This window comes from Rhinolophus sinicus, chromosome 14 (assembly GCF_057876585.1).
Source record: "Rhinolophus sinicus isolate RSI-liver-muscle chromosome 14, RSI-T2T, whole genome shotgun sequence".
Classification (NCBI taxonomy): Eukaryota; Metazoa; Chordata; class Mammalia; order Chiroptera; family Rhinolophidae; genus Rhinolophus; species Rhinolophus sinicus.
In genome coordinates, this window is record NC_142514.1 from 39052068 (window position 1) to 39122350 (window position 70283).

The window sequence follows — 70283 nt, forward strand, 5'->3', positions numbered from 1 at the left end:
AATGTCTGGAGACATTTTGGGTTGTTACGACTTGGGGAAGGAGGTGCTATTGGTTTCCAGTGGGTAGAGGTCAGCGATGCTGCTAAACATTCTACAATGCACAAGAAAGCCCCCACCGTGAAGAATTATCCAACTCACATTGTCCTAAGTGCCAGCGTTGAGAAACTTTGGTCTAACGGAAGTGTCAGACATATAAAGACACCAACAGCCCCGCAGCTCAGTGTTTGATGAAGGAAAGCATGGGAGCTGTGGAGTCCCGAGGAGGTATAGAGACCGGCTGGCGGTTGGGGTTTCAGGGAAGGCTTCCCAGAGATGAGATACCCCTTCCAGGGGATTTGAAAAGATGACCACATGGTGGGCGTGTATGGAGGACAGCAGGGCACATGGGACCAATGCCCAACTGCAGATAGGGAGGTGCAATGGAGCCCAAATGGGAGGGGAGTGATAAGGAGGGAGACTTCATCCAGAGAGCAGTGGGAAGGCATGATGGGGAGAAGACAGGCAAGCAGGGAGAGATGTCTGCTTTAGAAAGTTCCCTCCTCATAGGGACACAGGAACTCCTAGGCACTGCTGGTGGGAGGGGAGATGCATGTAGCCGTTTTGGACAGGGATCTGTCTCTTTTCAGTCATATTACGTTTACGTATACCCATGACCCTGTGATTCCACTCATGGGCACATATATATCTCAGGGAAATCGTCTCACAGGTCCATAAAGAGAGATGTATGAGGAAGTCTATCCTCATACAGCGTTACTTGTGGTGCCTGGGAGGGAGGCACCTGGGCATGCGTCCTGGGGGAGTGAGTGAGCGCGGTGGCAGCAGTTAGAGGCAGTGGGGATACATGCAGCACCATGGATGGGAGCTAAAACCTAGTGCTGAGTGAAAAAAGTATATTAAAAATGTATGCCCAAAAGACATTGAATTTTGCAAGAACACTTACACGCTGAAAATACACACTAAAACACATTAAAGTGGCATAAAAGGGAATAAATGAAAAAGGGAGCGGAAGAAAGCTCACTCTGAGTGGAATGGAAGGGTGGTGGCCAGCGGGTTGTGTGAACAAGAGCACAGGCAGGGAGACCTGTGCTCAGCGGCTTCCGAGAAGAAAGGGGAGATGTGCTAGGCTGCGGTGTGGGATGGAGAGGGTGGCCAGACCTGTGTGAGATTAGGAAGGAGAATTTTTCAGAACCTGGTGGTTGATGAAAGAAGGGAAAGATCAAGGCACCGAGAATGGTGCCCAAGTTTCTGGGTGGATGACTGGGCCAGTGCTATCCCCCCACTGAGTGATCCCTCAAAGCAGGTGCAGGTATGGGGAGGGATGAGTTCCGTCTGGACGTGATGAGCTCGAGGGGCTCGTGCGCCATGCTAGCAGGGACACCCACCAGGTAGCTGGCTGCATAGGGTGGAGCTCAGCAGAGGGATCTGAGAGCGCGGTGGCAGCAGTTAGAGGCAGTGCGGGTACAGTTTGGGGATTCTGTTACAGATGTTACAGATGGAAACAGTTTGGGGATTCCTCTGTGTACAGGGGTGAGGTGAGATTCCCTGGGCAGGTGTGTCGAGTGGACGGAGACATAAGCCTGAAGAACATCTAGATTTAAGTTCCTGTTAGGGCTGAGGATGCCATGAAGTTGACCACATAATCATCCTCCAGTAAGTGGCAGGCCGAGGCCATCAGGATCCTGGGCCAAAGAGAGAGTAGGAGATGGGGGTGGTCCTTTGGCATAACCTTTTTCAGTGCCAGGAATGGTCACAAGCATCACCTCCTTTGCGTTCTCACAGTAGCCATACAGAGTTATGGGGCGGGCAGGCCGGCTTCATTGCCCTCATTCGACAGATGAGGACAGGGCTCAAAGACGGTGGGCCTTGTCTAAGGTTACACAGGGAATCAATAGAGGTGTGGGTCCCAAAGGTCTCCCACCCATATCTGAGCTCTTTCTACTCAGACACTCCTGCTTTCATTGGCCAGAACCCAGGCCTAGCTGGTGGCCTTGACAAATGACAGCTGCCATATCCCGGGTCTGGGTGATCTTGAAGCTCAACAGAGGCTGATAGGCTCAGTTACAGGCCAAGGCCGCCAAGTCATTTTGAGTTGGAAGGGTCAAAGAGCACTGGGCAAGTCACTTCTATTCTCTGAGCCTCCCCTATAATCACCTGTAAAATGGGTTCTTACCTCCCGGGGTTTTATAGGAATCAAATTAAAAACTGGAAGTAAAAGGACTTAGTAGGCTTTGTACTCAAGAAGGGAAAAGATAATGAAGAGGAGAATAAGAATGGGAACCGTGGTTAGGGAGCAGACTGGAGGAAGAAGTGTGGAAAAGGAGGTTTGGGTTTGGAGGGAAGGGACCAGGTGCTCTGCTGCATGGGGGCGAATTAGAAGGGAAAAACCCAGCCCTGGCCCTCCAGCTGTCATCCTTAGCTCTCATCTTCGTACCAAATAATAACCAAGCCTGCCAGATCCACTGCTGGGCTTCAGATCTCTGCTCTCCCCTGGTCTCTCATCCTCAGCTTCCTTGTCAATCTCTTAACCCAGCCTCCCCCCATCAACCTTTCACCGGGCAACCTGGCCTTCCTGAGACAAATCTGCCCTGAGGTCTTTTCAGTGGCTCACTATCCTCTGCAGGATGAGGGCCAAGGGACAGTCAGGCCCTCTGGCCCCTGCCTACTTTGCTGGCCTTACCTCTTAACTCTCACAGTACCTAGCATGCGGCTCTGTTGCACACCTCCACGCCTCTCTGCACATGGGCTCCCACTGCCTGAAATGCCCAGCTTCCCTCCAGCCCCCACCCATCTGCAGAGGCCTTCCTCATCTATGCTGTCAGATCGGCATCACCTCTGTTAAACTACTCTCAATACCCGCGCCCCGCCTGTTCCCCTCCTCCCCCCACCAATGCCCACTCCTCTGTGTAGACTTGTAAGCAGCCCGGGTTTCCATTGGTCTACAGCCTGGCTGCATTTCCTTCTTGGCCGGGATGTGAGCTCGCCCAGGCTGCAGCATCCAATGCAGGGCCCAGGAAACATTTGCTGGGTAACCCAGTGGCTGCAGGAAGGCACCCCTGGCCTAGAGACCTTGTTTCCATCTCAGCTGAGGGGAATAAGGGGTAGTAAACTTCGGAAATACGCATGTCTGATCACACCACTTCTTTCCTCATAACTCTCCAAACGGTCCCATTGCACAGAATTCTCAGAATCATGGCCCATTATTCCTCTCACCTCACCTTCTTCCTCATTCTGCTCCAGCACTCCACCCCTGCCAGCTCCCCTGCTGTGGCTCAGTCCTGCCTTTTCCCTCCAGGGGGAATGCTTCCCCCCAACTTTCCCCTCCCCCCCACACCCACACTTGCCGCTCCAGGTCTCCTCCTTTGCTTGGAAAGCCTATCTACCCGTTTAAAACTTTTTTTCTCCGATAGCTCTCGTTACCACCTGACAAACTCTAACATCTTATGTGCTTATTGTCTGTCTCACACTACCTTATCAACTCCTAGAGGGCAGGGCTTTTATCTGCTTTGCCCACCACTGTACACCCAGTGACTACAACAGGCCTGGAACCCAGAAGAAGCTTAGGAAATATGCGACAACTGGCTGAACAAACGAACAAATGAAGTGACATGATAGTGTGGTATGGAGGAGCGTAGGTTTATTCACCGCCCCAAAAGCATTCGGGGGGTGGGGCTACAGCACAGCTGAAGGGAGGGCGGGGCGGGGCGGGGCAGGTGCTCTTCGGGTGGAGGGGTGGAGCCGGGTGGGCCACGCCCCCAGGGCCGCGGAACCCGAGGCTCAGGGGCTGGCGCCGCCCGGAGGATTAAGGGAAGGGCGCTCGCACCGCCGGAAGTTGCCGGGGAGTTCTCGGCGGCCTGACTGAGGCGGGAGGGCAGAGGAGCTACCATGGAACTACCTGAACTGGACGCCGTCTCCGACGACGCCATGGACTCGTTCGTAGAAAAGTTCCGGAGTCAGTCTTACCGTGGCCGCTTCCATGAGGACCAGTGGGAGGAGGTAAGCAGGACTTGGGGCTCCGCACGTTTGTAGGTGCGTTGTGCGGACTCCTGGGGTTCCCGCGCGGCATGGAGGCGGGTCCCTCAGCCCCCGGACCCCTGGCGCTGTCATCAGTTTCAACTTGAGGGTTAAAAGTCGGCCTCGAGATTTTGAGGGTTTTCTTAATCTGCTTGTACATTTAGGAAAATTGGTTTTGGAGTCAGACCTGCGACTCCACCATTTACTGGCTCTAATACTGGGTCAGTTACTTTACTTCTCTGAGCGGTCTCCTGACTCTGTAACATTGCCCTAACTATAGCACCAATCTCGTAGGATTGTGGTGAAGATGAAATGAGATGTGGGTAAAGCTCCAGGAACATCGAGCACTCAATTAATGGTAACTATTACCGCACATGTAAGAATATGATAAACGAAAGAATCTTTACAGATCATTTTCCTACACTCATTTTACAGCTGGGATACTGAGGCTGGGATAGGGAGAGATATAGCCAATCATGATGATTTGCAAATCATGACGAGTAGGAAAACTTTGGTATAGAAACATGGAGTTGGATCTACTCTGTGGAAAATCCTATTTGTATAGTTTGTTCTTGTCTTAACGATCTCTAGGAATTTGAAAAGATCCCCCTATTTATGAAGAAAACGCCATCAGAAATTGATCCCATGGAGAATCCTGACTTGGCTTGCCTCCAGTCAATTATTTTTGATGAGGAGCGATCTCCAGAAGGTATCTTCCATGACTCAAATATTTGTTTTGTGTCGCCATTGGTTTGAGATAAAGAGTGATCAGACAGGTTCTGATTGAAAACAAGTAGTAGTTAGCCTGAGCTAACTTGTTACTATTTATTCAACATATACTTCTTTGGATACCTATTAAATGCTAGCTAGGCATCGGGGCACAGGGATGAAGAAAACTTGCCTCAAAGATCATGCTCCAGTGGATAGCCAGATGGTTCTAAAGAATCAGGATAAACGTGTGTGTGATAAGTGCCAACACAGCTGTGTACTAGGCACTGCTGGAACGCTGAAGGTGGAGAAGTAGGAGTGGGCTCACAGTGGATCAGAAATTTGAGCCGAATCTTAACAATTTTGTAGGCTCTTACTAGGGGAATTTGCATTCCAGGGAATAAAACAACATAAGCAAAAGCAGAAGTATAATTCTCTGCCTTTCTTCAGTAATTAAAAAAAGTTCTTTCTTCAAGAGCTGGGATAAGTATGCTTTTTTCCTTTATGCTTCTTTTTTTGTAAGCACTTAATAGTCTACCTTCATAGGTATTTGGAATTGATTGTCGCATTAAGTACTCATGACTTTGTTTCTCATGTTGATACCCAGTTTTATAGTATTTTTGAGTTTTCCTTCCCTGTTGGTTTTTTTCTCTTTGGTTTATTATGTTTCATTGTTGAATGATTTAGAAACTATTTTTAATGAGCCTTTTAAAAATTAGGAAATAGTGATTATTTCTTCTCTTCTTTGCAGAACAGGCCAAGACCTATAAAGATGAGGGCAATGCTTATTTTAAAGAAAAAGACTATAAAAAAGCTGTGATTTCGTACACTGAAGGCTTAAAGAAGAAATGTGCAGACCCTGATTTGAATGCTGTCCTTTATACCAACCGAGCAGCAGCACAGTACTATCTGGGTAATTTATTCCATTATTTAGTGCTTTCTAAAGAGTTAACATGATAAAAGCCATTATGATGGCTAGTGGAGAGTTTGAGAGTATCAGAGAAAGAGAAGCTACCCCAGACACCTAGGGTAGTTTAATTGAACTCTGATGTTCCAGGTAGACTTGGTGAAAAGGGAAGCCAGATGCATTGTATAATTTTTTAACAATTATTCCCATCCCTTACCATCGTAGATTGTATAATTCTTACTACCTGAACCAAATGAGTGACGTCAAATACCTTAAACACGCATTGGTATGATTGGGATTTTTTAGCCCAAATTCTGCTTGTCTCTCTTAAAAGAGTTTTTTTCCTGGCCTTTTACCCTCTTCTCAAGGATGCTAGTAGGATTAAGGCAGTAGAGGTCTTTGTGTGAGAGAAACTATTAATTTAATGGAGAATTTCTCAAAGTATTCCTTGGGACCCTTGAAGTAAAAAATATTCTTTGGACAAGTAAGTTTGGAAAATGCTGCTTTGTTGGGGATTTGCAATGCACATTAGTATGTTAAGGACTGAGATAACCTACAGCAAAGAACCTTACCCTGTGATTCTCAAGTTTTGTAAGGCCCGCTTTTTAAGTAAGACTTATTAACGTGCAGTACTTTGTCGCAGACATGATTTTGGGAAGCATTGATTATTTGAGTGAGTAATCTTGGTCATATGAGATCCTTGTTTTTTATCACAGATTTTAAGAGGATCTAGAAATGACCGCAGGCATTTCTGAGGAACTGGGAGAGAATGAGCTTTGTAGTCTAGCTAGGATGAGTCTGTTGGGATTCATCACCATTTGAGCAGTTTCTCTCCAACCATAGTCTGCTCCAACTGTTTTCTCATTTAGCCTGTTTCATTATAAAGTTCTAAAAAGTAAGAGTGGTATAGAACTTTAGAGATTATTTGGGCTAACCAACCCCCTTATTTGTGTAAGCCCAGAGAGGGACCCTTTGGTTAGTACCAGAACCTGGACTAGAAACTCAGTCTTCTAACTTCTGGAGGAATGCATTTCCTTCATTCAGCAGACAAACTGAGTTCTTATTCTGTGCCAGGGACTGGCATCATAGAGATGAGTAAGATCTGACCTTTTACTGTGTGCTAAGCACTGCACTGGGAACGAGAGCTACCTAGTTCCTTTCCTTGGGGAACTTAAAGGGGGTCACTTTTAGGGCTAATAAGACCATATGCACTTTGCAAGAAAAAAAAGTGTGTGTGCGTGACACCAGAGGAGCAGATTCTTAATGAGAGCCATTCCTTAAATTATGTGTCACTGGTACGGCTTACTTTCACATTTGTTATCCCCTGTGACCTCATAGCAACTATATAAGGTAGGATAAGTTCTTAGAAGAATATTGTTGGGTCAAAATGTACACAAAGTACATGCAATTTGCTCTCTAGTTTACCCTTAGAGTGCCCTTTTTCAGTATTTTCACCAATACTGGATATTGTCTGTCTTTAATTTTTACCAATTTCATATTAATTTTAATTACTCTAGTCAATCATTTGTGATATTGAGCGTCTTTTCATGTGCTTACCTAGCCATCTAAAGTTCTGTGGGTTGGTTGCCTGATGTCATAAAAATTTCTAAGGCTCTTGATGACCACAGTTATAATTTTTTCTAAAAACAGTTGCTCTGATTTATATTTACCCAACATTGTAGAAGAGTATCATTGTCTCTACACATAAATTTTGGAAACATTCTGACCTCATCAGAACTTCTTTCTTTTACTAAATGGTGTTTTATTAGGCAATTTTCGTTCTGCTCTCAATGATGCGACAGCTGCCAGAAAGTTAAAACCCTGCCACCTCAAAGCAATAATAAGAGGTAAGTCTATAGTATGATTGTCATTAAAGAAAAGTTGGTAGTCACTACACCAAAACTTGAGACATTTTAAGCTTTGAGATTACGGTGCCACGATACTAATGAAGCACCTTATTTTTGTAATATTGATATTAAGTTCCTGGTCCTTATCCACTGCAACATACCATTTTTAAAAGAATTCCCTAGAGAATAATCTAACCCTTTGTGTTTTAAGAATTTGTAGAGGAAGTGAAATTCTTCATTTTAAAGTAAAAAAATAAAATGAAAATAAAGCAGTTTCAAAAGCCACATTCTAATTTTTTTCTAAATTAGCTGATTGAAAGGTGAGATCTTCAAATGCCATGTTAATGTTAATTAAAAGATAAGTTATGGGACCTTTGCTGATAACTCAGATGCAGAGATGTTTCCAGATTATTTTTTCTCTTGTAGTCTGACCTTTGTAATGATAGTGCTTTTATTACTTTTATACTTCACTTCTTTTTTGTTTTGGGACGCTCAAAGGTGCTTTGCAAACTTTATTCCTCACACATTAATCTTCCATGTATCCCCCATGGACCAGCTTAAAATGCTTCATCAAAATTATGCTGCTTTAGATATTTATGATTGTGGGTAGTAAGTAGATCTGTGTCTCTTGGCTGTAGGGAAAGAAAAGAAGGTACTGAGCAAAGATTGGCAAGTAAATTGAATGTAGTCCTGTGGAATTGGCCTCAGGCTAGAACTCTAATCCTCTATTAAAATGTCAGTTTTACCTTACCATGTGACCTTGGCAAGACACCCACTCTGAGTATCAGTTTGTTCATCTCTGGAAAATAAGGTTGGATTCTGTTGACATCTAAGCAGTTCTGGTATTTTGAAATTCTGTGGAAAGCCTAAAGAGGCTGACTGGAGAAAATTAAACACGATTAAAGGAGAGGCAGCTTAAACTGGTAGCCATCAAGAACAATTTTAGGATAGGAAAGACCTAATGTCTTTGGTCTTGCCACTGAATGGCTGAGGCAAATTCTGCTTTCTGACGCCATTTAGAAAAATCATCTGAGATGGGCTTTATTGTCATTTGCAGATGAGGAACCTGAAGGTCGGAGATGTTCAGTCTTTTGCCTAATGCCTGGTGGTAAATGACAGAGCCGTATTTCTAGCCCGTATCTGTCTTGATTCCAGAGCCTGTGCTTTTTGCCACTAAGCTGTAGCCTTCCCTACTTTAAGAGCCCTTAATACTAGGGAGCTCACAGGAGTTTTGACCTGAATGGGTCCTAGTCTCGGGAATGCAATACAAGGACCTTTATCATCCATTTTCCCCTTCAGGGTGCTGGCTGCTAGCTGGTGGAGGTGGGGCTTCCAGCTCAAGGGGGCCTCTTTCCATGCATGTTGTCCATGGATCCTAAGGGTTCTGGGTTCTACAGGTGCGTTGTGCCATCTGGAACTGAAAAACTTTGCCGAGGCTGTGAACTGGTGCGATAAGGGGCTGCAGATTGATGCCAAAGAGAAGAAGCTTCTGGAAATGCGGGTTAAAGCAGACAGACTAAAGGTTGGTGGCAGATTCAGTAGCCAGTTGGCTTTTGTTAATTAGCATTAATGAATTAATTAACATTCCCCAGATTGTGTCTTTTTGGTCATTGTAAACTTTTTCTTCTTTAAAAGCAAAATCCAGAACCAGTTCCTACCCTTGGAACACTGGAGGACACAGAGAAGTAAACAAACAAGTAAATAAATAGTTATAGTGTGATAGAGGCAAGCAAGAATATAAAGTAGTAGTGGTATCTAACTTTGCCTTGGCCAAGAGCAGGGCAGAGATGGGGGTAACAGGGAAGGTTTGCTAGAAGTGATGCTTGCGTCTAATCTTGGGAAGACTGAGCAAGAGTTTACTCGGGTGAGGGTGGGGGTGAGGGGAACATTGCAGACAGGATAAAGCAGAACTGTAACCTTGAGTGAGTTCCTGATACTTCTGAAACTCAGTCCCCTCTTTGAACATAGTAAATATAACATATACCCCAAAGGTTTTTATGAAGATTAAATGAGGGAGGGAGGGAGAGAGAGGAAATTTAGCATATTTCTTAGACGTATAGTAAGGACTAGATAAATTTGTGGCTATTATGATTTGAATAAATAAGAAATGGCATAAGACTGCCATAGGCTGGCTGGGTGTAGGGGCAGTTGGTGGGGCATTTGTCAAAAATGATTAGAGGCACTTATTTAAGATTGCAGCTGCCTGAGGCAGAGGATTAACAGGTGGGGCAAACAACAGGCTTATAGAACATTTAAAAGGAAAAGCTAGGGAATGAAGTTATATAAGGACTTTGTAAGCTCCAACATATTCCTGGGACTCTTAAGTCACATGTGTGCCCAGGGCTATGCATGTGCCCAGGAAAGATCTAAGAAGGCCCTAAATAGTTATCTCTGGCTGATTTGGAGGCTCTGTATAGTCAGGAAGTGAAGGTTAAGGCCGAATTGTAAACTGCTGGGTGAGAGTTGAAGGCATGCCCCGACATGCACCTACAGCCCCTGAGCAGGCGGAATCTGATTTCCAGTGTTGCCACATTATATTCAAAATGTCCATTTTTCAACAAAAAATTATAAGACATGGAAAGAAATAAGAAAGTACGGTCATACACAGGGGAAAAAAATCAATAGGAATTGTCCCTGAGGAAGCCCAGACATGGGACTTAAAAAGACTTTAAACCAGCTGTTTTAAGTATGGTCTAAAAACAAAAGGAAACAATGTCTAAAGAACTAAAAAAACATGAGAATGATGTCTCACCAAATAGACTATCAATAAAGAAAAATTATAAAAAGAACCAAATAAAAATACTGTAGTTGAAAAGTATAATAATTGAAATGAAAAAGTCACTAAGTGGTTCAACAGCAGAACTTTGAAGACAGGTCAGTTGTGATTATCCAGTCTGAGGAACAGAAAGGAAAATGAAGAGAGACTGAGACACCTGTGGGATGCCATCAAGTGTATCATAGGCATAATGGGAATTCCAGGAGAGAAAGGGACAAAAGAATATTTGAAGAAATAATAATTGAAAACTTCCCAGACTTGATGAAAAACAGTAACCTACCCTTCTAAGAAGCTTAACAAACTCCAAGTAGGATATAGTTAAAGAAATCTATACCCAAATACTTCATAATCAAACTGTTGAAAGTTAGAGACAAAGAGGAGAATCTTAAAAGCACCAAGAGAGGAGTGACTGTTCACATATAAGAGATCCTCAATAAAATTAAAAATTTATCAGAAGCCAAAGGGCAATGCAGTGACATTCAAAATGCTGGAAGAAAAAGACTATGAAACAAGAATTCTATATCCAGCAAACCTACCCTTCAAAAATGAAGAAGAGTAAGAAGTAAAACTATTTGCAAATGATATGATCTTGCATATAGAAAATCCCAAGGAATCTACTAAAAGAACTATTTGAACTAATAAAGTAGTTCAGCAAACTGGTAGGATATGTCAGTATACAAAAATCAGTTGTACTTTATAGACTTTTAATAAACATTCCAAATATGAAAATAAAACAATTTCACTTATAGCATCAAGAAGAATAAAATACTTAGGAATAAGTTTAACAAAAGTAGCATTTAACTTATACTCTGAAAATACAAAACACTGTTGAAATAAACTATACCTATACCTAAGTAGGTGGGCGCCATTCCATCTTCATGGATTAGATCTTAGTATTGTTACGATGACAGTATTCCTAAATTGTTGTACAGACTCAATGCATTCTGCATCAAAAGTCCAGCTAGGTTCTTTGCCGAATATTGACAAGCCGATTCTAATATTCATATGGAAATTGAAGGGACCCAGAATAGCCAAAACAATCCCTGAAAAACAAAAATAAAGTTAGAGAACTCACATTTCCCAATTTCAAATCTTACTAGAAAACTACAGTAATCAATACATTGTAGTACCGGCATAAGGATAGGCATGTAAATCAATGTAATAGAATTGAGAGCTCAGAAATAAACCTCACGTTTGTAGACAACTGATTTTCAACAAGAGTACCTAGTTCACTCGGGGGAAGAAGAGTCTTTTCAACAAATGATGCTGGGACAAGTGGATATTCACATGCAAAAGAATGAACTTGGACCTCTGCCTCATACTATACACAAAAATGACCTCAAAATGGATCAGAGACCTGAATGTAAAAGCTAAAACTATAAAACTCTCAGAAGAAAACACTGGCATAAATCTTCATGGCCTTGGATTAGGCATTGGTTTCTTTGATAAGACAAAAAGCTTAAGCAACTAGAGAAAAAAGAAATAAACGACTTTATCAAAAGTAAAAAACTTGTGCTTCAGAGGCCCCATCGAGAAAGTAAAAAGGCAGCCCACAGAATGGGAGAATATAATGGTAAATCATGTATCTGTTAAGGGATTTTATTTAGAATATATAAAGAACTTTTAATATCTCAATAATTAAAAGACAGCCCAATTTTTTAAATGGGCAAAGGATCTGAATAGATATTTCTGTAAAAATGATACACAAATGGCTAACAAGCAAATGAGAGATGCCAAATATCATTAGTCATCAGGGAAACGTAAATCAAAACCACAATGAGATACTATTTCACACCCACTATGCTAGCTGTAATTTTTTTTTTTTTTTCTAAGGAGCCTGGGGAGAAATTGAAACCCTCATATGTTGCTGATGGAAATGTAAAATAATGCAGCCACTATGGAAGACAGTTTGACAATGCCTCAAAAAGTTAACCATAGAATTACCATATAACCTAGCACTTCCACTCCTAGGTATAAAACAAGTATTCAGACAAATACTTGTATGTGAATGTTCATAGCAACACTGTTCTTAAATGGCTAAAAAGTGGAAACAATCTAAATGTCCATCAATTGATGGTAAATAAAATGTGGTGTCTCCACACCATGGAATATTATTCAGCCATAAAAAGGAATGAAGTACTGATACATGTTACAATGTAGATGAACCTCAAAAACACTATGCTAAGGGAAAGAAGCCAGGTATAAAAGGGGTTGGGGGGTTGTGGGGACTGACTGCTAAAAGGGCTTGGGGTTTACTTTTAGGGTATTGAAAAGTCTTGGAACTAGGTAGAGGTGATGATTGCTTGATACGCTGAATGTACTAAATGCCACTGAATTATATATTTTAAAATTTTTAATGGTTAATTTTATATCATGTAAATTTCACCCCAATTTCTAAAAATTAAAAAAAATATATACTAACCGTAAAAGACATAATTATTGATAAATAGGACTTAGTCAAAACTTAAAGAGACATCATTAAGATGAAAAGGCTGGGTGGCTGGTTAGCTCAGCTGGTTAGAGCGCGGTGCTCTTAACAGCAAGGTTGCTAGTTTGATCCCCACATGGGCCATTGTGAGCTGCACCCTCCACAACTAGATTGAAACTAATTGACTTGGAGCTGATGGATCCTGGAAAAACACACTTAAAAAAAATAAAAGTTAAAAAAAAAAAGATGGAAAGACAAGCCATGGAATGGAGAAAATATTTGTAATGTAAATGTCTAATAAAGGATTTTTATCCAGAATACATAAATCAATATGGAAAAAATTTTAAATGTGGCAAAAGAAAGATACTTCTCAAAAGAAGATATACAGTGAGCACATGAAAATTTGCACTGTATCATTAGTCATCAGGAAATGCAAATTAAACCTCAGTGGGATGCCAGTTTACAAGATTGACAATACCAAATATTGGCAAAGATGTGGAGCAGCTGGAACTCTCGTACACAGCCAGTGGGATATAAAAAGGTATGCCCACATTGAAAATCAGTTTGGCAGTTTCACACACCTATCCTATGACCCAGCAATTTCAGTCGTCAGTATACCTAAGAGAAATGGAAACACGTTCATAAGACTTGTATAAGAACGCTTAATTGCCTGTTTTGTTCATAGTAACCCAGAAATAGCCCTTGTGTCTAACAGGAGAATAGATAAGTAAACTGATATATTCATACCATGGAATATTACTTGACAATAAAAAGAAATAAACCTATCAGTGGTGGAATGAGGGGGATTGACTGCAAAAGGCATGAGGGAACTTTTTAGGGGATAAAAATGTTTTCTATCTTGACTGGAGTGTTGAGTACTCTAGTGTATACATTTGTCTAAACTTACCAAACTGTACATTTAAATTCTGTAGATTCTACCTCAACGAAGTTGATTTAAAAGGGAGGGGCAGCAACCTCCCTAGTTCAGGGCTCTTCCGACCTGGTGGTTATTCCCACTTTATGTGGGCTGCCAAGACCTCAAACTTCAGGTGAGGCAGCAGGAAGCCATGTCTATCAACTTGCATCCTGGAAATCAGAGTAAAACCAACATGGGGCAGAGGCCAGGTTATCCTGAATCATTCTGTAATGTGGACCAGACACGGTGTGGTTGGGTGTCTCTCAACTGGGAAGCAGAATTGGACATAGTTTTAGTGGTATCCCTGGGGTGGGGCACTCTTGATAGTGTAATCATACTTGCTAATAGCAGAAAGGATTTTTGCAGCTCTGTTGGCCTATTGGATTGGAGAAGGAATGACCCAGAATTACCAGCCATTGTCTCCCTGAAAGGATACACTCTGGTCACAAGAGAAAAAAGATCTGTGTTAGCCTTTGTGGGCATTTGTGGGGAGGCTGAGGGATGGTTGGTGCTGTATTTTAGAGCAGGGGCAGCAAACTAACCCACAGGCCAAATCCAGCCCCTGGCCTGTTTTTGCATATTCTGTGAACTAAGAATATTTTTCACATTTTTAGTGTATGTGCTGCCGAAGCGAGCACATTTTTCACATTTTTAAAGGGCTATAAACAAAACCTGATAATATATGACAGAGACTATACATGGTCTGCAACGCATAAAATATTTACTCTCTGGCCCTTTACAGAAAGTTTGCTGATCCCGATTAATCCACAATCTTGAGGGTGAGAGCAGGAGCACCTGGTTTGGGTAGATTAGCAGGCAAAGGAGATCTAAATTGCATTTCTGCCAGATTAAGTAGACTGGGGGCACTTTTCTCTCATGGCTTGTATTGTTCAAAGGGCAGGTCCCCTAATAAGTTCTTGCCCTGGGTTTTTCCAGTGTTTTCCTATACTTCCCCCATATAAGAGAAGCTGAAATGCCCCACAGACTCCACTGTCAGTCCCTCTCCCGAGCATGCCCTTTCTCCGTTGCCTGATGGGATCTTCCTGTCTAAATCCCATCCTCAAAGGAGCAGGCACTCCCTCCTCTGTTCCTAGCACTTGGTTCACACTACCAGGGTAGCACATAACAGACCTACTTGTCTGTCCCTCTCAGGAGCGTGTGAGCTCCTTGGGTACAGGAACTAGATTTTTAAGTTTCTGCTGCCACTGGTGCTGGCACCTAGACATGTGCTTTTTACATGCTTATTGAACTGAGTCCGGCCACTGGTGTCCCTTACACAGGATCCTGGGTTGGCTAGACACCAGAGATAGTAATTTAGGAGCAGGCTGGGGTAACAAGAGGAAGCAAGTTCCCTAGAGCTGATGCATCTGAACTTCATTTTCAGCGAACTGAACAGAGAGATATAAGGAAAGCAAAGCTGAAAGAACAGAAGGAGCGGAATGAGAATAAGGCTTTACTCCAGGCCATCAAGGTGAGTTCTCAAACCTTAGGCCCTGTGGTCTTCCTGAATCCACTAATCCTGAAGCCTCTTGAGAACCTTTCTTAGGATGCTTTACCTGAATGAATTGGCTCACTTTCCCTCTGCCCTGGTGCAGCAGTGTGGTGAAGGGGGTGTGGAGTCACACCCCGAGTTCAGTCAGCTCTCCCATTGTGTATACGTGTTGGTCTCAGGTTACCTATACGGAATAGATGCTTTGGCTTAAGCATTATTCAGTCTTCACAGTAGCTTGCTGAGGTAGGTCTTCTTGCTCCTGTTTTGCTAGATGATGATGTCATCTCAGGGAGATGAAGAGACCTCACACAGCCAGTGTGTGTCAGAGCCAGGTCCTTGCTCTTGGCCATTGTGTTCTACTGCCTCCTGAGAAAGTGAATTCTTAGGATGCTCCTCTGATAATAACAACAAGTTCTATCTCCCTTGCCCTGTCTTCCTGCATTTTAAATGGATGTAGTATGATCCAAACCCTGCTTTTACCTGGCTGTCCAGCAAGACACCTGAGCCTTGACTTGTTTGGCCTTGGTCTTCACAGTAACACTTCACAGAATGTGGGTAGGTTCTTGGTCTCATTCTTTGGTGAGTTAAATTGAGCACTCATTTAAATGACTTGTTGACTTTGAGAACTTCACACTACTGAGATGCTTTCCACTAGTCCTTCCCCACACCAAGCAATCTGTTAACACATACTAACAAATTAAACAGAATGGAATAGTCCAGATTCTCCATCTAATGGTCATTCACAGTAAGGGATTTGGTCCTTTTCTAAAATGTAGAATATGGGAATGCCCCGACATTTGCACACAGACCTTATTTAGGTTCTCTCCTTTAATCTGTCTGCATCTCAGACTTCACTCTGCAGAAGAATTACTCTCAACAGTAGTGTACACAAAGCCATACATACTGTATTTTACCAATGGTTTAAAACAGGAGTCAGCAAACCGCAGCCCTGCCTGTTTGTGTGTTACCTATGGCTATTTTCACACTGCAGTGGCTGAGTTGAGCAGTTAACTTCAACAGAGACCATTTGACCCACAAAGCCTAAACTATGTCTTATCTTACCCTTTAAGGGAAAGTTTGCCAACCCCTGATTTAGGAGATATCTTCAAAGGTAATTTTGATTGCATATAATTTTCCCCTTTGTGCTAGCCTTGGGAATTTCCACACACATATATAAGAGGTGACTCTACTATTCAGACCTTTGCTTTATCCTTATTTCCATGAGACAGTCAAGGTTAAGTCAGTGTGCAGTATTTTTAGTATTCTATGTCCTGGCTAAACTGAAGCATTGGCCATTTTTGTACATGCCACACTCTTGATCTTTTCTGTGCCTTTGCACATGCCGTTCCTTGGGGTAGAATGCCCTTCCACTATCCCCCACCCCAAACTTCTCTGCTTTTCAAAGTCTTGGTTCAAGACTTTGTTCAGTCAACAAAGTCTTGGTTCAGTCAACTCGTCTCCAGACTGAATTAATGTATGGTCTGCAGTTCCACAGCTCCACTTCTTACTGTATATTACACTTATTTCCATAGCTGTCTCCCCACTAGACCATGAGCAGAGTCTTGCGGGCAGGAACCTTCTCTGACACGGAGTCCCGCACATGGTCGATGCCCAGGCAAGGGGAGTCAAACAAGTGATGCTTACTATGTGCTAGGCCTCAGGGATAATGCAGAGGAATCGTGTAGAGCTGGCCCTCGGAGCTTGCAGTGTTGTGGTTTCCCTGTTTTAGTGAAATGGGTTTGCATCCTTCCACACGATAAGGTTTTGTACGTTTCTGTCTTTACCCCAGGCTAGGAATATCAGGCTAGTCTCTGAAGCTGCCGGTGAGGAGGAAGATTCAGCCTCAGAAGGTCTAGGCGAACTTCTCCTGGATGGGCTCAGTTCTGAGAACCCCTGTGGAGCCAGGCTGAGTGTCGATGACCAGGGCAGACTGAGCTGGCCTGTACTCTTTCTGTACCCGGAGTATGCCCAGTCGGACTTCATTGCTACTTTTCATGAGGACTCCAGGTACTCACTTGTCCAAGAGCCTCTGCTTTTGCTTGCATGCTCTTTCCCTGCTGTGTCTGCAGGAAGGACAGGTGGATTTTGTTGAGGAAGGAGGAGAATAGTATAGAGGGTTTCCGTCTGGTTTGGCATAATCTCTATCCTGTAGCTGCTTTCTCCCTTTACTAACTAGCTTTGTAATGATAGATAGTCTCACCATTGTACTGAGCAGGCTAGTAAGTGTAACACTGAAGTACAGAATTTGTCAAGCACTGGTACGTATCCGGTGAGATAGGAAATCATTGTAGGTAGTACGTGCGTAGTAATTAAAGTGTATATTAGAAAAAATATAACTAGCAGTTTTAACATGTGATTTCATAGGGTTAATGCTTAGAATGTGGCTAAATGTAAGGAAGGTTGTTAAGCCTGAGGCAGTTTAAAGAAAATTACTGTGTTTAATAGGACAAGTGATACACGTACACATTTTGGGCACTGTTGTCAAAATGGCTTAAGCCTACTTTTGATGTGATATATTCTGGTATCTCTGTGATTTGGTGTCCGGGGACTGTGATGTGGGAAAGTAGATCATGAGTTATTGATACCCAGAAAGTACATGTTATATCCTTAGGTTTGTTGATCATCTAATGGTGATGTTTGTTGAAACGCCCTCTTGGGATTTAGAGCGAAAATACTGCCCTGATAATTTAGAGGTAAGAGAAATTTTATTTTGTTCCTCTGTGGGATTTTTGGAGGGGAGGAGGTTCACTGCCCTTAAAAAAATTTGTGGTAAAATATGTAGAATATAAAATTTACCATCTTAGCTATTTTAAGTGCATAGTTCAGCAGCATTACGTATATTCACATTGTTACGCAACCCTCACCACTATCCACCTCCAACTTTAGGTACCTCATGTGAGTGGAGTAATATTTGTCCTTTTGTGTCTGGCTTACTTCACTTAGAATAATGTTGTCATCCATGTGATAGCATGTGTCAGAATTTCCTTCCTTTTTAAGGCTGAATAATCCATTGTTGGGATTTTTAAAAAACATAACCACAAGTTACATTTCAAAGAATTTGTCTTCTAATCATTTTCAGAATAAGATGTCCCATTACCCCTGAATACTTTAGTGTCTGTTTCCCACAAACAAGGACAGTTTCCTTCATAATCCCAATCAACCATCAAAATCAGGGAATTAACTTTGATCCACTAGTGCCACCTAATCCTCAGACTGTTCAGTTTTTACAAATGTTCTTTATAGCAAACAGATCTGGATCCCACATTGTATTGTATTTAGTGGCCATGTCCCTTTAGTTTCCTTCAGGTTATGGAAGAGTTTCTCAGTCTTCCTCAATTTTCTTGATCTTAACACTTTTGAAGATTATAAACCAGGTTATTTTGTGTCAAGTCCCTCAGTGTGGGTTTATCTGGGTTTAATTGTGACTAGATCTGGATTATGCGTATTTGACCGGAATGTCACAGGAGTGATGCTGTGTCTCGTTGCATCCTGTTAGGTGCACATGGTTTCAATTTGTCCCATTACTGGTGACATTCACTTTGATCACCTGTTTGAGGTGGGGGGTCTGACAGGCTTCTCTACTGTGAAGTTACTCTTTTCCCCTTTGTAATTAGTATTTTATAATGAGGTATTTTGAAATGATGTAACTATGAGGTGTGAACAAAAGATATAGTGAATGTTTAAATAAAAATAATTATTACAGTGAAAGACACATTGCCATTAATCCCCCTCAGAATACTCCCCTTCGCTTCCAACACACTTATCCCATCGTTCTTACCACTTTCTGAAGCAGTTCTCGAAGTCCTCTTTCGTGAGTGTCTTTACTTCATCCTCTATTATAACAACACTCCATGTCACACACTTCTGGTGCAGCAATTTCTGTCAAATACAAACATTACGGTGAGTCCTCATCCACCTTATTCACCGAATCTGTCACCATGAGACTTCGGGCTCTTCCCCAAAGTCAAGATGACCATGAAAGGAAAACGCTTTGAATCAATTCAGGACATCGAGGCAGCCATGACAGTGCAACTAAAGACACTCACGAAAGAGGACTTCCAGAACTGCTTCAGAAAGTGGCAAGAACAAAGGCATAAGTGTTTGAAGCAAGGGGAGTACTTGGGGGGAATTAATGCCAATGTGTTTTTTACTGAGATAACATTTTTAAAATTTAAACATTCACTGTATTTTGTGATCACACCTCGTATCCCATTGTTTATCAAACCTTTAGCATAATCGTTTGTTTGTATCAGTGGATTTATGGTTTCCTATTTTTTGTCATAATCTATTACTATTATACTCAAATTGTCTCAGATTTGACCAGTGGGAATCCCTTCAAATTGTTTATGTCCTTTTCACTTGTTTCAATTTTTAAGCACTTCCTTCCACTCTGGTACAAGATGTTCTAGGTCCAAATTGTGCTTTTCTTGTCCCAGCTCTAGAATCAGCCATTTTTCTCAAGGAGCCCCGGTTCTTTTTAGTGGAAAATGGTATTTAGAAGCCAAGATCTGTGCAATAGGTGTACTCACAAGTATGGGGGCAGTGGGAGGGGTGCACTGCTCCAGTGCCGTGTGTGTGTGTGTGTGTGTGTGTGTGTGTGTGTGTGTGTGTGTGTGTGAGAGAGAGAGAGAGAGAGAGAGAGAGAGAGAGAGAGAGAGAGAGAGAAAACATGAGGTTTCACTTCTATCTTCAGTCTGATCCAACACCACAGGACCTCTTTTCTTCCTTTCTATATAATAGTGACTTCTATTCTTAATACATTAATTCATTTGGTCAGTCTCTCTGTATTTAATCCCCTTCCTGTCACCACTACTGCCCCCTCTCCCATGTGGAAACTTCTTCACCCTACTGGGACTCTTGACTTCCCACATCAGGCTGCTGCTGACTCAGCCTGGGTGCCCCTCTCATCCTGCGCACACTGACACCCCACACTGCTCAACCACCCTGCATGAACCCTCCTCATCCTGCTTGGGTTCCCACTCCCCACAGCAGGCCTCCCCCGCCATGCATGGTTGCCTTCGTCACATTGGTTGGGCCCTGACTCCCCATATTGGCTACGCCCACTTATGGACATCCTCCTCACCCCGTGTGGGCTCTGACACCCCACCCTGGACAGCTGTCTTACAAAGAAGTCCGTACCCTGCTTAGGCTGGCCGGCCCCCAGCAAGGACCCCTCCTCCCGTGGCCGGGCTCTGACACCCTCACCCCCGCAGCCCTCCTGTGCAGATGTCTTCCTTACCCTGCCTGGGTTTCGACACCTCCACAGGGCCATTCTCTGTGTGGACATCCTCCTTCTCCTGCTCTCGGCCCCCGTGGCTTGCTTCCTCCACGCCTCAAGGTTCTAGGACTGAATTGTTGGGATGGGAAGGCTCACAGGCCTGCTGGGCTTTAGTCTTGGCTTCTCTGTTTACTGGCTGGGTTACGTTGGTGAGTTATTTTCCTCCTTTGAGCCTTGGTTCTGCCTTTGGAAAATGGAGCCAATAATACCTTTCTTAGTGTCATGGAAGAGGACTGAGTGCTTTATACTTCACAGCTCCGTAAAGGAGCCGTTCAGTGAATAACAGCCACATCTCTAACTTTTCCCTAGACTTGGCCTCGACATGCCTGGTGCTGGATCTGACTCCTGCTCCTCTGTTAATCTTGCAGGTCTACTTTGAGGACGAGGACAGGGCAGAGCTGTACCAGGTGCCTCCCGAGAGCACCCTCCTGCACGTGCTGCAGCACCCCAGGTGAGTCACTTCATGGGGCTGAGCAGGCCAGGGAAGATGCTCGGGTACCGTCGTAGGGATACAGTCAGGTTCTCATTCCACTGCCGAGTCCCTGGTACTCCCTCCCTTCTGCCCTGACACGCAGCCATGGAGACTGGCCCAGCCATTGGCCAAACAGGCGATAAGGTGATGACTCAGCCCATTGCTCTATAGCCATGACACCCTCAGACTGGGAGAAGTGAATGGGGCTGGACTGAGGGAGAAGCTGCCTGGCTTTTGTACCGGAAGACAGTCGCGATGGCCCTCCTATTGCCAATTGTGCCTTGTCCTCTGATATTGTTCTATGGAAAGAGCACTGGCTCTTGAAATCAGACACCATCATTTACTGGCTGTGAGACCCTAAGCACACACTGCCTCTCTGGGGTGGTTTCCTCATTTCTAGAATGGGAATAATAACTCTTGCCTGCATATTTCTCAGGAATTTGAGAGCTGATAAGAGAGTAGGAGTCACAGTACTTCTGTAAACTATAAAGGGTGGCTTTGCTTGTTAACTGTGTTTCCCCGAAAATAAGACCTAGCCGGACAATCAGCTCTAATGTATCTTTTGGAACAAAAATTAATGTGACCTGGTCTTATTTTACTATAATATAAGACCGGGTCTTATATTAATTTTTGCTCCAAAAGACATATTAGAGCTGATTGTCCGGCTAGGTCTTATTTTCAGGGAAACAGGGTAGTAACAGTGGCAGCTGGTTGGATTTGGCAATTGTCCCTTTCTTCCGCTTTGAGGTGTTCCTGGACTATAAAGGAATGTCCTCAGTTGATGTATAAGTTGACTCTTGGACTACTTTCCCCTAAGCTTGAAGCTGGAGAGCTAGGTTAGGCCATGTGGTAAGGCCTTGAATGACCGGCCTAAGGAGTGTGACCGTTACCCTGATGGTGGGTAGAGCCCCAAAGGGTGTTTGTTTCGTTGGAATTTACACAATAACGGACAGATTGAAGTGCACTGTTCGACGGGTGAGGCCTGAAGTAGGGGATGGATTGGAGAGAAACTTAGGACGCAGACTGGACGGGAATTGGCGGTGTGGTAACCGACTCGGTAGGGGTGTCCAGCTGGTCTGATGTCCGCTTCGGGTAGGCAGGCAGGGGGTGACGATTTCTTCAAATGATCGAGAACTTCTCTTGGCAGTGATTTTTCTGGCCCCCAATCTCCTTACTGTTTTGTAGACAAATTTTTAGCTGTTCATTTTCCCAGCTGTTAGCAAATTACCTAGATTCTGTAAAGGCCCAAGGTCTACTGTCCCCCATCTCTAAAAACAAAATGGGGGAGAAATCTAAATAACTGATTTGTGGAGAAAAAACAATTGTAATGCTTCTCAGAAAATGTAAATGCTGTTGGAAATGATTACTTTTTAAATGAATGGCATAGGAAAGAGGCTACTAACCAGAACAGGTTTCTGGCAGCTTCAGAGCCTGGACTGGACTGGGTGGAGCCAAGATACAGGCCTCTGTCCAGATCCAAGCACGTTGGGTCACATGCTAACACCCTTTGATCTGGAAGGCCATCTCTCCCACCTGCCTCACTCCATTTGCTTTCTGCCCCACAAGAGCATAAACGCTCTGGTGACCTGCACCATCTGACTCTTTGCTCCCCGATCACTACCCCTTTTCCAAATTAAATCGCGCTCACATGGCATCTTCTAGGACGCCTTTCCTGGTTCCCTTTCCCCACAGAGGGGATTAGGCCCCTTGCGCTAATGTTGTACTTCACAAATACTTCTACCATTGTGCCTTGCTGTCAAGAATTGATTATTTATCTCCCTATTCCCAGGGCTTGAGAGCAGGGACAATAGTTTTTGCTTGTTTTTTAATCTCTGTTTTCAGCACAGGGCTTGGCTCACCCTGGGCAGTCACTGTTGAATGAATGAAAGCATGTTCTTGTTTTCTGTCATATTTCACCACAGACATACAGTGATGCTAGATGAAGGGCCCAGAGGTTCTGGCTAGGTTATAAGGGGGTGGGGGTCATGCTCATTTGCCAGATTAATAAACAACCAACCAAATAAATGTGCTAAACCTGCATTTTAATGTTGACTGACATACGGAGTTTCACCTTGAATGTTGTTGGGAAGGTCCATGGACAGTTAAGATTGCAATTCAGTTAACCTCTCTTTTGTTGTGTTCACTGCAGGTACTTTGTAAAAGCTCTGACACCAGCATTTTTGGTCTGTGTAGGATCCTCTCCTTTTTGCAGACATTATCTCCAGGGGAGGAAGGTACACCAGGTAAAGTGACCGAGCCAGGCTGTGAGAGCCAGGCCCGCTGGATCTCCTTCCTCATCCTCCTGTCTGGAATCCAGCATACCTGAATCACCTGGACATACTCCTAGAATCCAACACTTTCTGTCACCTTGAGACAGTCCTTGCTCACATGGTGGTGGGAGGGGCTGCTGACTCCGTGAACTGCACCCTTTCTGGTCAAAGTGCTGAGCCCCAGATGGTTTTCACTTTCCTCTGTTGATAGAAAACTCTGTGCCTTGGTCATGACATCCTTGGACTCACTGTGAGCTATGTTAACCACTCGCCTCCATCTCAGAGGGACCATCTGTTGCAGTTACCATAGCAACTGACCCAAGGAACTCACTGGACTGACTCAGGATCCAGGGACATAGTTCTAAACCGTTATGGATTTAGACGCCTTAGAGAAGCTACCCCTCAAATTGCACATATATACAAACCATGCATGTAATTTTAAGGCATTAAAGCTGAGCAACTCCGGCCTCCTGTTATTTTATGAGCACAGAGGGTTGCTCTGTGGGGATGCTGTAGAAGCCTTGCAGTGCGATGGGGCCAGGAAAGCTGGGTCCTGACTCTGCATCTATAAAGACCTACGATCTGGGATCCTCCAGAACCCCTAGAAAGTTTGCCAGTTTTCCTGATCTCTGCAGTAGGGAGGACTGTGACACACTTGGACAGCGGATTCTACATTCCTCTCCATTTTCACATTTTAGTTTTGTGCCTTTTGTACTGGAAAATCTTTTTGCATGTTGAATCATTGTCATAGGTTGTGTTTTTGTCTGCAGCTGTTTGCTTCCTCCTTCCTAGAAGGTTTTAGACATCCTTACCTATAGCCATGTGACTTCCTGTAGTGCCCACCCTATCCCCCCAGGGAGGAGTGTACTTCTCTGAAGAGCCATTGCATGATAGCCTCATGCTCTTTTCCCTTCGCCATGAGAACCTGTTTCCCAGATTGGCGCTGTGCCTTCAGCCTGGGTCAGAATGGTGAGACATGTGGAGCAGAGGTGCAGCAGCTGGCCTGCAGCCACTGATTGTAACGTGAATGAGAAAATGTTTGTTGTAATAATAAGCACTAAGGTTTGGGGGTTGTTAGTAACTATAGCAAAGCTAATATGTCATTAAACTGAAACCAGCTGTTGTCCTTCAGATGGGCTAATGTGGGGTTTTGTGCTGTGTGCTTCCTTGTCTTTGAAGGGCAATTTGTTGTGGAATATTGACAAAGCACCAAGCAGCTTTCCTTCTAGGTACAGGTGCCTGTCTGTGGCTGTGGCCGGGAAGCTGAAGTCAAGCCTCCTAAGCCTAACTGAGGCCACACCGAGGCCGTTCTCCCTCACTCCCCAGCTAGAGACTCCCGCTTGGCTTTCTGTAAGAACTCAGCACTTTGTGTGAGACGCCTGACACTGAGTTAGCAATGACCCTAGCAGGCATGGCAGGGTTCCCTGTAGCAGTCACTTCCAGCCACCTCTCTCTTGGGCCAAAGCAGGTTCCAGTGTGCCGCCTTACTGATGACCCTGCCCTCTTCTCGACACTGGGATGAGGTGCCATGAGAGCAGGTTGGACATTCAGTAGTACGCACCTGCCAAGGCTCACCATGCGACCTTCACCCCCATCGCCCAGCCCAGGTCATCGGCCAGCTTCTGCTCTCCCTTCAGTCCCTGCACCTCCCTCCAGCTGGGTGGGGGCAGAGGTGGGAAGCGGAGAAATGGGACTTAGAATGGCAGACTCTTAGATCTGAGGTGGGACCCCGGGGGCTGCTGACCTGCTGGGACTAAGGGACTGTACTCGGAGCCTGCTTCATCTGTAAAATGATTCACTGTAACCACCTCGTAGGCATGTCCAGGGCACTTCTGTGCGGGTGCCACGGGCAGGGTGCCTGGTACCTAATTATTCAGTAACCAGCTCCTAAGCAGATTTATCCAGGCGCACGCTATGCAGAGTGGCAGCACTAGACCAGTGGTTCTCAACCAGAGCCAATTTTGCACCCTTGGGAACTTGCCAACATCTAGAGACATTTTCGGTTGTCACAACTTGGTGGGATGCTACTGGCATCTAGTGGGCTGAGACCAAGGATGCTATTAAACCTCCTACAGTGCACAGGACAGTGCCCCCAAACAATGAATTATGTGGCCCAAACTGTCAATACTGAGTTTGAGAAATGCTGCCCCAAACCTCCCAGGTGAGCTCAGTGGGCAGTGGACAGACGGGGATTCGTCTGAGAGCCCAGGCCTGACGCATTAAGCTCAGTGCGTGTGAGTGTGCTAATGAATGGATGGATGAAGGAACTAGTGAATGAAAATAAAAATAAACCCGAGTCCTGTTCCACAGCCCAACTTGCACACACACACGCATCAGCAGTGGCGTTCCTGGGCCCAAGCCCAATGTGGCCGCCTTACACCTCCTCCAGGAAGGCTCCTGGCCTCCCAGCCCACAGGATCTGCCTCCAGGGGGTGGGGAAAGGGCCCTGAGTGCTCCCTGTCCTCAGGGGGAGGCCAGCACAGCAGGGCTCAGTGAGGGACTGACGGCCCAAGAGGCAGATGAGTTCCAGGTGGGGCACGTGGGCTTGGCCATAACCTTGTGCCTCTCAAACCACCTGTCCATGCCTGAGACTCAAGTAGAACCAGAGTCAGAGCTCCCACAAGGACTCAACACTCCCCCACCTCATTTAACAGATGGGGAAACTGAGGCCCAGAGAAGGAGGGGCAAGGGCAAGGCACCAGCATCCTCGGCATCCCTGACTCAAGGCAGAGCCCCTCCCACCACCTGGGGACTCCCTCCCTACAGGACCGGCGTGTGGCCCTTCCCAGGGCTGGAGTCAGGGATGGAGGTAGATCACCTGACTTCTGTCTGGTTACCTCGACTTGGGGCGGCAGCTGGAGAATTGGATGGGGTGGTCCCTTAAGCGACCCCTGAAACCCTGCTTGCTGATAGTGCACAAGGGCAGGCAGGGAACTGAGATTATGATGGCGATCAACACCATTCTGGCACTGCCAACCGTGTACTGCAATTCTCTGATTTCATTCTAACACCCCCCTTTCAGGTCTAGGATCCCACTATTATAAACAAGGAGATGGGGACGTGCAGGCTCACCACTGGTGAGTGGTCAGAGCCAGGGTCTGAGTCCAAGCATCGCACTCCAGAGCCCACCTGCCTCCTCTTGTGTTCCTTTCATTCTGTTTGCTTTACAAACATTTAACCAGCACCAACCAAGGGGATCAAGGACCCTCTGCCTTGAAGTGCATCACACAGCCTCTGCCTTCCAGGTCATGCTGGTGAGTGGATGTCATAAATCTAACCCTGGGCTGGAAACTGCTCCAATGAAGAGAAATACACAAGCAAGGCTGTCCATGCCCCTATTGAGTCCCTGGTGGTTCCCCATTCCCTCATCAATACTTAGTGTGGCATCCAAGGCCCTGCAGGGTCTGGCCTCTCACCACCTCTGCAGCTTCCTCCCTCTCCTGCCTTCTTAGCCCAGCCATCCTGGACATGTTTCAGCTACGGGGCAGGAGGGTGCAGTGGCTCAGAGTATGGGCTCTGGAGCCAGGCTGCCTGCTTTCCAAATCCAGCCCCACAACTCTAGCTGTATGGCCTTAGGCACTGTGCCTGTTTCCTCATCAACATGAGCATGACAATATCACCTACCTCATGCAGATGCTGTGAGGATTAAATGAATTATGTGAAGCCCACATAACAGAGCTTGCCTCATACTGAGTGTTCAGTCCGACACATTTTTTTATTCTTCAATCCTGCCATGCTCTTCCTTTGGGCCTTTGCATAGTCTGTTCCCTCTGCCTGGTACATTCTTACTCCCATTGGTCACCTTGCTCCATGCCCAGGTGTTTCTCCCTTTATTGAACACCTAGTCTTCAATCAGGCCTAGTTGCCTCCTCCAGGAAGCCCTCCTGGCCCCTTATACCACATGTCCCATGGTCCCTGCACTATCAATACACTTCACCACACTGCATTGTACTTGTCTGTTTACCGGATGATTCCTCCCACTGCTCTGTAAATTGAGTCAGGGACCCTGAACTATTCACTTTTGTACTGCTAGGACCTAGCATAGCACCTACTTAACACATAGTAGGTGCACAATAAATAATTACTGACTGATGACACGGAGGAAGGAGTGATGAATTCTGAATAGAACAGGGGTGGAAGCCACCATACAGGATAGATGTGGGCCATGAAGTTGAAGAAGGAATTGCAGTGGAGTAAGTGGGAGGGCCTTCAAGCAAAGGCAAGGAGCCTTGAGAAGGCGCATTCCAGGGGTAGTGCGTATACTGGGCTGCCTCAGTAGTGACAGCTGCCACTCATGGAGCACTTAGGATATGCCAGACAGCGTTCCAGATGCTATGTGGACTGGCTCAATCCTCCCAACACCTCAAGGAGGCAAGTAGTTTTATTTTACTGATATGTGTGGCACAGAGGGGGTAGGTAACTTGCCCAAAGTCAGCTAGTTAGTGAAAAGTAGAGCCAGAACTTGATTTCAGGACTCCCTTAAACCCTTCAAGAGATATTAACAAGACTGGGCCCCTGCCTTCAAGGAGTTGGCAATACATCCAGCAGCCCTTGCCTGCTCACTCCAAGTTTATGGTCAAGCCTTGCCATTCTGTGTCATGCAATGTCCCCAGCATGGGTAGAAGAATCCAGTCTGCAGAAACCCCTGCCAGAGCCCACAGCCGAATCTCCACAGCACCCAACACGTACCTATGGGGCTCCTGTCAGCCCACGAGCTTTCTGGGTGAGCTTGAGCAGTGAGTTCTACCCTTGTAAATGGGGCATCCTCAGTTACCATGAACTGGTAAATGGCTCCTCCTGTCCTGGCCCTACAGTTTTAATTAGCCAAGGGCCATTAAGCGTTCACCATGGAAGCTTATTAGCAGGCTTGAGAGCAGCTGGTTTAACAGGAGGGGATAACATGCCTGCACCAAGGTGGTGTCTGAATGTGGGGAGCCTAAAGGTGCCACCCCCTTATGCTGGCCCACATGTACCATCCACCCACTTACTGCAAAGGGCTAACTGGCCTCGGGGTGGCCGGATGGCTCTGTTGGTTAGAGCGTGAGCTCTGAACAACAGGGTTGCCGGTTTGATTCCCACATGGGACGGTGGGCTGCGCCCCCTGCAACTAAAGATTGAAAACAGCACCTGGACTTGGAGCTGAGCTGCGTCCTCCACAACTAGATTGAAGACAACGAGCTGCCACTGAGCTTCCGGAGGGGCAGCCGGATGGCTCAACTAGTTAGAGTGTGAGCTCTGAACAACAGGGTTGCTGGTTTGATCCCTATGTGGGACGGTGGGCTGCGCCCCCTGCAACTAAAGATTGAAAACGGTGACTGGACTTGGAGCTGACCTGCGCCTTCCATGACTAGATTGAAGGACGACTTGGAGCTGATGGGCCCTGGAAAAACACATTGTCCCCCAATATTCCCCAATAAAATGTTTTTAAAAAGTAAATTAAAAAAAAAAAAAGGGTGAACTGGCCTAATATAAAGGCAGCTGCCACTCACCAAGCACCTGCTCTGAGCCAGGCACTGCTGTCCCCATTTTACCCATGAGGGACAGGGACTATGAGGAAGGTCAGACTTGCACAAGGTCACATGGCTATCAAGTGGCCCAGGCAGTGGACTTGAGTCTCTAGCCTGGGTCACTGTGATGTAAGCCATTATTTTATTTATTACTATTTATGGTTTGTTATCTATTTAAAAATCTCCAAAGGCATCAACAGATCTCTAACATAAAGCCTATGGTTGTTTTAACTATACAAATTAAGAAGTCCTGCCATATCACAAAGTTTATATACACGAGGTGTGATAAAAAAGTATGGTGAATGTTTAAAATGTATTACAGTAAAAGACACATTGCCATCAATTCCCCTCAAAATATTCCCCCTCATTTCAAACACACTTATGCCTTTGTGCTTGCCACGTTCTGAAGCAGTTCTGGAAGTCCTCTTTGGTGAGTGTCTAGTTGCACTGTTGCTGCCTCGATGTCCTGAATTGATTCAAAATGTTTTCCTTTCATGGTTGTTTTGACTTTGGGGAAGAGCCAGAAGTCACACGGTGCCAGATCCAGTGAATAAGGTGGATGAGGACACATCGTAACATTTTTATTTGACAGAAACTGCTGTATACCAGAAGCCATGTATGACACAGAGTGTTGTCATGATGGAGGATGAAATTTGGCCCATTTCTCAGGCCATTTTCTATGCACATCATATCTTAAATGCTTGAATAAGCCCTTATAATATTCAGAGATCACCATAGTGTTCTTGGGTACAAACTCAGCTCACACCATTCCAGCAAGGTCAAAAAACACAATTAACATCACCTTGATGTTACTCACACTCCTACACAACCAAGTTATTAAAAGCAGAGAGTTCACAGCAGTCTGATAATGTACAACCGAAATTACACAAAGAAATGCTGAACTACAAAGTGGGCTCAGAGAAGGCAACTACCTGCATAGCAGGAGCTCTCAATCACTTTACACAGAACTATCCAGAGACCTTTACAATCCCCGACACCTGGCCACACTCCAGACCATCACAGAACCTCTTAGTGGGAACCAGGTGATTCCAACGTGCAGCCGAGGGCAAGCTCACCTGCCTCACAGTCCAACCTTTCTAGGCTGCCCTCAGAATCCACGTTCCCGGGCTGCTCTCAGAATCCACGTTCCCGGGCTGCCCTCAGAATCCACGTTCCCGGGCTGCTCTCAGAATCCACGTTCCCGGGCTTGCGTGCTGGGCCCCAAGCTCCAGTGGTAGGCCTGGGGGTCATTAGGGGTTGGCACATGCATTCATTAGGAAACTTGATGGTGTGTGCTTGGTGGTGGGGTTACTCTGGCAGTAACAGCAGTGGCAGTAACAAGCTGCTGGGCAGCTGTGTGGCAGGTGGAACAACTGGCCAAGACAGAACTGCAGTGCACTAGGAACCAGCCTAGGACCCGGGCCACAGTGAGCTGACCACCGAGGCTGGCCCACCAAACAAGGACAAAGCCATCAGGGCTGAACAGGAGAGCGCTGGGGAGCCAGAGGGAAAACCACTTCCAGGAGCTGTCAGGCATGTTTTCCAGAGGGGGTGGCGTTCAGCTTGCCCTCGATAAATTCTTGTTAGATTTGGCTATGTCGGGACCCTAATCTGGTGAGCAGGAGCAGTGGAAGCAGGTGACACTGCAGTGGGGGCTCAAGTCTGCTCCTAGTTTTCCACATAATTCAGGCAGAGACCTCGATATTCAGCCCTGTTGTGACTCTAGGATCCAACTCTGCACAGGACAAGGTCACCGTGGCCCTTAAAGTCTGTTATACCTGATATTTGTGGAGGGAAATGTTTAGAACACTTTCCCAGCCACCCTTTTTTTCCCCGAGTGGAGTGTAGAAATGGTGGAAAAGAAAGTCTCAAGACTGGAAGCCACTACACTATTTAGATGGCAGGTGTCACCGTTGTTTCAAATGAACATGCAAAGCTCGTCCCAATAGTTTGACTTTATTCAACTGATCCAACACAATCTCAGTGCAAAGCCACCGAAATAGAGCCAGGTCTCGGGGGGTGGATTGGGGGCCATTAGCTGATTATGTCAACTTTCTGTGTAGCTTAGACTAAGGCGGATCAGAGGAACCAGGTTTGTCAGGAACCGCTCATGGAACCAGCCCGTGACAGACGTCTGTTAAGAAATCTACAGATCTAGTTCCATCTTCTCATGTCACAGGTGGGGAAACAGGCCCCGGCAGGGGAGACGACATGTCCCAGTGGAGGAGGCTGGTGAGCCTGCTCCCAGGCCGTAGGCAGCAAGTGGCTTGTGGTCAGGCTGTCGGAGCTGGAAGGGCCCTGCCATCAGCCCTCCCATGCTACACGTGGGAAACTCAGCTGAGAGAAGGGAAGTGACTCTCCCGAGGGCCAAGACGAGAACTCTGCTCTTTCTTGCCTCTCTGCCTCCTACCAAAAGCTTCCACACCGGAATATAAGAGGAATGGTATATGGCAGGATGGCGGGTCCAGAGAAAGGGGCCAAGTTAACGACTTTAAATACAAATAGTTTGAACAAACTACTGGGTAAAAATCGGTTTCCCTACCATGTTCTCACCTTCCATGAGCTTCCCTGTTTCTGCAGACTAGGCCCAGAAAGGAGTAAAGGAAACGGCAGCGTTAGAATGAACTCCAAGGCTGAGAGATGGGGCAGGGGTGGGCTGGGGGCATCTAGACAACCTGTACTTGGCTCAGTAATTCCATGACTCCTTCTGTGGTGAGGAAGACCACCTCCCCAGTGTTCTGGCACCAAACCTCAAAGTGGGCAGGGTCCTCCAGGGCCCTCTTGCCAGCGATGATGACAAAGGGGTAGCCAAACTTGTTGGCGTCCTTCAGTCTGTTCCCAATGGTCAGGTGGGTCCTGTCGTCCAGCAGGATCTCCCCTCGCAGCTGTGGCACCGCCTCTGTGATGTGGTCGTACAGGTGCCCTGTGAGCTCTACGGCCACCTCCTCCCTACTGCCCTTCTTTGGGGGGATGAGGCAGACTTGGTAAGGGGCCAGAAGGCCGGGCCAGCGAATGCAGTCTTCTGTGGAGAGCACCTCGATGGCAGCAGCCAAGATCCGCGTCACCCCCAAGCCATAGCACCCCATTTCAGCCAGGGACGGTTTGCCGTGGACGTTGATAAACTGGGCATTGAAAATGGAGGAGTACTTGGTGCCCAGGTAAAACGTGTGCCCCACCTCAATGCCTTTGGTTTCGGTCAGTGGTCCCTGGCAAGCAGGGCAGTTCTTTTGTGACAAGTCTAGTGTCTCCAGGTTGGCTGAGAAGCTGCAGCTGTGACAGACTACAAACCGGTCCTCTCCAACATCCACTGGTAGCTGGAACTCATGAGACATCGTGCCCCCGATGCTACCCACGTCTGCCTGGACCTTGACGCAGCGCAGCCCCAGCCGGTCAAACAGGCTGTCATAGGCGTCACACACCAGGCTGTAGGTCTGCCGGGCGGCCTCTGGGGAGGAGTCAAAGGTGTACATGTCCTTCATGTAAAACTCTCGGCCACGGAGAAGACCAAAGCGGGGCCTGGGCTCATCCCGAAACTTCCTTGTCACCTGGTACAGCAGGAACGGAAGCTGCTTGTAGGACAGTGTCTTCTGGGAGGCAACCAGGGCTGTGATGGCTTCCTCGTGAGTTGGTCCTAAGCAGTATTCCTTGCCGTGTCTGTCTCTAAGTCTTAGCAGCTCCTTGCCCATCAAGTCCCACCGGTTGGTGGCTCGCCAGAGCTCTGCCGGGCTGAGACTGGGCATGTTGACCTTCTGCCCCCCAATGGCCTGCATCTCCTGGTCTATGACCCGCACCAGCTTCTCCAGGGCACGGACGGTGTACGGCAGGAGGTGGTAACAGCCAGAGCTGGCTGGGTGGATCAGGCCCACCTGCAGCATCAGCCGCTGGCTCTTACAGGTCAGGTCGCCAGATCTGTCCTCCAGGGAGAGCACCTGGTCTTCCCGAAGGTTCTGGGGCTGGAACACTCGGGACAGCACCAAGCGCTTCCCTCTCCCTGGGGCACAGTGGTGAAACCTGCAGGACACATACCCGGAGAGCTGGTGGCTGCAGGTGGCCAGTGCTCTGAATCTCGTCAGCAGCCCTTCCATGACACCCTGGCACAGAGAAGCACTTGTGCCTGGAGAAAAATGAGTCGAGCACAGATAAGTGTTAGCTGTCTTCTGACACCGTGAAGTAGCCAGCTCAGTCGGGTCTCCAACAAACTTCTAAGACAACCACCGATTCTGCAGATGCAAATCCTTTCATTTCTAATTTTCTAGCAGATCCAAGTACTACTGCTATTACTTCTTACTGCCATGTTAAAAAATAATCAGTATTTTCCCACTTACAAAAAAATATAACAGCATTCTGCGGAGAGAGGTGAATGGGTGGCGACTGCACCCTGCACTCTGGAACCAGGCAGCCTGGATCCCAGCTGAGCGTCCCGCTGATGGCGCCCTGTGTAGCTTGGGACATGTGACTTAACCCCTCTGTGCTCAGTTTCTTCTTCTCTTAAATGGTAATACAATAGGATCTACCCTGTAGGTTTACTGTAGGAATTTAGAAGAGTTATAAAAAGTTATCAGAACAATAGCTGGCGTATCCTATGAGCTCAATTGATGTTTGATATTATTATTATAGAAAACTGGGAAAAAACAAACAAAAAGGAAAGGAAAGCAACTACAATCCCTCGGCCCAGAGACAACTGCAGCTGACGATCCCTCATTTCTTTTGCCAGCCCTGTCCTTTGCCCACCCCACTTAAATGTCAAATGTTGTGTGCTTCTCTCTCTCTTTTTCTCTCTCTCTCTCACATGCACGCACACACACACACACACACACACGTGCACACCCTGGTCAGGCCACATGCTAATGGTTCCATGTCAACATCTCCACTCTGTACGTGTCTCTCGAGCTTCAGACCTCTTGGAGAACACACTGCATTTCAAAGTCAGCACCTTCCCCCCAAACCCACCCCCCTCCAGTGCAGCCTATCCCTCTGAAGGGCACTGCAAGCCACACTTTGCCCAAACCAGAAACCTGGGTTTACCTTCTCCCTCCCCCATGCCCCACATACACCAACCCTCTTGGCCCTGTCATTTCTACTCCTTTACTTGCTGTTCAATCTGTCCCTTCTCTCCCCCTCTACAGCCTGCACCCAGGTCCAGGCCACCAGCATCTCACTCGACTACTGCCAACAGCCTCCTCACTGGGCTGCCAGCTTCCATCCCCTCCCTCGTCCAATCCAATCTCCATGCTGCAGCCAGAGGGGCACTTCCAAAACACAAACGATAACAGATTGTCTTGCTTAAAGTTCTCCAACAGCTTCCTGCTACCCTTAGAATTAAGTCTCAGCTTCTGATCTTCACAGTGCCCAAGGCCCCACGTGAGCTGGCTGCCGGTCCCCTCTGGCCTCGTCTAACCATTGCCCTCTCCGTGTTCCAGCTGCGCCATGCTCACTTTTCAACACAGTCATCTTTGCAGGCCAACATCTACGCAGGCTCCAGGCTCAGGGTTACCGTCCTGTCCTCCAGGACGCCTTCCCTGTCCCACCTCCCAGAGACCAGCTGCTCCTGCAGCAGTCCACGTGTCTCCAATCACACAGCAATCACTCTTTGGAATGACTGCTCACTGGGCCGTCCATCTTCCCCCAGGCACTCTGCTCTGTGTGTGCAAGGACCACGTCTAATTTGCTCTCCACTCAGCACACAGTAGGGGCTTACTAGACACTGTCTGATGAATGAGCACATAGGTATCTCTATTTTACCAAATATTCACACATTTCTAATGGCAGTACAACATTTCACTGATTGACTATATTGAGAACGATTCTCCTACTACCAGAGAGTAGTTGGTTTTCTTCTTTATACATAATCTACAAAGAACAGAAGGAGATATTTGGGAGATGATTTTCAGGAATGGAATTACTGAGTCAAAGGGTATAAACTTTCAAGGTTCTTAATTTATATTGTCAAATTTAGTGAGCACCTCTGATTTTCAGTATATTCCATAGAGCAAAGCTCTCCTGCAGTACGCTGAGAATGGGTTACTGATTTCTCTCAGCTCTGGAAAGCTCGAATCCCTAGGTGGTCACCTCCAGCTTTCAGCCTCAAGTCCTCCAGCTGGTCCTCTCCCAACTCAGGCAGCTTCTTCCATTCTCCCTGTGCACTGTACAAATATTATCATTTCCTGTGTGGCCTATGACCTAAAAAAGGTTGGGAGGCACTGCTACAGCATCCTTGTGTGACTGCACAGAGAAGCGCGGGCCCTGGAGGCAAGGCACATGTGGGTCATACCTGCCTCCACTACTGGAGGTCCCACCTCAGGCCAGTGGCCCAAGCCAGAAATGCCTTCACCTTTGGCTCCTCCTAAAGCCAATGAGTCTTTCTCCATGATTACTCTCAGGTCCACCCCCTTATTTCTGTCCCTTATGGCCTCAACCTTGGGTTAGCCCCTCAATACCACTTGCCACATTACAGGCGACCAGCGGTTCTGAAACGTAAGCGAGCATCAGAATTACCTGGTGTGCTTGTTAAAACACTGATTGTGGAGCCTCACCCTGAGACACTCTGATTCAGTAGGTCGGTACAGGCAGAAAACCTGTATTTCTTACAAGTTCCCCGGTGACGCTGATGCTGCTGACCCCGGGACCATCCTGGGAGCACCACCGCAGAAGCCTAACTGTTCACCCATTCTGAGTTAGACTGTCAACTCCCTGCAGGCAGTAACCATGTGTATTTCATTCCAAGTTGTATCTGCAGCATCCAGAAGGGTGCCTGGACACAGCGGACACTCAATAAATGTCTATCAATGAGTAAGCGGAATGATTCTGAACCCGGCCATTCAGTCTCCATATAACAGGTATTTCGATCTGATCACTCCCCTGTTTATAATCCACTAATGGCTCCCCATAATTTTCTGGGAATGGTACCAAAGCCTCTTTACATTTTTACCCCAACACCCTTCTTTCAGCTTCTTATCCTACCTCTCCCAACATACCCCAAACTGCTCATCATTCCAGGAACAGGCAAACTTGCCCCCAGCAACTCCAATTCATCAATCAAGGTTCATGTATTGCAAGAAGCCTTTTCCAACACTTCCAAACAGAGATAGTCACTTCCTTTTCTGTGTTCCCACTGCAAACACCTCTTTCTAGAATACTGTACTGGAATAATTTTCAAACATGTTTTTGAGAAACTGCTGTGTGCCAGGCATTGGGAGTGAACAATGTTTCATGCCCTATTCCCCCACTAAACTATGAGTTCCTGAGGTTTTCTGCATTTTTAGATTTCAGGGCCTAAGACAATGCCTAATATTTGGGCTGTTCTTGTTTGTTGATTAAACATATTAGTAAATGAAGAGCAAAGTGAAGGGGTGCAATGGGAAATTATCTGGATAATTTAAATAAGAGTCTTAACCCCTCTGTCCCTAGCCCCAAATGTGTACCGGTGCTCAGACCCCTCAGCTTACCCCAACAGGAGAATGATTATATTATCTCAAATTTTCCACACACAATAAGTTGAAAGCAATATAGTAACTAATGAGTCCTGCACCTCAGACTCTGGAAAAGAGCTTCTGAGTCATTCAGTAAATTTTTATAAAGCATCTACTCTGTCTTTCCAACACGGGCCTTTTTTTTTTTTTTTAAGGTTCTCTGACTCACAATGGCCATGCAATCCAAGCAGGAAAGCTGTGCATAAAGTGCTTGTAACAGGGCTCGGTATATAGTGTTTGCTATTATTATGCCCAATTCACGAAAGAGGGAGGCTCAGAGATGTGAAATCATTGTGTCGTGTGACATGGCAGAGCATAGGGCTACAACTGCAGGCTAAGTCCCTGCCTCCAAGTCCCACGAAGTCTCCATCACGGACCATGCTTCAAAGCACAGCAATGGAACCCTAGACCTAGTTCTATGAACTGGCTCGGCCTTCACTGGCTGGGTGACCTGGTCAAATGACTTTTCCGACCTCAGTTTTCCCATAAGTAAAATGGGAACATTGACTCAGCCACCAGGTGATCCCTGAGGGTCTATATCCAGGGCTGGCACTTCTAGGAAAACCTGTGCTACAACAACCTGAAGTAGAGAAGGGAGGAAGTCCTGCCCTCAAGTTTTCCGCAGAGGAAACAGATTAGAAGAGCGTTCTCCAAAAGTTTAAGTGACTGTAACACCGCCCCAACCCAAGGACGGGATGCACATGGGAAAGCGAACACCAGGATCCAGGGTCTCCGCGCCCAGAGCCTACTCTTCGCTCCACCGCCCCCTGCCCGTCCCTAAACCCTCGCTGTCACCCACACTCACCAATTAGTGTTCCGCAACCCCGGCGACCGCCACGCCGGGTTAACGCTCCTGCGCCAGGGGGTGTCCGTTAAAGCTCCGCCCCCTGTCCTTCTAGCCAATCACAAAGCCGCGCTCACGGGGACACGCCCACCCCACTGTAGACACCAGTAAGAAATGTTCCGGAAGCTTAGCCAGGGAGAGAGAACCCAGCTCTCTCCAAGATCACAGATTGGCCTGGGCCGCAATGAGTAAATCAACGTTCCGGAAGTGCCCTCTAGGATTTAGGGAGGTGTAACTCTATGATCAAAGCCGATTTTCTGGGTTCTGAGTCTAGTGTTCACTCCTACTGTCTGGGCTCGCCCCACTATCGCGATAGAACAGCTGGCCAAGTGTAACCATGACAACAGTGGGCAATACAGTTTCCAATCTACCCTATTATTTTACAGGCTTTCAATTTAAATAAATTTAAAAATTTTAAACAATTGGAAAAAGTCACTTTTATTACAAAACCCAAGACAGGCTTTATGCCACTAAATAAAACTTTCACTCACAAAATATTTTTTGAGATGCTACCACGTACCAGCCACTGTTGTAGGAACTGGGAATAGTGAACAAAACAGACAAAATTCTCTGGATTTAATGTAGCTCATATTCTAATCAATAAACCAATACAGTGAAGCTTAAGGGGAGGCTAAAGAACTCAGTAATAAGAGAAGTGGTATTTTAATGCAATTAATTAAAAAAAGGAATGCAAAAATCCATGGTGAACAAATTATCAAAATTTTATATAAAGACAGGATCCACCAGTCAGATGCTGTTAAATACTATAGAGAAAAATTAGTTGGGGAAGGGAACAGATTGGAGGTCAAGTGGTTGCAATTCAAAATAGGATGATCAAGGGCCAGGCTGGCTCAGGCGGTTAGAGCTCCTTGCTCCTAACTCCGAAGGCTGCCAGTTCGATTCCCACATGGGCCAGTGGGCTCTCAACCACAAGGTTGCCAGTTTGATTCCTCCAGTCCTGCAAGGGATGGTGGGCTCCGCCTCCTGCAACTAGCAACAGCAACTGGATCTGGAGCTGAGCTGCGCCCTCCACAACTAAGATTGAAAGGGCAACAACTTGACTTCGAAAAAAGGCCTGGAAGTACACACTGTTCCCCAATAAAGTCCTGTTCCCCTTCCCCAATAAAATCTTTAAAAATAAAATAAAATGAAACAGGATGTAAGATTTTTACTGATATATCCCCTCGCGCGAGGGGAGTAAGAGAAAAAATAAACATGTGGGACTACATCAAACTAAAAAGGGTTTTCACAGCAAAGGAAACCATCAATAAAACAAAAAGGGATCCTACTGAATGGGAGAAGATATTTGCCAATGATATATCCGATAAGGGGTTAATATCTCAAATTTATAAAAAAAAACTCAACTCCAAAAAAAAAAAAATCCAATTGAAAAATGGGCAGAGAACATGAAGAGACAATTTTCTAAAAATGACATGCAGATGGCAAACAGACATATGAAGAAATGCTCAACCTCACTAATCATTAGAGAAATGCAAATAAAAACCACAATGAGATATCACCTCACCCCAGTCAAAATGGCTATCATCAATAAATCAACAAACAACAAGTGCTGGCGCGGATGTGGAGAAAAGGGAACCCTCATGCACTGTTGGTGGGATTGCAGATTGGTGCAGCCAGTATGGAAAACAGTATGGAGGTATCTCAAAAATCTGAAAATGGAACTACCTTATGATCCAGCAATTCCACTCCTAGGTATCTATCCAGAGAAATCCAAAACTCTAATTCAAAAAAATTTATGCACCTCTATGTTTATTGCAGCGCTATACACAATAGCCAAGACATGGAAACAACTGAAATACCCATCGGTAGACGACTGGATTAAGAAACTGTGGTACATTTATATAATGGAGTATTACCCAGCCATAAAGAAAAAGGAAATCTTACCATTTGCAACAATATGGATGGACCTAGAGAACATTATGTTAAGTGAAATAAGTCAGACAGAGAAAGACAAATACCATATGATCTCACTTATGTGCGGAATCTAACGAAAAGAATAAATTAATGAACTAATCAGAAACAGTCTCAGAGACATAGAGGAAAAAATACGGATTGCTAGATGGGAGGGGGGTGGGGATAAGGGGGAAGGTGAGGTTATTAGAAAGCACAGTCGGTAGCCACAAGACTGCCACGGGGATACGAAAGTCAGTTTGGGGAATGTAATCAATAATGTCATAAAGATTTTGTAGGTTATCCAATGGACACTTGTCTCATTAGGGAGACCACCTCAGGGATGATGTAGATGCCTGATCACTGCACTGTACACCTGAAGCTGAAGCTGAACAATAATGAATGTCATCTACAATTATATATATATATATATATATATATATATATATATATATATATATATATATAATTGTACAATTACAATTATATATATATAATTGTACAATTATATATGTAATTCTTGTAAATATATATATATATGGTTACAAGAAGCGGAGTACAGCATTAGGAATAGAGACAGTGGGAATGTAATGGCTGTGTGCAATGTCAGAGGGGTAGTAGATGAGAGGAGAGGGTTTGTCACTGTGTGAGGGATATAAATGATAAATGTCTAACTATTACATTGTTTTGTGCACCTGAAACTAATAAAAAAACGTTAAAAAAATAAAATAAAATAGGATGATCAAGAAAGCCTCATTGAGAAGGTGCCATTTTAGCAAAGACCTAAACTGATGACAGAGCCTTGCAGATATCTGAGGGAAGAACGTTCCAGACATTGGGAACAACAAGTGCAAGTGTGCTGAGGTAGGAGCTGCATATCATATAACTCTATTCGAGTAATAACAGCTGGAGTTTATTGAGAGCTTAAAATGTACCGGACCCAACGCAATGCATTGGTGATTCTGACAGTGACCCCAAGAATCTCTCAGCCTGCCCAGGATCCACCAGGAACAACACGGTGTGATCAGTGGTGTAATGGGGGCTGAGTAACCGCTGGTGGGAGGGTCGAGAAGGAGGGCTTCACTGAGGCGGTGAGCTTGGAGCTGAGCCTGAAGGATGAGTGGGGTTTACCAGGACAAGAATGGCAATGGAGTGGAGAACGTCCAGGCAGTGGGACACAACACTCACAGGCGTGGAATCAGAAATGATGAGCGGATATGAGGGAAACATGGGGACTGGGAGGGTTTATATCTTCATTTCCCACCACTCTTAACACAGTGCTTGACTCACAGGCCAAAGCAGTGGTTCTCCACTTTGACGACACTGGAATTCCATATGCCCCCCAGCCCTAGCCCCGAAATGCTGGTTATTGATCTGGGTCAGCCTGGGCATCAGTACTTTATAGTCGCCCAGAAAACCCTGATGTGCAGCCTGGGTGGATCTGCTGGCCCTGAAGAAAGGCACTAGAAAACCCGGTGCACGGATGGGGGAGATGGTAGATGCACGTCGGTGCACGGATAGAGGAGATGGTAGATGCACGTTATCGTCCTGGTCTTACAGCTGGGGAAACACAGCTGGGATGGACCACACAATTGCTATCTGCCCAACCACCTAGTTGGCTGCGCAGAGCTGGGCCGGACCTGAGTGCTTTTGCTCTAAGAATGTGGCTCAGCCCCACTGGGGTGGGGGCTTTCCCCAAGGTGTGCAGTCCCAAAGGTTTTCCTGAGACAATATTCCCCATGCGTCTTCCTTTGAGAGAGGAGGTGTATAATCTTCGGTATATTTCGGGATCCAAAGCAGCCTTATAGTTCTCTCTGCTCCCTGTGCACATTATTACCTCCCTTCCAATCCTGGAAAAGCCAACATCCGTCCTCTGCACCCTGAGGTGTTAATTATTTCTCAATTAGCAGTTCCCAGGCTGTAGTGCATAGTGGTGTGGAGAGTCCTAATGACTTGCTGTGTTTATACACCCCACATCTTCAGAACACTTTACCAATGGTAACTAATTAATGCTCACGACCCCCTTGGGAGGCAGGCTGAGAACTGCTGCATTTTACTTGGAGTTTGCAGGAGGCTCCATAGCCTGGAGCTGCAGAGCCTGCTCAAGCCAGCCAGGGTCAGAGTAGATTTTCTCCCCACTGAGAAAGTCCAGGGTGGTGGAGACCCAGAATCTAGCCCTATGGCCTATAGCAACTTCCTGTGTGACATGTCAATCAATCAATTGATCAATCATTTATTGGGTGTGTTGTTTTACAGAGCTCATTCATGGTGAAAACCTCACAACTTCCCTAAAAGAAAACAAAAAATCCCACAGAGGCAAATTATTTATTCATTCATTGTCATTCCAAACAAAAGGACCCCATACCTGCCTTGATGCTCTTCAGCACCACGCCTTTAGTGGTTTCCATTGACCTCTGGCCAGATGGGGAGCCCCTGGGGCAGGCACAGGTTTTGCTCTTTTCTATACCTTGAGCACAGAGCCTGGCCCAGATGGGGATTAGCAAAAGGTTTTGCTTTTCGTTTGTTCTTTTAATATATCAATCAATAAATGAATGGATGGTTTGTCTCTCCCTCAGGTCAGACCTCCTCCAAGGACACACTGAGTAGTTCCTGCATCCAGAGCCATTGCCTGGCACCGGGAGGGGCTCTGAGTGTGAGTTGGATGACCAAGTGAAGGCAGATTTAATGGTGATTTCCCTGACCTCAAGTTGCTCATAATCTCCCGGAGAGACTCCATCTCAAAGTGGTAGTCTCAGCAGCCTGAGGTAAGAAGCTATGAAGAGGGAAAAGCAAAATGCCAAGGGAGCAGCATTGCAAGGATGGGGGTGGTGGGATCAAGGAAGGCTTCTTGAAGGAAAGGACATGGGATTGGACGTTTAAGGATAACTAGGAGCTTCCCAGGCTGAAAAGGGGAGATAGAAAGACATTCTAGTCAGGGATGGGGGTGGGGGGCGGTAAGTCACAACTAGCTGTAAGGAAGAAGACTTAAAGATATTTCTGGAGCACAAACACTCCCCTGCATCATGGAAGCACCACAGGAAAGGCAGTGGGTGCCAGTGTGGCAGGGCCTGCGGGACCAGGCTGCAAGTTTCTCTTAATCTTTGAGGCCGGTGAAACTTTTTCTCTGAAGAATGATACTCCCCTCCCCCCACAACATACACACATTTGTTTTGAGGCTTAGCCTAAAACAACTCCTTTTCTGAGAGAAATCCCTGGATGTTTTGCATTCCACTGTGCAGCATGTATTTGTTAAAATTTGCAAACAAATATAACTGTCACTCCAGGAAGATGGCCACCTCCTCTGTTAAGGACACTGGCCAGAGTGAGAAGCAGGCCTGTGGGCAATGGAAGGGTTTTACACCAGGGAAGGACATGGTCAACTGTGTTTCTTTGCCTGAGTGAGGTGTGAATTGAGATGGGAGGAAGACGATGGGGAGAGAGGCCAGAAGAGAGACTCCTACAATGGCCAGACTGTGGCAGTGGGTAGAAGAGAAGGGAACAGACTCCAGAAAGCCATCAGGACAGTTCATCTCGTGGACTCCTGAGCCCACCCCCACCCCATTAGCCCAGAGTGGTCTAGATAGACTGGGCTGGAAATGGGAAGAAAGCCTTGAATTGGATCCTGCCCAGCCACTTCCTTGATATGTAACCTTGGGCCTGTTACTTCCTTGTATCTTCATCAGTAAGACAGAAATCATAATACCACCACATACGGGTGTTCTGAGGGTTCGATGAGAAATGTAACTGAAAACATATGGTCCATCCCTTAGCCCATTCTGATTTGGGGACTGCATGACTCCCCTCACACACCATAAGGAGAGAAGCATCATTTTGCTGCTTCCTCTGGTTTCAAAGGACTCCCCCACTCTGCCCCTGTGTGGTAGGCCAGTCCACTTCCATCTTCATGGGCCTCTTCTCCTTGGGCCCAGAGAGTACCACTTGTTTATTGGTTCAGTGCCTAAGCCTAAAATGATTAGCGATCACAAGGGGGCTGGGAAGGTAGGCCTCTTTTTTTAATCAAGATTCCTCAGAATTGAAGAGTGTGACCACTAATCGTTATATAATCATTGTTCACATGTATAGAGCCCTTGCTATGTGCCAGGAACAATATTAAACATTTTACACCCATGTCTGATTAAGTCCTACAACAATCCCATGAGGTATAAATATCACTCCTATGTCCATTTTGCGGATGAGGCAACCGAGGCTTGGAAAGATTGGTTAGCTTGTCCATGGTCAACACAACTAGTAAAAGGGGGAGACAAGATTCATCTCCAAATCTGTTTGATGCACAGCCCAATCTCTGCTCTCACAGCTTCTAATGGCAACTTATTTGTATCAAATATGTGGTGACCCATAACCAAGGTTGTGGAGTTGTGGGAGCCATCACACAAACAGACTCTTTCCGTTTGGCTGGGTCCTCTCTGTCTGGAAATCTGATCTTTATAGCCCAGCTCAGTGGCACCCTCTTTGGTAAGCCTTCCTTGACGTCCCCACTAGCACAGACTGCACTCTCCTCAGAATTTCATCTGCGTCTCTCATCTGGCCCATTCACTCTTTGAGGTGTGTGACATCTGGAAGTGTACACTCAATGAGGCAAACAGACCTGAGTGCCAATCCTTGCTTTGTCACCCACTTACTATGTATTTGTGCGTGAGATACTCAGCCTCCCTGAGGCTCAGAGGCCTCATCCTTAAAATAGTAGTGACTTCTCCCCCATAGAGTTGTGATGAAGATGCAAGGAGTTGGTTTAATGTAAAGGGCTCAGCACAGTGCCTGGCACAGAGTAGGTGATGCAGGACACACACAGTTTCTCTTCACCCTTACAGACTGCGAGCTCCCAGAGGGGAGGGGCCCTGTCCTGTTCATCTCTAGCCCTGCCATCATAAGTCTGTTTACTACGTAAAAAGGTTTTGCACATAGTAAATCTCAATTGCACCTAGTAAATATCAAAACTTATTTGCTGAATTAATGTCTTTCTAAATAATTCCCTCAATTCTCAAGAATGCCCTGCTAAAAATGCAACCAAACAAAACCTCAGCGATAGTTAATCCATCAACCAGCAACTTCCTTTGAGTACTGGCTTTGGGTTAGCCCTGCAGAACACTAGCACAGCCAGAAGAAGTCTGTGGCACAGCATAGGTGCCCCAGGACAGAGAGAATAATCAAAGGTCTGTGAGTTCTGAGTGTTACTCCAGCAGTTTATCTGGTCACTCTCATCTGTAAGGATGATGGAAACTGAGTTCCTTTTAACACGCCTTTGCCTTTTCTCTTTGGTACAGGATTTGAGTGAGGTGTGAGTGGAAGAGGTAGAGTTCATGCCTTTGAGGCTGGTGGCGTAGAGAGAGGAATACAGCATTTGGATCCAGACAGACCTGTGTTTGCTTTCCACCTCCAGCACTTACTGGCTGTGTGACCTGGGGCAAGGGACTTGACCTTTCTGGTCTTTGACTCTACTACAGTGAGGTCACTAACCTTGAAATGCTGTGAAGAGCAAGCAAACAACATCACAGAATAACTTTGTAAACTGAAAGTTCTGTATACATATTAGTAATAGAAATATATTCAGACCATTCTTTTGTGAGATTAAGTGTGTAATGAGATGATGACTTTAAGTAATTAAATGGGATTATGTATGTAAAGCACTTGAAGGGTGCCTGGTACTTAGTGCTCAATATAGGATTAACTTTGTTAATACTCCAGGATGGCCCTTGGCATCTGCCGTTCCTCTACCCAGCAGCTCTTTCCCGCCACATCCACATGGCTCAAATGTCACCTTTGTAGTTAGGATTTCCTGACACCCTATTTTTCATAGCAATCCCCAGTCCAACCCTCCCCACCCCCAGCACTCCTGATCCTCTCTGCTTTATTTTTTCTCCATAGCATTTATCACCACTTAGCATACTAAATATCTTACCTAGCTTTTGGTTTATTTGTGTTACCTCTCCCCTAACTCTAGTAGGATGCAAACTCCATCCAAAAGGGGAGGGTTTTGTTTGCTTTGTTCACTGCGGTTTTCCCAGTGCGCAGAACAAGGGGCACCAAACTTTTTCTATAAAGGGCCAGGCAGTGAATATCCTATGCTTTACAGGACATATGTCTCTGTCACAACTACTCAACTCTGTTGTTATAGCCTGAAAGCAGCCATACAAGCATGTGAACAAATGAGCATGAGTGTGTTCCAATGAAACTTTATTTACAAAAACAGGCGATGGGCCAAATTTGGCCTGTAGGCCATAGTTTGCCAACCCCTGGCCTAGATCTTTGCCTAGTACATTGTAAATGCTCAATAAATATTTGTTGAATGAGTTAATTCATGAATAAATTAATGAATGAGCATATGACGCCTAGTACAGTGCCTGGTGCACAGCTGGTACTCAATAAATGCATATTCCTTCCTATTTTATAGTTGTTGAATGAACTCAAAAAGAGACTGAAGGCTTTGTTAGAAATAAATCATAAAGATTTATTCAAGGGTCTTATAGTGTGCAAACTAAGAACACAGCTAGGTAAAAATCCCTTAAGTGTTCTGAAGAAGAAAGGTTAAAAGTTCTTAAATAAAAAGTACATTCTTGAGAATTATCTGTCCTGCATTCTTAGCTCTAGGATTGGTCCAGAATTGTTATCAGTCAGATGTCAGGGGTCTGGATAATGGATGTCAGGTGGTCTGGATATGCAAGCCTATCAGGGAGTAATCAGAAGGTTATCTGGAGGTCTGGTACCTGTCCAGATGTACACCCAGGCATTGACGCAGGATTGGAAAGTCCGAAAGGTTTAAGTTCCCAGGCTAGTTAAGTGACTCAGTTTTATGTATCCCCTATCTTCACTCTTTCTTCATACTTAACAAATACAACAAATAAACCATGATGTGTTGTATTAGAGATACAAAGAAAGTACCAAGGGAGTACTGAGATAGTGGAGTCCTCCTCTTTGGATACATTAGGACTTCAAGGGTGTCTAACGTTGGGCTCCCCCAGCAGCAGCCCCTGAATCAGAGTCTAAGAGAAGCAGTTTATTTGGGAGGTGATCTCAGAAACCACTGTTAGGGGAGTGGGAAATGAGTGAGGGAAGGGTGGGCATGAGTACAGGGTGTGAGCATGATTGAGCGGGTTATTACTATGGGCAATGGGCCTCAATGCCAATGGGACCTCTGGAGGAATACGGAACGTGCCTCAGAATTATCCTATCTCCACCCCCTTCCATGAGGCTTGGGTGTTCTCTAACTTCCTTTCTCCAGCAGTTGAAGGCTGCTCCCCGGGGTATCAACTACCCAGTGCTGCCAGTGAGGTGGAGAGTGGCAGGTGCTTGCAGGATGACTTCAGCAGGTACCTGGTAGGTGAAGGGACAGGGGGCATGGGCACGCACTGAAGTGATACTGTTTTTAGGTCTTTGGTGCCCAAGGCTAAGCCTAATCCCAACTGGGATAGCCGCTAATAACAGTTCCAGCAGACAGAGCATTTTCTATCCCTGCACCCAGTTAGAAAACCCTCTGAAAAGGACTCTGATTGGTCCAACTTATGGTCAGAGGGCAGGGTATTATGACTGGCAGCCCTTCCACTGCCTCGCAGAATGGGGAGGGAGTAATTCCTAGCCCAGGAAGAAGAAATGTGTTATTCCTAGCAGGGAGGAGCTCTGGGCAGAGGAAACAATAGATCTCCACCATAAATACAGAGGTTCTTTTGTTTGTTTCTTTTATTCTGTGAATGACAAATAAAATTCACAGCCTCAGTTTAATGAAAGAATTTACATGCCAAAATTGAACAAGAGCTATTGCCAGGTTTGGAAACATAAACATGGAAAATACATTCAGATTTTTTTTTCTAATTGTTATTGGGGAACAGTGTGTTTCTCCAGGGCCCATCAGCTCCATGTCATTGTCCTTCAATCTAATTGTGGAGGGCGCAGCTCAACTCCAAGTCCAGTCACAGGCAACCTTGTTGCTGAGAGCTCACGCTGTAACCAACTGAGCCATCCAGCTGCCCCTCCAGAAGCTCAGGGGCAGCTCATTGTCTTTAATCTTAGTTGTGGAGGGTGCAGCTCACTTGCTCATGTGGTAATCGAACTGCCAACTCTGTTGTTCAGAGCTCGCGCTCTAACCAACTGAGACATCAGGCTGCCCCCAATTTGATTTTTTCCCCTCTTCTTTCGCCTTCCTACCCCACTCTGGTTCAAGCTGTTGTTTCTCAGTCTAGTTGTGTAGGACACAACACAGCTCCCTGGCCCTGGCTGGTATTATGAGCCTTGCGCTCCCCTCGGCTGAGGCAGTTGGTTGCCAGCTCACAGCAGCCCATGGCAGCTCACGCCCAGCTCCAGCCGCTCATGGCGGCCCAACTCCAGGGAGAGGTGTTGTTCACAATCTTAGCTATAGAGGGCGCAGCTCACTGGCCCATGTCAGAATCGAACCGGCGATCTCGGTGAGCACGGGGCTCCACCTGAGCCACCAGGCTGGCCCCGACCCCCCAGCCCCGATATTTTTAAGTGTTCAGTTTATAGACCAACATATGTGATAGAAGAGAAAGTAATCATCTAAACCCCAAATAGTTAAAAAGCCATTCATTAGTATTCTTTAGCCTGCCTGCTATTCAAGGCAGTGGGGAGGGACCTTAGGAAAGTTACTGAACCTCTTCAAGCCTCAGTTTCTTCATCTGTAAAATGGAGACAATGCTGATTATAGCTCATGGTCTTGTGAGGATTAAATAGGGCCAGGTGGATGAAACACGTGCCACAGTTAATGGCCCATGGCAAGTTCTCAGCAAATAGTTGTGATAGTGGTGATGATGACCGTGGTGATTTTCTTTGACTTCCCTGCTGAAATTATTCTTTTGTGGCCACCTAGAGGCCAGCTGAAGCTTTGCACAGCTCCACCATTGTTTGCTCACTACTGCTTGCCAAGAACATCCCCCTCCTCCTCTCATCAAAATTACAGCGGTCATATTCCAAACAGACCTGGGTGGTAGGAAAGATGCTCCGGGCAGGTGGAATAGGGTGAGAAGAGGCAGGAAGCAGGAAGTGAGGGCTGGGTAGAGCCCATGTGAGGTGCAGCCTGGAATGGCTGCCCGTGGGGAGGAGCTGGGGGAGAAGGAAGGAGCTGGCTGTGCCCCTCAACAAGCCTTGACAGTGACTTCAGCCCCATGGAGCTGGGGAGGGTTTCTCACTGGAAGCATGCCTGCCTGCTGGGGATCTGTTTCTATCTGCTCATTTTACCGCTGATTGTGAAGTGCTAAATGTCATTATCCTCCCTTTCCTTAAACAAGAAGAAAGTTAACAGTCTGAGAAAAGGAGATATTTCACTTCATTTGGCATCCAGCCACCATCATCCACACAGGGTGCTCCCTTGGGGTCTGATTAGGGATGGGAGAAGCCCTGTTCTGTTCGGCTTTCAGCTGCAAGCAGCCCCTCTGTGCAGGTTCCTGGGTGGGTGCCAGCAGCTGGAGGCCAGGTCAGAGCTCAGCCTGGCTTTTGGTGGAGTAACCAGCCACCTTCTGAACAACTCAAACACCGAATAGGTGCCACAACAGAAAGCGAGAATGGGGCCAGAAGAAAGTGACTTGTTCAAGGTCACCATGATCATTAGGGTCTGTTCTGTGTGATCCCAGAAGCTGAACTTGAATCAAGGAGATAGAAACCACAGAAAAGAGGATTTTAACGCAAAAGAAGGACACACTCAGAAGACAGACTGGTTGAAAATGAATTGATTCCCTGCAGAGGCCGTGTGCTGCCTGTCTGTCAGAGGTATGCAGGTCGTTCAGGACGCTCATGGTCAAGAGGAGTCCTGCTTTAGATGGAGAGGCTGGAAGAGGTGATGCTTAAGGTTTTCCCAACTCTGAGATTCTAGAAAACTATAACTGAAAAAAAAATCTCACCTGCCTTCATGATCTTTAACATGCCTTGCTCATGCTGGCTAAACATGAGTTTCTGGTTGCCTGATGTTGGCGGCTAGATGCAGAGGAAGGAGTGGGCAGGCAGCTCGAGGTGTGATTTATCTTCATTACTCCGATTATGGGGTCACTGAGGCTTTTACTCTGCAGTGTTCCCCTAAGGATACCTGCTGCTTTAGCTGTGTGACAGGTTGTTCTCCCAGCTGCCCAGTGGGCAGGCGTGTTCCACAGGGCTCAACATCGTAATTAAATAAAGATCAGCCAACAACCTGCCTCCCCCTACCAGCCAGCGACAATCCTGGGGGACTGCCAGGCCTGCCCTCAGTGGTGGCTTTCTGAGGTGAGGTGGCCAAGGGCCAGGTTCTGAGCCCCAGGGACCGCCATCCTCTCCTCCCCACTGGGCTGGGGAAAGGCCACTAACAGAATGAGCATACCTGGTGTGGAGGGGGCGGGGTAGCCAGCTTTGCCAGCCAAAACCTTCCATAGCTTCCCATTGGTCTCTCCAAGTCCCCACAGCTGGCTCACAAGCCCCTGTATAACCTGCCCTGCAGGGTCTAGCCTGTGAGCTCCCTGAAGGTAAGGGCAGGTCTATTTTCTTCTCCACTGGAGCCCCAGAGCTTGGCACTATGCTTGGCAGTCAACAAGTGCTCAGTAAGTACTTGTTGTGTGAAGGAATGGAAGGCCTGAAGTCCTCCCGGACTTGATAGAAGTAAATTTGGCAAAGGAGGCAGCCCTGAAAGGGCAGAGACACTGGCCCACAAATCTGCAGGCAGGGTTCGAGTTTGCGTCTGTCATCCATTCATTGCTTAACCCTGGTCAAGTCTTTGCTGTCTTGGCTCAGTTTCCCAATTGCAGAATTGGAGCACTGGCCTAAGGCTGGAGAGGAGACGGAAAGAAAGCCCATGCTTTCTAGTCAAGCTCTAGACCTCAGAGGTCCTCAGGCTGCAGACCTGGCCCCAACCTCAGCCCTGTGGACTGAGAGGCAGTCACCTGTCTGGGACTAAAGTAGCCACGTCACTGCTGTGAGTTTATACAGTTCAACAATCCAAACTGAGCCTGTCTTGTGTGCCAAGCTCAGTGCAGGGCCTTGGAGCTGAATTAGTTGAGGTTCCTGCTGTAAAGAATCCAAAGCTGGGATGGGGGTGGGCAACAGACATGTTGACACAATTATGATCCAGGGAGAAGTAATAAATGCCACGCAGTGGGACACAACACCCTGAGAGCTCTCCATGCATAGAAAGGGGTGATTAATGAGAGCTGGGAGGATTTGGTAAGACTGCCTGGAGGAGGCATCTTTGAACCGAACACTTGGGATAGAAATCTCAGGGAAAAAGCCAGCAGAGGAATAAGATGTACAAAGGCACAGAAGAAAGGCAGTTTGGGAAGAGAGAGACTAGTGCACTCTTCAGGTGACACATCTCCCAGGAAGGACTGCGTTCCAGAAGGCAGCACAGGATCAGGAATGTCTGGTCCAAGTCCTGGCTCTTCCCATACTTATCCATGAACTTGGTCAGTGTCTCAGAGTCCTCATATGTAAAATGAGGATTATCATGCTACTCCCCAGGGCTGTTGAGAGAATTACACATATGAAGTGCCTGCCACATAGGAGGAAATCCTGGAAATGGGGTTTATCTCTTTAGGCTTTTGGTCAATATGTAGATACCCTGAGAGACGCTACAGTCAGTGTTTGTTAGTTGTTTATATGATTAGTGTGAATGAGATTATCAAATAGAAAGTTTATTGAAAAGGTTTGACAGGAGGAGGAAGCAATACAGGGAGAAATGCATAAGGTTGGGAACAGGAAAAGCAAGGAAGGAAACAAACTGGGAAGCTGGGGAAGTAGACACACTTCACCAACTTCCCAATGTTGCCAGCAAACTGCTGTGAATTTAGTTTGTTTAGGGAAGCAGGAGAAGAAAGAGTTGGTTTCCTGTCCTAGGAAAGGTCACAGGTCACAGGTGTGGGTGGAGAAGGGATGGGGGAGAAGTGGACAGGGCTGTGTGTGCTGCTTGCTGTCCGTCACCTCCTTACTCTGCTGCAATGGAGGTGAAAACAAGGAGGGAGGGGGTAATATCACCATCCATAGTAGTGAGTCATAATGAGCCTTGAGGTGGGATTCGGGAGCCTCAGGGTGGTCTCACTGCCCAGATTTCACAGGTACCTGGAATGCCACCATTAGAGTTAGAGCATTATCCCAGTGGATATCAATGCCCCATGGGACAAGTGACACAAACACTTAGCGCTTTAGTGTTAATTAGTTTATTGGTATTTTTCCAAACCTGAAAAATGTTAACAGTAAGTTTGAGGCACAAGGGAGGGGAGGTTAGGAAGTGTGGCCTTGGGCAAGCCACTTTCCTTCTAGGGCTCTCAGTCTTCCCATCTGCACAATGAGATGGTTGGAGTGTGTGATTTCTAAGGACTGCAATTCTCAGTCTGTTCTCCATCTGTCACTGGAGACATGAGAAGCAATGCAGGGCTGCTGGCCTATCCCTGATTAATGTCTGAGGATCAGGGATATGAACAAAGCAGTGAGTATAACTCTCTAAAGAAAGGAAAAAGTGCAAAATAAATCACAAACCATGATGGGGGTCTTGCCATTGCAGTTATGTACAACTAGCTTTTCTGGAGTCAGGCAAGAGCTAAATCTGGAATTTTAGGTTACGTTATCTCTTGTAGGTAGAGCCACAAGAATCCAGGTTGGCCATTCTAAGATTTGGTGGCAGAGTCTAAGTCTTTGACAATAAAATTCCACACCTAAGATTCTATGACTCTGATTCCGAAAGTGTAAAATTCCAACATTTTCTTCGTTCTCTTGTAGAAGGTTCAAGATTGCGTGCAGGTGGCATTTCCTGATGGGTGGGGCCCCGGGGTTTCCAGAACAGGGAAGTCAAACTGACGGCTGATGAACTTCATTCCAGATTGCCTGGGGTCTTGCAAACCACGCTAAACAAGGACGAAGTCTGCTGGAAGACTGCTAGCCAGGTAAAGAGCTCTGAGCACACAGGTGTAGACCACTGGCCTGCTCCTTACCCGCTCACTGTGCAGTCCTCTGATCTAGCCACGGCTTCTCTGGCTGCAGAACCTGAGAACCACTCCAGTCAATTCAAATAAAGAGAGATTTTTTAGAAGGGTAGAGAGTGGCTCACGGGAATCCAAAGACAGGCAGTCAGACCTCAGAGATTGCACTGGGAACTAGAAAACCGCCAAAATGGTGGCAGTTATCTTCTGTATCTCTTAGGAGACTCGCAGCCATCTTATTTTCTCTGCACAATTCTATCCTCCAGTTGGCAGTTTCCCGCTGGTCTCTGGCATCTGCACCCACTCTTGCTTTCCTGAATTATGGTCCTTCTGCCTCCGTGGGCACATCAAACTGCCCTACTGTTTCAATGTCCCCATTCAAATTCCTGAAAGAGAATCTGATTGGTTCCACTCACCTGCCAGCCTGTAGCAGGGCGTGCCATTTCCAGTGCGCAGACCTAGTCCAATCAGCAGTAGGCCGGGCCTCCACATCCCTCAGAAGGAGAATGCGCGGCAGCCCTGCCGCGCGCCGGTGCCCTCGATGTCGCGTTCCATGGTCTCAAAGAGCAGCCGTACTAGCGCCAGGCGTCCCTGGGCCACCAAGGCCCGGGCCAGCCCCAGCACCTCGTCGGTGTGGCCGCGCCATACGCGCTGCAGCTCCTGGCGCAGGCGCGCCGCCGGGTACTTGCCCTGGGCACAGCGCAGCCACGCATCCACCTCGCGGCCCAGCTCGCTGTCACTCAGCTGCGCCTGGCTCCACTGCGCCAGCAGCGCCTCGAGCAGGCAGCCAAAGCCCTCGGTGTGGCTGGAGCCCGCGTCGTCCAGCTCCACTGCGCGCTTGAAGCAGACGGCCGCGTTGGCCTCCTCGCCCTTGATGCGCAGGCACTTGCCTCGCAGCAGCTGCAGCTCGGGCAGTGTGGCACCCAGCTCCGACTCACCGGCCTTGGCTAGGAAGACCAGGGCCTGGTTCAGCGCAGACTCGTCCACCGCCAGAAGCTCCTGGACGGCGTCTACGCCCATGTAGTAGTAGACCTGGGGGGGATAGTGGGGTGAGCCTTTCTCCCCGCTCCTTCCCCCACCTCCCCTGCCGCTGCTGTGGCTGTTCCCTGCTCAATCCGTTCCTGCACTTGCTTTAAAAAAAAAAATTCAATTCATTCATTCCCACCCTCCATCCTTCGACAATTATTCCTGGCAAATTTTGGTCCTACTGCCCTGGAAAAGGAGAGACTGTACTTCGTCCAGTTCCTGCCCCATCACTCTTGACCACATGATGTTGAGTGAGGCACTTTCTGGGCCTCAGTTGTCTCATGTAAAATTATGATCTTGTCACCTCTTGGTAATCATTCCCCGTACGCAGAAGGCACGTCTGGGTAAAGAAGAATGGGCCACACTTTCTGAGTGTTTAGAAAGACCTTGGCCCTGTTCTAAACGCTATATGTGCATTATCTCATTTAATCCTCACCAACGGCAGTAGGAGGCGGGTACTGTTATCAGGCAGGGCCATGCCCCATATACCTCACTGTGTCCTCAGTTCCCAGGTCTGGCCTGGCAGAGAGTAAATAGGTTCCATCCAAGCCAAGAGACTGCCTTACCTGCCCCAGGTCCAGGTAGGTCTTGAGGCCTGGGCACACCTTCACCACTTCCTCCAGGTCAGCCTTGGCGCAGGCCAGGTGGTTCCTGTCAGGCATGCCTCCGAGCCCCAGCTTGGCCCGCTCCAGGTGGTGCAGGTAGACTCTGATGTGGATCTGCCCGCAGAGAGGCAGCTCAGGGAGATGCTCCAAGCATGAACCCCCACCCTGCTCTCCACCCTAAGTGAAGCCAGTCTTATTCTCAACAGCAACTCAGGAGGGTCTGTGGTACAGCAGGAAATCCTGAGACTGGGACCTAGGCGTCCTCCGTCCTAGTCCTCTGCCATCGTGGGCTAGCCACTCCCCTTTCTGGCCTTAGGTTCCCTGTCTGTACAATGAGGGGGGTGGATGAAATAGGAGCCCTTCATTCATTCACCCATTCATTCAACAAATATGTACTGAGTGCCTAGCATATGCCAGGCCCTGTGCTAGGTATTAGGGGAGCGATGGTGATAAGAAAGATGAGGTCCCTGCCCTGGCAGAACTTAACATTCTAGTAGGGAGATAATCACGAACAACAAGTTAACAGTACCATTTTGAGTGGTCGTAAGTGCTATGAAAAAATAAGCAGGGTGATGGGATCAAAGTGACTAGGCGAGGGGGTTATTTTAGATAGGATGGCAGTAGCAACTTTGTGAGAATTCATGTAAGTGGGTGAGAATGGCAGGTGGCTCCAACTTACACGCATCAAATTACAAATGATTCCAGATTCTTGCTTTCATGCCCACTTCCTCCCTTTTTCTCCACACTAAGGATATCATGAAGTGAAGGGTTGAGAGTGATAACTCTGGCTTTATTGCCAGTTGTATTTGGCTGAATTCCAGTACCTCTCCCCTTATTAGCATGTGAGCTGGGGGAAGTTGCTCAACTTCTGCGAGCCTCATTTTCCACATCTGAAAAATCAGTACACTAATACCTTCCTTGGGGAGTTACCATGATGATAGAGAGAATATAGTTAGGACCTAGCTAGCATATGGTAGGCGCTCAGTTCATTCATTCATTCATTCATTCAACAAATATTCATCAAGTGCCTGCCGTGTGCCAGGCACTGTTCCAGGCATGAGGATACACTAGAGAGAAAAACAATAACATTCCCTGCCCTGGTGGAGCTTATATTTTAGTGGTAGGGAGAGATAATAAACATAATAAATAAGCAAACAGAATGTTAGAGAGTGATAAGTGCTAAGAAGAAAAAGTAAACCAAGAAAGGAAGACAGAACGTTGATGAGGGGTGACATTTTCAGTAAGACGGTGCTAGAAGCTGCCTTTTCATCAAGACCTCCAGGAAGTGAGAGAGGAAGCCAGTCAGACATCTGGGAGAAGAGCATTCTAGGCAGAGGTCCTAAGGGAAGATCTTGCCTCAGGAACAGCAAGGAGGCCAGTGTGGCTGGAAGAGAGGGAGCTGAGCGAGGAGTGGGCAGAGGGAGGTGCGTTAGATAGTACTTCACTTAGTCTTCTGATAACCTTTTAAGACAGTGTTATTGTCCATCTCTTCCAGATTTAGGAAAGGAGGTTTGGAGGGGTAAGTGGCTTGCCCCAGTCCCAGAGTGATAAGATGGTGAGGTCAGATTTCCACCCAGGTCAGTCTGACTACACTGGGTACTAATCAAGAAGAGGCTGAAGGTCACTGGCCGGGTCATTGTAGAAGGGATGCCTGCAGTGGGTGGGAGGCTCCTTCATTCTTTCACTAAATAATTGTACAGACCACAAACTGTGCCTCGATGACTCCTAAGCTCCTCTCCGCCATTAGACTCCATTGCCTTTGGACTCGGGCAACATCTTGGCCCCTGGCCCTTTCTCTCTGGTCCCCGACGGCAGGAGGAGGTGGCGTTCAGGGTTGCCTCACCTTGGCCCTGGTGTAGTACGCCTGCCAGTTGAGCTCCGGATCCCGTAGGACATCCAGGGCCATGTTGCATGTGCCAATGGCCATATCCTGCTTTCCTAGGAAGTGGAAGATTTTGGCCAGGCGATTCAGGATGGGCGGCTGGTCCTTGGCAATCTCAATGGCCTGGGTAAGGCAGGAGGGGTAGGAGCAAATCATACGTCTGGTTGTTTGCCAGAACTGGCTAAATGGTGCCTCACCTCCATGTCTCTGGATATAGCCATATTCCAACAATACTCTTGTTCCCCATATCCACCTGCCAGTAATCTCAGTCTTATCATGGAACCCAACACTTTGGGGTACAACTCACTGGTGTTTAACTCTCGAGAGCTCGACTCACTGCCATGTTCATGGGTCATGTCCAGTGAATCCCTCCAGACCCCAGGGAAACCCCCTCATCCTCAGATATATATATCGTGCATGCTCCCCCATTTTCCTGGGGCAGGCGGGAGGAGGGGCCTGAATCAGCCTCTACCTCCCCCGTACTTACACAGTGCAGTGTTTCTACCTGGGCCAACCACTTATCCCCTATATTGTTACTGAGGCTACCTGTCCTGTGTTTGTTGCTACCTCTGAAATGGTGGGCCCTGCCCTGGCACAGAGTAGTTTCTCAACAAGGGGCAAAGGCAGTGTGTTTGTTAAATTGGTCACAACTCTTGGAAGACTCATGAATGAGTGTTTATACTCTGCTCTGTTCTAAGTTCTCTCATCAAGAAACTGCTCATCACCCACCAGCAAACATCAGGCACTTGCCAAATGCAGAGCACTGTGCTGAATGCACAGGTGAATGAATATTATGCACAGGTGAAAGTCCTGGAGGACTTTCCAGTTTGGAGTGAACAGTTTTGCCCACTACCTCCTTTGCGTCTGTCAATCACCAAGAAGGTAGACAGGTCACACAATTAACAGATAAGGAGGCTTGGAGATGGAAGTGATTTGCCTTAGGGTCACATGGCCTATGGGCACAGGGGTGAGAGCCCAGCTACACCCATCCTCTACCTCCTGTACCCACTAGGCCACTGGGGGTGGGGAGAGGCAATATGAACCAAGGCCTGAAGGGGAAAAGCCTGAGGCTATATCTGGGGAGTGGTAAATAGCTTGGAAGATAAGGCTGGAGACAGGCGGGGTTCAGACTGGGCATGGAGAGGGTCTGATTCTTAGGTAAAGAGGACCGATGACAAGGGTGCACTTGTGTTTTGTTTGGGATGGAGAGAAAGGTCTGGAGTGAGGGCACTTCCTGGATGGGCACATGGTGGGGGTTACAAGTGGGGTTGACACCCAGAGACATAGTAGGTGAGGAGGCTGGGGTGTCAGGCTCCGTCCCAGTTTGGAGAGTGGGTGTGGCTGGGGGGCATGTACCTTGCCAAAGCAGTCCAGAGGGTCGGTCCCCGAGTACCCGCAGTCGTGGACACCCATGGGGGTGGTGGAGAAGGTGTCCTTCCTCTCTAGCAGTATCCCGAGGTAGCACCAGGCCAGAGCTGCGGTAAAAAGGAAAGGGGTCTCTAGGAAGCAGCAGGGAGGAGAGGGGGAGGGGAACCACAAGGAGAGAGGGGGCCAGCTCCACCCAGGTGTCAGCCCCCCAGAAGACAGAAGGAGGGTCAGTGGCATGAAATCACCGAAGGCCACCCAGGGACCGACCGAGAGAAACAAAGATGGGGAGAGGGGACATGTGAGTGAATGGATGAACACACCGCAGTGCGTAATCTGGGTTTACTGGGTCACTTAGGGGACCTCCCTGAAGGTGCACAGCTCCTCTGACTCCCACTCTTCACCGGCTCTGAAGCTCTAGTGCCTGTCCTAGCTGTGTGGCCCTGCGAAGAAAATGACTCTCCTCCCCTCCAGCAGAGCCTTCATTACCAACCAGAAAGTGAGGCTGAGAGGCTGAGAGAGGGGAGACGCTGCTTCTTACACTCTAGGTCATGAGGCACACACCTGGAAACATGCAGTTATAGTGATTTGTGATTGGCGTATTCACCTGTGCAAGGTGTGTGAGCGAGTATATAGGACAGAGAGTGAGGGAGAGAAATGGTCCCAACAAGGGAGGCAGTGTTAGAGGTGGGGACAATGACAGACAGGTGCAGGGAGAGCCAGGCAGAGGCTGCTCTCCCACCTGTCCCTGAGGGCCCTACCTCGGTGGTGGGGGTCTGAGGACTTGAGGATTTGCCGGAGCAGGGCCAGCGTGCGGTTGAAGGCAGGCAGCCTCTTCTGCTCCTCACGGTCCAATTCCAGGAAGATGCCATCTAGCCTGTGGCCAAGAAAAGGATGCAGCTGGTTGGGACCCCCTCCCAGCTGTCCCCAGAGTGTTCTAAGTCCTCCCCACCCTTGGCCAATGGCAAGGAGGGGAACTTGGGGAGCCCTTACCATGGAGATGGGCTCAGCCTCTCCCCTGGGATCCAGACCACACCTCTCCCCTCTACCATTTTGTGTCCCCACTTCCCAGGCTGACCTGATGAAGAGCGTTGCCATGGTGAAGTACCAGCCCCTTTTCTCCTCCATCGGGATCTAGGAAAGCAGAACAACCGTGCTGCTGTTATTGAGGTGCTCAGGCCATTGTTCATAGATTCCCACGCTTTCTGTGAACCCCGAGAAACAGTCAGTTCCAGGGCTTTGGCCTTGAACACCCTTGGTATCATCCTGGCTCTGCCACTGACTGGCCAGGTGGCCTTGGGCAAGTCACTTCAGTTCTCTGACCACAGAGGGTTTGATGAGACAACCTGTGTGAATGCCCCATGTGAGGAGACCATCACAGAGCGGGTATGGGATACATTCCCTCCCCTCCCCATCTTGCTCTCCGAGCTAAGCTTCCCAGCCCTTGCTCCCCCTATCTGTGCTCTGCTTCCCCCCACCCTGGGGCCCACACTCCACTTCTCTCTCCCACCTTGTCCACTGGCTTCTGCCCTTTGGAGCCATCCGTCAACTCCCACCTTCCTGAGAAAGCCCCTTTGGGCATGCTGAGTGAGTTCAGCTGAAGCCCAGGACCCCCCTGAACTGTTTCCCATTGTTATTCTTGCCAACCTTGCCGTGCATTTAGACTGACTTGGGCACCAGATAAAATATTTATGCCGTTATTTATGGGAGTAGCGGCTCCTGCCTCGGGAAGGAATTTTAATGAAAACCAATAAAACCCCCAGTGCATATCAGCAGCTCAGCTTCAGGCTCCAGCCCCTCCCTCTGGATTCATCTCCTGTCTATGATCTCCAGGCCGGATTCTGCACTCACTCTCCCCCCACCCCCGCAGCCTCCTCAGCTCAGGAACCCCATCATCCGTCCACCCCTACCCTCCGCAGCTGGGGTGAACACATTCAGTCCCACCAGCATTTCTGGGCACCTGTGGTGTGAGGCCCTATGCTGGGTGCTGTGGGGATGTGGGAATTAATGTGAACCCACATGGGTTCACAGTCTGGCTGGGGAAACAGACCAAGGCATAAATAATAGAGCCTGAATGAGTGTGTGCCTCATGCCAGGATCCTGACACCCATCGTCTCAGTCTCACGGCAACCTGTGAGGTAGATGTCATCCTCGTTTTACAGAGAAACATAATGAGGCTCAGAGAGGTAAAGTGACTTGCCCAAGGTCACACAGTGAGTGCATGTCAGAGCTGGGATTCGAACCCCCTTTGTTAGGCTCCAAAGCCCATGCTCCCCTCACCACACCAGGTTTCCAATAACTATAGTATGAGGCAAAGTTTGATCAAGGCCCTGAGAGGGATGCAGACAAATGCAGCAGGATGGAAAGGCCATCCTAGCCAGAAGATTCTGAGAAGGTCTTGCAGAGGATGCGCTGTAAGGTGGGTTTTGAATAGCAATGGTATTTCAGAGGGTGGATGGGGAACAAGGGCATTCTAGATGGAGGGCTCAGCATGGAGATATATGGGCAGCCTGGTGAGCATGGAGCATGGTCTGTGTAAATGGAGCGGGGGGAGCTAACACTGGCAAGTTTAGCTGCAGCTGTGCTGGGGAGGCCATGGATGAGCTTGGAGAGAGGAAGAAGGAAGGGGACCTATAAGTCAGATCCTACTGAGTGAACCCGGGCCCGAGCCAGACCACCAAGAGGAGGCCCCACTAATTGCATTTCTCAGCCACTATTCCCCAAGTATCTTCCTGGGTGGCCCAGGCTGGGCAATGGGGACAGGAGAGGAAAGGCAGGTTCTGCCTTTAGGAGCTCCCGGTCTGGCAGGAAAGTCAGAACCAAAGCCATAGAATAAAGGAACACCAGGGATATGGGAGGATCCAGGGGTATGCCCAACGCTTCCAGAGAGAATGAGCCGGAACAGGGTTCTCAAGAACAAGTAGGAACCACCCAGGCAGTATGGTAAGAGAAGGCATTCCAGACAGAGGGAACACCATATGCAAAAGTTCAGAGATGAGTATGTTGACAGCTGCATGCAGCCCCAAGTGGTTGGAAGCCCAGCTACCAGGGGTGGGTGGTGGGTGGGCGGATGAGACAGCAGGGCTGCACAAGGAGGGGCCCCTGAGTGTCAGGCTTAGGACCTGGAGCTCATCTGCAGGGCCGCAGGGAGCCATAGAAGGGTTTAGAACTGGGGAATACCAAGATCCAATGTGTTTTTACATTCACATCACCTTGGAGAGAAATCTTGCCACTTAGGGTGGAATATGTGTATGGGGCTTTATCTAGGAACAGGACTGTCCGGAGGAGACAGCGGCAGGCTACAGGGGTTAAAGGGCATCCTTGACAGCTCAGTGGGGAACACTGGCCAAAGCAAAAGGCTGGGATAGGATGCTGTATAACTTTACCTGCTGTACCTACACCGGACCTGGGACGTGGGAAGGGAACATGACTCATGGGACAACTACTGTGGGCCAAGCTGGCTGAAGGCCTGAACATAATGTCAGAGCCTGACCATGGAAGGATTGAAGGCATGAGTGCCTCAGGCTCCCTGGCTGCTTGCAGGTGTGATGTCATGACCTCTGACCGCATGCCCACTTGGAGGTTGGCCAAACTATCATGGTAGAGAGAGACAGAACCGCTCAGTTTCCTGACAGAGGTGCAGCCGTAAGCGAGAGAAGGTGTAGTAGATGTAGGGGCTGTAATGCAAAGCGCAGCGGCTCAGGGTGGATGAGTTACCCCTCGGGGCTGTAAAGGAAGGAGGATAATAATACAGGCCTCACCGGCATTGTGAAGCAGTGCCCAGCCTGGAGTACGTGCTCTATTCATGTTTGCTCCCTCTTCCCTGGTTTGGGATAAAGTTTAATGGAGTTAGGTGTTTCTAGGAGGCTGCTCTGTCCACTGTGGCTTATTTTAGTTCCCTGTGGGGCAGTGAGGTCTCAGGCCCTGGAGTCAGAGGCATTCTGCCTCACCCCGCTCTCCACCTCTTGCTGTGCTCCTAGGGCCCCAGGCACCTTTCTCTCCTTCACAGCTCCCCAGTGTTGGAGAGCAATGTGGTGTCCTCAGGGGTCTCCCTGGTTCGTAGCCACTCTCTTGTTTGGTATTCAGACTATAAGAAATTAAATCATATGCGCAAACCACACAGTTAGTACATGGCAGAGCTAAGATTTAAACTCATGCCTTCATAGTCCTAGCTCCAAGCCTCGTCCACAACACTCAGTTATCTCAATCAATCTCCTTATTATATCTCTGAGGACACTAAGAGCACAGAGGTGGAGCAACTTGTCAACGGTCACACAGTAGTTAGTAAATAGCAGGGCTTAAAACCCAGTGGTTCACCACCACTCTGACTTTCTTGAGTAATTCAAGTCTGGTTATGGTTTGTACTAAGCAAGCAATACTACCACCTGGTGGCAGTGTGCCTGAATTGCAGGGGCAACTCCTAAGAGTTTATTCTCGTCCTTCCCCTTCAATTTGAAGACTAAATCTGATTTTCAGAAAACTAGCTAGCTGATTGACAACTGTACGACAATTCCCAAACATAGTCCCTCCTTGGATTCCCACTTAAGAGTTACCTTTGCAGGAGGGCTTATAGGATTGCAGATACAGAACGGCGTTCATTGTATAAATGGACCTGGTCTGAAGACTTGCTGTGCCTGAGGTTAAATCCTCTAGCCCTGTATGAAGCTGGTGGAGGCCGTTCACTCTGCTGCACAATTTTGTCCCTAAAATAGGCTATCTCTTTAAAATCCTTCTGGTTGTAACTGAAACAGCAGCTGAAGCTGTTACCAGGGGCAACCTGGCAAGCCACGGTGCGTTAAATTAAATTAAACAGGCCTCTGACTGCTCCTTCCCCTCCTGGAGAAGGGAGGGGCTGTTCCAACTCTCTCCTGGAGAATAAAGTTGCTGTGAAACCTCTTAGCTGCAAGGAATTCACTTTCAGAGTTGATGGCTCCCAGAGGCAAGATGTTTGGAGGCAGTTGGGAGGGGCTGAAAGGACCTCTGCCAGGAGAGCAGTGTTTACTGAGGGCCTGCGGTGTGGGCATCTGGGCAGGACGCCCCCCTCTTTCTCTCATTTCATCCTCCTCATGACCCTGTGAGCTGGGGTGCTGGGGTCCACGAAAGGGGGCTGGCCGGCATGTGAGTCAGCCTCGGTTTCCAGCTGGAGGGGTCTCAAATCAGGCTGCTGCTCTGTGGCAGATCTGCGGGAGGGGACAGGGCAAGGCTCAGGCTCCAGCACTGACCCTGGAGTGAAATCCTTAGACCCTGGTACTAACTGAAGGTGAGAGGGAGAGACAGAGCTCAGGTGAGGTGTTCTCAGGACATTTCCCAGCTCCTCTGAGGCCCTCACTACTATTTCCCTCATTTTAGAGATGAAAAAAACCGAGCCTCAAAGAGTCATATAGACTTGCCTACTTAACCTGATATTTCAGGCCAGGTCTCCCTGACTTCAAGTTCATGTTCTTCCCACAACACTTATCATTTACAATGTGCACTCACACAGATCCCATGTGATCCTCAGAACATCCTGTGTGGAATGCACAGTGGGTTATCATAACCCTCTTAGTACAGATGGGGAAAATGAGGTGAAATGATGTCCTCAAAGTTACACGGCCATTGTAAAAGCCTGGACTGAAACCTGGAAATGGTGCTTTTTTCCCCCACTAGGCTAATAACAGCAAATTTTATTGAGCACATGCTATGCACCAGGCACATAGTTTGCATGTGTTAACACATTTGACCCTCTCCAGGGTCACCTATGAGGTAGAGAATATTATTACCCTGATTTTACGAATGAGGCAACTGTGGCCCAGAGTGGCACAGCTAGAAGGTAGCAGAGCTGGGAACTCAGCAGTTTAGCCTGAGTCCCTGCACCCAACTACCCTAGACTAGTGGTTCTCAAAGTGTGGTCCCCGGGCCAGCAGCATCACCATCACCTGGGAATTTGAGACAAGTGCAGATTCTTGGCTCACTGAGTCAGAAACTGTGGGTGAGGTCCAGCAACCTGTGTTTTAACAGGCCCTCTGATGCACCCTTGTTTGAGAACCACTACACTAGGCTCTGCTATTGCTGTAGCACCCTGCGGGAGGCCAGTGAAAACAGGATGGCCGGTAGATCTCTTTTTAAATGAGCCAAAGGATCAGAAATTGTGATCCTCAGGGAAGCCTGAAGACCAAAGCTGCTACAGCTGTATGAGTAAGTGACAAAGGTGGGTGATCTGGTAGAATCCGCAGAGACTACGCAGTAGGATTAGGCTAGGCCATTACAGAGCAGATTTTTGTTAACTTGGGGCATAAGGATGGATCTTAGCCATTCCACTTACTTCAAAAGATGGCTCCCAAAGAATGAAATGTTGGGGGCAGGGCTATTTTAAAGGATTTCAATAGAAGATCTTTTAGCATATCAATGGCTTGGGATTCTATGTGCATCCGAATAGGCTATACAGAGACCTTGTTGGTTCTTAAGGAAAATGTTTGCTTTGTAGTTTGAACTTTGCCCCATGACACTGTACTCTACATTTATGAGTCAGTTTCTGAGAACTGACTAATTTTCCCTGAGGGGAGGGGGAATGAGAAGGAGGCAAAAGAATGAACATTTTTCAAGCATCGGCTATCCACTGGGCACTTTAGTGCATCGTAGCACTAAATCCTCACAGCAGCCTGAGAAGGTAGTAACACAGCCTTTCCCTTTAACTGATAAGGAAACAGAGGCTAAGAAAAAAGCCACGGACCAGCCCAGACCCACGGCTCAGGGTGGAAGTGCCAGGATTCAAGTTCAGATCTGCCTCCCTCCACCGCCCCTGCTCTGTTTCCACCTCATCAGCCGACACTCTGAAGGCTGACACTGCAGAAAGAAAAGTCACAAGGGGGCCGGCCGCAGGAATATGTTCTTCCTGCACAACTGGAATGTCCTCTGTGATGACACAGAGCTGCCTCGCTGCTTTGCACACTGAGCCCTGGCCCCACCCCCCCTGGGCTGGCCCTGCCACCTGTGGGTGCATGTACAGAAAGACAAGAGCAGAGGCTTTCTCCTCCCAGCTCCTGTCTCAGCCAGTGTGGGGAGTAAACAGAGGGATGAGATTGGAGGCCCACCCCTGTCTCTGCCTCCCCCAGGGATCCTAGAAAGGCAGCCACTGGCCCAGCCTGGACCTCAGCTTTTGCACCTACAAATGGGGATGGTCTACTTGGCCTGTCCATGTTATAGGTTTGTTGGCGGGGTGGTGAATTTGACCAGCAGAGGGGATTTGAAGAATGGGTGCTATGCCATGGAAGTTATGCATACTTGTCTTGGGTTCCCTGGACAGCTCAGTGTGAATCCTAAGATTTGAGTAGATCACTGCAGCTCTCTTGTCACCACCTATCTGGTCCTACCGTGTTTCCCCAAAAATAAGACCTAGCCGGACAATCAGCTCTAATGTGTCTTTTGGAGCAAAAATTAATATAAGACCTAGTATTATATTATATTACATATATTATATTATATTATATTATATTATACCTGGTATTATATTATTATATTATATTATATTATATTATATTATATTATATTATATTATATTATATTAAAGACCCAGTCTTATATTATAGTAAAATAAGACCGGGTCTTATATTAATTTTTGCTCCAAGAGACGCATTAGAGCTGATAGTCTGGCTAGGTCATATTTTGGGGGAAATACAGTAGGTCTGTCATGCAAACACAGGGCCTGTGGGTCATCTTTGCTTTGCACTGGTTTCCCAGACTTACAGAACTGCATTGAGCCACTTCTCTATTCCACTGTCCCTAGAGAAAAGGGACCCTGTGTAGTCCTGGGTTGAAATCCAGCCCTAGCACAAGTAGAGGCTGAAGAAGTATCTTGCCCTCTGTAGTAATAACAGTGATGCCTGAGTTTTCTCAGCTCCTCCCATAGGTATATGCTGTGTGTACTTTAACATACTTTCTTCTCTCTGTAAAAGAGGCAGTTGGGCCAGATGATGCTAAAGGCAGTTTTGACTCTGGGGTCCTGTATCAATGAGGAGGGAAGACCTAGTTCACAAACTTGCCAGGTAATCAGAGAGAGCAGCCACCAGCAACTCAGAAGGTGCTGAGATGCAAATGTGAGTGTCACCAAGGCCATGAGAAGGCTGGAGCCAGAGCCTTTGCAAAGATGTCCTTCAGCCTGGGCTTTATGTCTGAGAGACCTGAGTTCAGTTCCGGCCAGCCACTCATGGCGGTGTGCCCTTAGGGAAGTCTTTACACTTCTCTAAGCCTTAGTTTGCACATCTGTAGAATGGGGTTAATACCAGTTCTGATTTCTTAGCATTTCTGTGAGGATCAAGTGAGATAATGAAAAGTGCCTTCGGAGCAGTACCTAGCTCATCACCCAGTGGTCATCCATCTCCTTTTCTAACTACCAAATGAAACCAGATTTGTAGTCGTGTGTGTGTGTGTGTGTGTGTGTGTGTGTGTGTGTGTATTTGCAAACACCATGGGAGGATAAAACCTGCCTATGATCTCAGAAGTTGGAGATGAACTCTTAAGTCCACATTCCCCACATTCCCCAAGCTGTGGTTTCCCACCTCCATATGTGTGTTTATGCATTTTCTTCTGCCAGGTTTGTTCCTTTCCCCACGTCTCCACTTCCCAAAGTCCTTCCTGTCCCTGAAATCACCCTGGCCACCACCTTAGTCCAGCTCCTCATTTCACAAAGGAAGAAACAGAGGCCCCAGGAGGGGAGTTGACTTGCCCAGTGTCCCAGAGGAACCCAAATCCTGGCCACTGACTGAGTAGGGTCTTCCGCAATGTCACTGTTCTTTTCCCAAGGCTGGTTCTGGACCAGGAGGAGGGAAACTGCAGGAAGAGGAGGGGAAGCAGAGAGGGGGGCAGGAGCTCACTTAGAGAGTCTGGGTCCTATGCGTCCTTGGCCCTGGCAGCAGGAGACGAGGACAATAAGCTTGCACCCATCACTAGCTTGCTGGAGCGGGGCCTGTCCTCTGTGACCCCAATTACTCGCTCCATACCCCTGTCAGGCTGGTCCTACTGTGCCCATTTCACAGAGGAAGACATGGACACTCAGAGAGGTTAAGCAACCAGCCCAGGTCACCCAGCACTTGGCTGGCAGAGCAGGGATCCCTGCAGCCCATAGAGTCCCACACTGATACTCTGAGGGAGGTCACCCTGCATCTGCCCTACACAGTACACCGGAGTTGCCAGTGTCTTGGGGCAGCTCTGGTACTGGGAGAAGAGGGGAGAATAAAAAGGAAGGCTGAGGGAGAGAGGAGGGCACGTGGGCAGAAGGGTATGTGTGTGTGTGGGGGGAACCCTGGGATTGCTGACCAGCCATGTCCTCGACCTTCCTGCTAAATCCCCACCCCCTGGGTGTGGTGATTGATCGGAATGTCCACACCTTTGTTTGTGGGGCTGGCCTACCTGCACTGCTTCCCTCGCCTGCCCCTGCTGGCAGGGTGAACTCTGGTACAATGGGTCACTTTGGACAAGTCACTTCCCTCCCTGAGCCTGTTGGGTCCTTGGCATGATACCCAACTGGCAGTGTGTCTGTGAAGTCTGAATAAAAATCGGGGGCACCAATGAACATAAAATTCTGAGCTCAGGGCCAGGGCACAGGCTGGATGAATGGCACCCACCTCAGTGGCGGTCCCTGTTATCACCCGGGGCCTGCCCTGGGCTGTGAGGAGGGTGAAGGTTCAGCAAGTGTGCATGTGTTAAACCACCAATATCCTGGGAAAGAGGGAAGAAGCTCAAATTACTGAGTTAGCTTGGGACGGGGATGTTACTTTTCTAGAGAAATATGAGTGCGTATTACCTTATTTACAAAAAAAAATAATAGGGATTTTAAGACTTAAAATTCAGTTACTCAACTAAATTAAATTTGACAGTAGTCACAAACACCTCCTGGGTGTCCAGCTCTGTGTTAGACACTAGTTGGTGGGGGATGACAGAAGGAGGTTCAAAGCAGAGGGCTCACTCTCTAGGGGGCAAATCCCTTGCAGATAAGCCAGAGGCTGGGATTAGTTCTGTTAAAAAGCAAGAGCAAAGCGCTGTGTGGCCAGAGGGTGGGCAGGGTGAAGGGACGGCCCGAACATGATCTGCAGCCTACCTGGAGCCTTTCACGTTAATCCTCACAGCAAACCCTGGGAGACAGCTGTTAGAATCCCATTTTGCAGATGAGGAAAATGAGGCTCAGGGAAGTGATATGACTTGCCTGTAAGCCACCTGGTGATGGAGGCAGAATTTAAACCTGGTCTGTCTAATTCCAAAGTATATGCTCTTAATACCCACCCCAACCTTGAGATTTGCCACCAAGAAGCCATCTGTGTCTGTGTGTGTGCGTGTGTGTATGTGAAGAATGACAGATGAAAACAATCTGCCTCATGGTATTTTTGTAACTTGAGAAAGAAGACAGGGAGAGAATGAAGAGCTGAGAAAGGAAGTCACAAACACTCAGCCACACAAGCACTCTGCTTATTTTTGGATTATGGGTCCAATTATTAACTTTTATAATGTCTTCTCTTGTAATTTTAGTCAGTAGATGAGCACTGGCTCGTTGATTCTTCACCTGCTCTTTATCCTTTGAGCTCCAGGGACCCCTCCCTGCCTGGGACAGTTCCAGCCCCTTTAGGATGGAAAATCTCTTGGAGCTGGAGCATCAGGTGGGTCAGAACACCGGCTGCCCACCCCCAGCTGTGCTCCTGTGGGTGGCAACCCTCTCAATTGGGGGTCCCACCCTGCTGCTCCGCTGTCCCACCTCCTCCTTTCCTGGCCCTCATCCTTCCCCACCCTGGTGATATATGGAAATCCACCTTCTCTTTCTCAACACTTCCTCCACCCTAGATTTCCAGGAGGCGGTCTGTGAGGGGTCTCTCCTCAGCACCCCACCAGCCATCTGCACTATACTTAATTGCACCCCCACTTCTTGGCCTCTCCAGAAAGAGCAAAGGCCTTGACATCAGACAGAGTGGAGTGGATTCAGCTGCCACATACTAGCTCTGTAACCTTGGGCAAGTTACTTAGCCTGGTGATGCCTCAGGTCCCACACCTGTAAAAGGGGGTCAGAGGGCTCTTGTGAGGACTAAGATAAAGTCTGGAAGGCACCCACAGAAACTATTCATAAATATTACTGTGTGAAGCTGTGTGTTGTATGCAGGAAGGCTTCAAGGGGGAGGTGACATCTGAGCTGGGTTTTGATGGATGGAGTCTGCTTTCTAGGCACCGAGAACAGAAGCTGTGTAGGAAGGTATGAAACAGCACAGTGTGTTTGGAGAAGGATACGTAGTTTAGAATTCCTGGGGAGGAAGGTTCAGGGGAAATAAGAGGAATGCAGGTGAAGAGGACGGCAGGAACTAGATTTCAGAGGCCACAGAGCAGTTCTTCAGGGCCATCACGTGCTCTTCCCCGTGAAGCTCTGACTGCCCTCTTTCCAGGCCTCATCCTCTGCTACAGTACAGCTGCCACCAAAGCCCTCAGGTCTGCAGGCCCCTCCACAGGCCCTCGGCTGGGAGTGCCCTGACCTTCTTCCTGCCAGTCTACTCCCCTCTTCCAGAAGCCTCCCTCAGTCCCTTGTGCTGAAAGGAAGTGTGCCTTCTCTGAAACTCAGTCAGTGCCACTCTACCCCCAGGGCCTGGACTATCCAGGTCACTGCTGACTCCAACATTGGTCCCGATGTCCCCAAAGTACACATCCTTTGTCAGCCTCTGGGGGCTTGTTTGGGGTTCAGAAAATATGGTTATTGGCGTATAGCACTCAGAGATGATTGTCACATGGCACAGGCCAGGTAATGAATGCTTGTGACCTCAGCCAGCTGGAGGCACATCTCTGTCTTGTCCCTTCGACTCCTGCTCCCAGAGGAAGGGCTCAGACAAAACTAGTTAATGAAGGAACAAATGTTTACTCCTCCCTTTGTCCATGAGCTTCTTAAGACAGGGCCTGGCACACAGTAGGTACTCAATAAATGTTAAGATGCTGAGTATATGCCTCTGAGACATGCCCAGAATTGACCAGTTTATGGGCACTTTCACCCCATGATTCAGGTGGATAATCACAGTAAACTGAGGCAGAGATCACTATTGTTTAATATTCATGAGGCAGACACTGAGGCTAGAGATGAAAAGTGACTTGTCCACACTCACACAGAAAAATAATAAGAGAGCTGGAGGCTTAAACTCAAGCCGTAACTATAATGAACTCATCATTATTCTGACTGCAGCTACTTCTTGAGCACCTACTCTGTGCCAGATACTTTATAAGCACGATCTCTTCTAATTCTCAGATGATACAATGAGGGGACTCCAAATCGCCACTTTCTCCTGGGATTTGTTGGAGGTGGCAGACCACAGCCACTTTGTCCAGACCTAGGGAGCAGCAGCTGGGCCAGGCCAAGGACACAGCACAGAACCTGGAGGGCACCTCCCACCTAATGCAATCAGCTCCCTCCCTGGAGCACTGGGCAGTGTCCTGCGTGACATTCTCCCGGCTGGGAGGTCACTCACTGAGCAGGTGGCTTCCGCTATGGCTGGGCTGCCTGGTGGCAGGGAGGGAGGAGCTGGCCTCTATTCCATCCCTGTGCCCAAATCTGTGCCTCCCTCCTCGCCTCCCCCAGGAAGCTCTCCCTCAGTGAACCTTGGAGGCCACCCAGCCCCCTTCTCTGTCCCCCTTTCACAGATGGGGAAACCACAGCCCAGACAGGAGAAGGCCTCACCGCGGGCCTCCTGGCTCCCTGTCCAGGGCTCTTTACGCCCCACTCTACTGCCATAACCACACTTGGTATACATGATGCCTGCCATGTTTTCCACTAAGGGCAGCTGGCACTCAGGGCCTCAGGCTCAGGCTTTAAAACAGGAGCCCTGGGTCCCTGTTGGCCCCACACCATGGTCACAGCTATATCCAGCATGCGGCCGAGGTGATTCTCCCAGGCTGGGAGAAGCATGGATCATATGAGATTCTACTGTCTTAATGCAGGCTCTAGCCCAGGTGTTTTCCAAACATCAGCTCTTAGTTATGACATCAACCAGATGAGAATGTCCCCATTTCACAGATGAGGAAGCTGAGGACATAGTTTTATCAGTATACCCATCTTACAGGGAGGGAAATGGAAGCTCAGAGTGCTAAGGACCGACTGGAGGTGAGAGAGCATGGGGGACTTGGGAGTTGGACCTGGACCATCTGACCCAGAGTCTACTGTCTTAACCTCCACACAGCGCTGCTCTCCTTAAGTCAAACCTGTGCCCTCCATCCTGCACCTGCTGAAGTCTGGACACCACATTTCCTCTCTGAAGCCATAAGCTTTGGTGGGAAAAGCTCCAAAAGGATGTGGAGAGCCTTTGTGAATGGAGCGCTGTGTGAGGGCTTGTTGTTATTTAAATATCACAGATCTAAAACCATTATAGAATGTCATCATTATCAGCTCAACCCTGCCTGTGCTGTGCCTTCACAGAAAAGCCATGGTACCTCTCTGAACTGAGGTTTCCTCTTCTGTAACTGGAGGACAATGCCCTCTACATCATTCGTCATCCAATGCAGGTCACCTTTGAGATGGCCCCCAGTGACTCCCACCTCCTGGGATTCATGCCCTGTGCAATCTCCTCCCTTTGAGTGTGGGCTAGACCTACTGACTCACGTCTACTGAACAGAATGTAGCAAAAATGTTGGGCTGTCCATGTGGGAAGGACCTGAGGGAGGTCTCTGGCCATAGCCAGTGAGAA

At 47.6% G+C, this 70283-nt stretch overlaps 3 protein-coding genes across 12 annotated transcripts in view; 1 reads left to right on the forward strand and 2 right to left on the reverse strand.

Annotated features, from left to right (window-relative positions):
* The first annotated feature begins 3861 nt into the window (after positions 1-3861).
* TTC4 (tetratricopeptide repeat domain 4) lies at positions 3862-24236 on the forward strand. 2 transcript variants are annotated; one of them, XM_019742862.3, is made up of 10 exons: positions 3862-3993; positions 4603-4720; positions 5471-5632; positions 7396-7473; positions 8871-8995; positions 14978-15064; positions 16875-17092; positions 17697-17778; positions 20732-20814; positions 22985-24236. In XM_019742862.3, exons 1-10 carry the CDS (start codon positions 3883-3885, stop codon positions 23085-23087), a joined length of 1167 nt encoding a protein of 388 aa, XP_019598421.2. In that variant the 5' UTR covers positions 3862-3882; the 3' UTR covers positions 23088-24236. The 2 variants fall into 2 exon arrangements, with proteins under 2 accessions (XP_019598421.2, XP_019598422.2); XM_019742863.3 differs by lacking the exons at positions 16875-17092; positions 17697-17778.
* On the reverse strand, positions 3991-37035 carry PARS2 (prolyl-tRNA synthetase 2, mitochondrial). 9 transcript variants are annotated; one of them, XR_012497230.2, is made up of 5 exons: positions 36887-37035; positions 20325-20547; positions 18864-18964; positions 13585-13763; positions 10937-11292 (listed from the first exon to the last, which is right to left on the reverse strand). XR_012497230.2 is itself a non-coding variant. In XM_019742861.3 (2 exons), the coding sequence occupies exon 2, from the start codon at positions 32695-32697 to the stop codon at positions 31279-31281; it is 1419 nt and encodes a 472-aa protein (XP_019598420.2). In that variant the 5' UTR covers positions 32698-32726; positions 36887-37017; the 3' UTR covers positions 29173-31278. The 9 variants fall into 9 exon arrangements, 2 of the variants coding, with proteins under 2 accessions (XP_019598420.2, XP_088647283.1); XR_012497231.2 differs by lacking the exons at positions 10937-11292; positions 13585-13763 and adding an exon at positions 3991-4159; XR_002138254.3 differs by lacking the exons at positions 13585-13763; positions 20325-20547 and adding an exon at positions 3991-4159 and having other exon boundaries at positions 11100-11292; positions 36887-37027.
* A 13922-nt stretch (positions 37036-50957) lies between these two features.
* The window catches only part of TTC22 (tetratricopeptide repeat domain 22), a 21408-nt gene continuing 2082 nt past the window's right edge, over positions 50958-70283 (reverse strand). Inside the window, exons 2-7 of the mRNA XM_019742762.3 lie at positions 57689-57744; positions 57372-57487; positions 56602-56720; positions 55207-55368; positions 53325-53477; positions 50958-52764 (exon numbers count right to left, since the gene is read on the reverse strand). Of these exons, the coding sequence (XP_019598321.3) occupies positions 52228-52764; positions 53325-53477; positions 55207-55368; positions 56602-56720; positions 57372-57487; positions 57689-57744 (1143 nt within the window). The 3' untranslated portion in view covers positions 50958-52227. The remainder of the gene's footprint in view (positions 52765-53324; positions 53478-55206; positions 55369-56601; positions 56721-57371; positions 57488-57688; positions 57745-70283) is intronic.

Bases quoted from the DNA above. Each gene is read 5' to 3' on its own strand.
- PARS2 (XM_088791157.1), bottom strand. From the start codon at position 33,064: ATGTCCCAAGCTACACAGGGCGCCATCAGCGGGACGCTCAGCTGGGAT. The intron at 32,727-32,937 runs GTAAGTGGGAAA...ATTTTTCTCCAG, and splicing joins GAATGCTGTTATATTTTTTT to GCACAAGTGCTTCTCTGTGC.
- TTC4 (XM_019742862.3), top strand. From the start codon at position 3,883: ATGGAACTACCTGAACTGGACGCCGTCTCCGACGACGCCATGGACTCG. The intron at 7,474-8,870 runs GTAAGTCTATAG...TGGGTTCTACAG, and splicing joins CCTCAAAGCAATAATAAGAG to GTGCGTTGTGCCATCTGGAA. The intron at 8,996-14,977 runs GTTGGTGGCAGA...CTTCATTTTCAG, and splicing joins TTAAAGCAGACAGACTAAAG to CGAACTGAACAGAGAGATAT.